At 51.1% G+C, this 70,886-nt stretch overlaps 1 protein-coding gene and 1 long non-coding RNA gene across 3 annotated transcripts; one reads left to right on the forward strand and one right to left on the reverse strand.

Annotated features, from left to right (window-relative positions):
- Positions 1–5,363: 5,363 nt before the first annotated feature.
- Positions 5,364–10,132, reverse strand: LOC123332450. 2 transcript variants are annotated; one of them, XR_006549242.2, is made up of 3 exons: positions 10,036–10,132; positions 6,931–6,983; positions 5,364–6,257 (listed from the first exon to the last, which is right to left on the reverse strand). It is a non-coding gene; the product is annotated as an uncharacterized LOC123332450 (long non-coding RNA). The 2 variants fall into 2 exon arrangements; XR_006549241.2 differs by lacking the exon at positions 10,036–10,132 and adding an exon at positions 8,651–8,880 and having other exon boundaries at positions 5,364–6,252.
- Positions 10,133–33,537: 23,405 nt separating this feature from the next.
- On the forward strand, positions 33,538–39,801 carry TMEM18 (transmembrane protein 18). The gene is made up of 5 exons (XM_006054165.4): positions 33,538–33,696; positions 34,810–34,930; positions 36,072–36,126; positions 37,279–37,372; positions 37,456–39,801. The coding sequence occupies exons 1-5, from the start codon at positions 33,640–33,642 to the stop codon at positions 37,552–37,554; spliced, it is 426 nt and encodes a 141-aa protein (XP_006054227.3). The 5' UTR covers positions 33,538–33,639; the 3' UTR covers positions 37,555–39,801.
- Positions 39,802–70,886: the final 31,085 nt, after the last annotated feature.

Consider the following 70,886-nt stretch of genomic DNA (forward strand, 5'->3'; position numbering starts at 1 on the left):
TTCCCTCAATCAGCCAGGGGGCTTTTCTAGCTCTTTCGAACAGTCTCCTGCTTGGAGACAGAGCTACTTCTACTAATAATCAATGATAACAGTAAAATAACAAAGAGTGTTTAGTGGGTGTTGACTTTCGGTAGGGCTCAGTGGGTAAAGAACCCGCCTGCACTGCAGGAGACAGAGGAGACGTGGGTTCGATCCCTGGGTCAGGAAGATCCCCTGGAGGAAGAGACGGCAGCCCACGCCAGTGGGAGAATCCCATGGAGCCTGGAGGGCCACGGTCCACAGGGGTCACAGTCTAAACACACACACAACACGGCTTTGGTGGACAGTGGGCTATGCTACATGCTTCCATAATTATCTTTATCTCAGCCACACTGAGGAGTATAATTTTTGATTCCCAGGTTACAGATCAGAACCTTGAAGTTCAGTAAAGTGAACTCTCTGCCTTGGACACTGAGGTGGAGAAGCTGAGGAAGACAGTCTGGGCTTGAATCAACTGCTCTTGCGATGAGCATGCTTCTCCTTCCATCACAGACCTGCAGACTCCGGGTCTTCTCCTGGCCTCAGGCTCATCCCCGGGAGGGCAGTCTCCTGTTGAGGGGCAGGGAGCACCGTGGAGGGAGCACCCTTGCATCAGAACCGCTGCCCCGAGGCCAAGCCAGACACTCCTGAGGACCCGGAAAGACTGTCTTCTGTGTCGGTGGTGAGAGCAGTCATATCCACGAAACCCCAGAAGGCTCCACCTACCGCTAACTTTGTGTCCACGTCTACCATCAAATAAAGCAACAGGGGTCTCCTCTCAAAGTGGAACGCAAGTCTCAGTTCTTTGGGGAATTTAGTTTTGAAGGTCACTTAAGGTTCAAGACAGTTACACTTGTATAGTTTCCAAAAGGACATCTTTTTCAAAAGTAAGTCCTATTTGCTTTTCTTGCAAAATCTTCCATTTTGGATTATCTTGAAAGCAAAAAGTGCTTATGAAGTAAAAAAATTCTTTGTATGCTTGCGTGAGACTTACGTCTATCATACGGATTTTATTTCATGGGGAAAGAAGACTGCATGCCCATTACGATGTGGAGGAAAAGAATAAAATGAAACTCACCGCTCATGAGCCAGCAGGAATCACAGATCATGCTGTTTAGGATTACACAGCATTCTGCTGTGCCGTTACCTATATGAGCAGTTAGTTAAGATGTTATTACACTCTTCACAATAACCCACCAGCTTTATCTACTGCATCTTCAACCCACTGACTTCAGTAACTACTCTGAAGTCTATCAGTTAATAACCACCCACACAAATCTCGTGTTTGTACAACATTTTCCTGTGTTTCCTGTTTTTGGTTCTAACAACAGGACTATGAAGAAAAATCTTTTAACTCTATTTCTATTTATTACTGAGGATTACGTTATAGGTGTGTTTGTGTTCAGTGGGAAAAGTACCAAAATTTACCCCCAAATATGGAACCAGTTTATGGCCCCAGGGAAAACACCAGAGAACTCCAGCTTCCTTTAATCTAAGTAAAAGAAAATGAAGTCGCTCAGTCGTGTCAGACTCTTTGCAATCCCATGAACTGTAGTCTACCAGGCTTCTCTGTCCATGGGATTTTCCAGGCAAGAGTACTGGAGTGGGTTGCCATTTCCTTCTCCAGGGGATCTTCCTGACACAGGGATCGAACCTAGGTCTCCTGCATTGCAGGCAGATGCTTTACCCTCTGAGCCACCAGGGAAGCCTTTAATCTAAGCCAACGTCTTATCACCGTGCATGTGTTTCCAATGTTTGCTTGTTTATTGGTAAAAATGTTAGCTTTTAGTTTCAACATCTCTCACCACCAGTAGGAGGGAACACTTTCTTCTCGTGTGAATCGGTCTCAGCTTCTGTTCTGTGCTGCTTCCTTCCCCACGAAGGAGCCCTCTGCCCCATCCATTCATTTCTCTCCATTTCGTTTTCTTGCTCCCAGAGGGCAGAGATCACACACGCTCCTGGTAAACCCGGCGCATCCGTTACAAGTGTGAAACATAAACCGAATCCACAGTGCGGTGGGTCCTAACGTCCGCTTGTCTCACACAGCAGTAAGAACAGCTCAGACCCTCAGACATTCCCTGCCTTGTGTGAACATTATTCACTAACTACAATTTCCTGAAAACTGTGAGATATTCTTAACAGCTCATCATCCCAACACGCGCACCCTTCGTTGGCAGGCTCCAGGGCACGTGTTGTTTTAATAGAAAAGCTTTAAACTCTTGCAGCCCCTTCAGATTTCCAAACATTCTCAGCAAGGAGCAGTTGATGTCTCTTCCACATGGCAAGAGGAAATTCAACATTTGGTCAAAGAGTGTTTTGGATCAACATTCTTAGGTCAAGAAAATTTCCTCGCATTAACTCACCTGAAGTGCAGAATCTGCTCTCCAGCACAGCGGGTGGAGATGGGCAGGCTCTGGACGGAGGCCCGTGCTTGCTTTGCGTCATCTCCCCAAAGCCATCCCCGCTGGAGGGAAGTGTCTGTGCCTCCCCTCCACGCACACCTCACCAGTCATCGAGAAAACACAGAAGCACACACTTTGGTTTCCGTGAGAATAGAGCAGCACTTCTCAAACTGGTTGATTTCTATTCAAAAGTGCTGCGCCTTCATATAGTAACAGTGTGACTGTGCGCTACTCACGCGTAACAAATCCAGTGTCTCCGGATGCTAAAGTTGCTCTCAGAAATCAAGGGTGCCCTTTCCACTGCAGTTCCCGGGATTCTCGGGCAGAAGCGCCTGGGCAGGGGTGCCCAGCCGCTGGAGGCGCCACCCAGGCCCCCGCCCACACCAAGCTCACCTTCCCACCACTCCCCCCGGCCAAGACCTGTCTGCCCCATCAGACTCCAGCACAAACACTCTTCAGTCTGGCAGTTCGATGGAATGCCAGTAACTAATGTCATTCAAGTAGCTTCAGATTTTCAACTTGTGGCTTCCAGAATGTGGGTGAAAGTCAGTGCCTACTAAGCTGAGCAGAGTAGATCCCTGGAGACACGGCCTGGCCCCCAGTGGCACCCACTGGTCTCTTATGAATATCCCAGAGTGCAATGAGGGTGTGGTGCATATATACATGGAATACTACTCAGGCATAAAAAGGAATGAAATAACGCCATTTGTGAAGACGTGAATGGACCTAGAGATTATCATGCTAAGTGGAGTAAGTCAGACAGAGAGAGACAAATGTCAAATGATATCACTTATACGTGGAATCTACTAAAAAATAAACTTCTTACAAACCAGAAGTGGACTCACAGATTTCAAAAGCAAACTTAAAGTTGCCAAAGGGGAAATACAGGAGGAGTTATCAATAAATTAGGAGATTGGGAATAACAGACACACACCACTATATAAAACAGACACACACCAAGGACTTACTCTACAGCACAGGAAACTGCATGCAATACACTGTAAGAACCTATAAGGGAAAAATCTGGAAAAGAACACACACACACACGTCTGAATCTCTTTGCTGTGCGCCTGAAGCTGACGCAGCATTGTAAACCAACTAGACTTGGGCTGTTCTGTTTGCTGTTTCTTTCCCCTAAGTAAACAAGGATGTTCCTGGGGGTGGAGGCTTCCTCCATGGGTGTCGCTGGCATGTTGACTGCACACTCAGCACGATTCCCCAGATCCTTATTGACCACGATTCGTGAACACCACAAGCTTGGGGGTGAGGGAAACACGAACTGTCCGCACACCCTGGGGACCAGCCCATCCTCTCACCGGAAGGCCAGGAAGACACTCAAAGGCCTGTGCCCTTGCCGTCACAGGACCCCTGCACACACACTTTGGGGACATTTTCACCAGCTTTGGCATTAAGATTTCTGAAATAAGGAGCCATATGCCATCAATTTAATTTGGGCTTAATTTTTAAACAGCCTCCATGCTTATAAAGATGAGAATGTAGAATAATGTTTTATTTTAAATACTAATTAGGGCTTTCTTATCAAATAATTTAAAAGCTGTCTGAAGGCGTTTCAAGGCCTGCCTGGCTTCAGGCCCCAGCAGCAGGCGGCCTCCAGTCGTGTTTTGTGGATCAGGGCTGCCATCCTTCCCGGCACCTTGAGAAAGCAATTTTCTTTAAAAGGCTACAGAAGCTTTCTTCCTTCTATTACATTCCGCTTCAAAAGTGTCCAGTTTCAAAGAACAGATAAATATTTTATGTGTGCTTTTAAAATTCTCTGTTTTTAATACTAAGAACTGAGACATTTTGGTTTCCTTGTAGATAGCATCTGCCAACTATATACACACTGAGAGGATGTATGAATGTGTGCGTTTGATAGGTATATGTACGTATGCGTGTGCATGTGATAGGTGGATGTACGTACACGTGTGCATGTGATAGGTGGATGTACGTATGCGTGTGCATGTGATAGGTGGATGTATGTACGTGTGTGCATTTGACAGGTAGATGTATGTACGCGTGTACATTTGATAGGTGGATGTATGTACGTGTGTACATTTGATAGGTGGATGTATGTATGCGTGTACATTTGATAGGTGGATGTATATACATCTGTGCATTTGATAGGAGGATGTATGTACATGTGTGCATTTGATAGGTGGATGGATAGACAGACATTTGGTTTAAAATGTCCCCTTTGGAGCTGATTCAAATGGTAACTGCAGTTGCCCCAGAAATCCACTGTGTGTCTAAAAGAACAGAAAGCAACTCGTTTTAATCGCTTTTATGCTCTCTCAGGACCCCACCAACAAGGTGAGTTAGATAGGTCTTTAAGGCAACTAAGCAAGTAAGGCAGAGAAAACTAAATTAAGAGACAAAAGATAAAACCCACAAGACTACAGGGATCTAAGTTAATTATGCACATGGTTTATTATTAACCTCCAACTCTAGTTTATGCAAAATACCACCACTTTGGGTGAAAATCAGAGGAAGGTCTGTACCCGAGCAGCCAAGCTGCCTTTGAGGGAGCCGTGACGGCCGCCGGCCGCTTCCTTCTGTGCGCCCTGCAGACATCGCTGCCTCCAGGAAGCGGAAACTGCAGCCTCTGCCCTGAAGCCTGACGGGAAGCAGCACAGAGCGAAGGACACAGGTGAGCGGTCCTGCGCTCGCTGCCACCCCTGCTGCTGGCCCAGACTCGGGCCCCACACCCCCCAGGGGCACCCACACTTCCCACCAGTCTTGGCTTTGGCTGCTCCAGTCCCGTCAGGCTGCCTGAGGGAGGACTGTTTGATTATTATTCCCAACATGTCATGGCTGATACAAGTTACAACACAGCAAGAAGAAATGGCTGCAAATCTGAGATTAAAAATGACGGACTTACAAAATACGAACTCAGATATCTGCTGCATTTTAATACACATATAACAAACAGGACATAGAGACATCTTGTTAAAATGTATATTTTATTCGATTCAAGTTTTCATATAAGTAATAAACATAGAGAACTGTTTTTCCCAATCCCAAATTTCTGCTTTCACCTCCTTCTGAACTAAAACAGTGCTGAAGTAGAATTCTCCACTGTGACCCCTTATAAGCTCACTTTGAAGGGAACACAGGTTTATCAATAATTAAAGCGTTGGATGACAAGTGAGCATCTTCTTGCCGATTGATTGATCTCTTCGGGCTTGACTATCAGTCCCGCAGCCAGGGTAGCCCGTTTCTAAAGGACTCCGTGCCTCCTTCCAGTCTCTCGTGCGGAAGCTGGTCATCGGTTATGCAGGCAGAAAGAGAGAGCAGGTATCCGTTTCTTCAAAGTCAGGGGACCCGTTTCTAATCTTTATTAAAATGAATTGGGGTGACTGCATTTCCAGAATTCCTTTTCAATCTTTTTTAAGTGGCCAGTTCCAACGAATTCTCTTGTAACATTTTAATTAATCATCAGTGAAAGACACTGATTCTGTACTTTGTACACGTTTGGGTCAAAGTTGACAAGCTCACCTTAAAATATCGCATATTGTCTCTGGGCTTCCAGGCCCAACCACTGGCAGGTCGCCTCCCAAAGCCGCCTCTGGAAGTGGCCACAGCCTGGTCTCTCGGGGAGGACGTGGAGCTGAAAACACTCCTCGGGCATCTCTCCTCTGCCCCAGGAGGATGGAGCGCAGAGCTGCTTCTAGCAAGCATGGAGGACAGGCCTCCGGTCGCAGACACTCGACTGTTCACAAGGAGAATACGGGGCTCCAGATGGTGACTGTACGACAACCTTGGTCACGGCGGTCTCACTTTTGCACAAGTGAGTGTAGAGACCTTCCCAGGTGGCTGGGACAGGGGTGAGGTGCTGCACTGATGGAAAATGGAAAGAGGAAGGGAGAGACGGTGGTCTGCTTACCGTGTGAAACTCGACCTACATCCTCAAAAATTAAGGATTCACCCTCATTTTCAGTCTGAGCCTCCGCTGGGGGGCAGGTGGCCCAGGCTGTGGGGTGACCTGAGGATCCCGCAGGGGCTTAGGGGTGGCCTCCAGGAGAGAAGACCCCAAAGAAATGGGGAGAGAAGACCCCAAAGAAATGGGGGGAGAAGACCCCCAAAAAACAGAGAGAGAAGACCCCCAAAAAACAGGAAGAGAAGACCCCAAAGAAATGGGGGAGAGAAGACCCTAAAGAAATGGGGGGAGAAGACCCCAAAGAAACAGAGGAGAGAAGACTTCAAAGAAACGGGGAGAGAAGACCCGAAAGAAACAGAGGGGAGAAAAGACCCCAAACAAACGGAGAGAGAAGACCCCAAAGAAGTGGGGGAGAAAAGACCCCAAACAAACGGAGAGAGAAGACCCCAAAGAAGTGGGGGAGAGAAGACCCCAAAGAAATGGGGAGCTGCTGCCCCACCCTGATCACCCAGCTGGGTCCCGAAGCCTGACTGCGGGTCTTGGGGTCTCGGGGGTCAGCACCCACTCCGGACACTGCGTGTGGAGGACTTGGCAATGAGCCTCCTTCTAAGGGGCTGAAGGCCGCTTACTTACCAAAGTAGGTTTCTGAGCTGATGAACCACGTCGAGTGTGGGAACCTTAATTTTCTGCTCAGCAACAGAGAAATGAGAGTTACTGAGAAGGATGAAGACACGCCCGCCCTCCCTGAGTCAGCCCGCTCTGAGCCTGATATCCATGGGGCTCTGAACCATTGATCCAGAGAACCCTTCCTGTCAGCTGACTCTGCTCATTTGTGTCATTTTTATTCCCAAGTCTCGTGTCTGAAAGTCTCTCTCTCTCCGACACTAGGCTCCTCAGAATTCTGCTTCCTTATGATTACCTACAATGTGAGGCAACTATTTCTCAAATAAGTAAACACAAATTTTAAAAAATAGCTTTGCTCTTAGAAATTCCCTCATTATCTCATTTCCAGAAAGATGAGTAATCTCCTGAATAACTGATTATCTCAGACTTTAAGATCATGTAGTTTGGCAGATTTTTAAAAATATGAATTTGGTGATACAGAGATTTTAATTATAGTATTTTGAAAGTGTGATAGCCGTTAATGTTTAACAGAAACTATCTGAAAAAGAACAGTTGATTAAAAAAATGCATAAAGATGAGTTTTCCTATAATAAACTCATTATATTCAATAGGATAGAGTTTGGGTTTAGATTTTAATTAATTAATTTCCTGATTCCTGTAGGTAATAGCAGCCTGAATAAGAATCTCGTCACACACTTTCCTGAACTGTGGAGCTCAACACAGACAGGAATAAAACGCTCCTGACAGGCGGCTCTGTCACCCGTGTGGGAATACTCACTAAGTTGGGTGCACATTTTACTCTGCTGCCTCTCAGCCATTAAGCATCATTACTGAGGCAGGAACATGGAAGGGGCTTCAGGCCCCAGTTTCCTCCCAACATGCTGCCGTGTGAGCATCCAACATGGGACCTTCAGGCTCCAGGGTGTCCTGCTCGGGCGCTGAAGCTGAGGGGAGGGCTAGGGACCTACCTGATCCCAGGAGACCATGGAGACCCTCACCCACCAAACCTGCGGGCATCTCCCTTCACCAGATCCCAGAAGACCATGGAGACCCTCACCCACCCAAACCTGTGGTCACCTCACTTTACCTGATCCCAGGAGACCATGGAGACCCTCACCCACCCAAACCTGCGGGCACCTCCCTCCACCTGACCCCAGGAACCACGGAGACCCTCACCCACCAAACCTGAGGGCATCTCCCTTCACCTGACCCAGGAGACCATGGAGACCCTCACCCACAAAACCTGAGGGCATCTCCATTCACCTGACCCAGGAGACCATGGAGACCCTCACCCACCAAACCTGTGGTCACCTCCCTTCACCTGACCCCAGGAACCACGGAGACCCTCACCCACCAAACCTGCCGGCACCCCCCCTCACCTGGTCTCTTCCCAGTCCTAATTATAACTTAACTCCTGCACAGCATTTACTACCTACACTTGCTTCAGACATGCCATCTCCTATAATCTTTCAGGAAAATTTTGATCTGGTTATTAACATAGAAAAGGGAAAGCTGTGAAACCTAAATGCACGGTCTGGAGACTTATCTAAAGGCAGCAAACTGGTGAACCCAGAGCTCGTGACTCTCAGCCTCAGGCAAGCCTCCCCAGGGCGCCTGCCTCGGGCAGCGGTCCCGGGACCCTGGCCCCGGACCCAGCACTGCTCCCGGCACCATGCCTTCAGTGCCTGTGCCTTATGTGGCTCCTGCTTTACCAGACGAGTCAACTCACCGTGTGAGGCCCAGGCTTAGTCAGGTGGACTGTGGGCGCCCCTCCAGAGGAAGAGGGGTCCCCAGCATCAAGTCCAAACCAGAGGAGTTCAGGGGGTGGGGGAGGAAGGACTGGGAAAGTGGAATTAGCAGAGCAAACCATTACACGCAGGATGGACAGGCAACACGGTCCTGCAGTGTGGCTCAGGGAACTGTGTCCAGTGCCCTGCGACAAGCTAGCCTGGAAAAGAATGTGAGAAAGGGCACGTGCATATACACACATAGGGGCCTCCCTTGCAGCTCGGTTGGTAAAGAATCTGCCTGCAATGCAGGAGACCCGGGTTTGATTCCTGGGTCGGGACGATCCCCTGGAGGAGGAAATGGCAACCCCCTCCAGGATTCTTGCCTGGAGATTCCCATGGACAGAGGAGCCTGGCAGGCTACAGCCCCTGGGATTGCAAGTGGGACACGACTCAGTGACTAAACCACCACCACCGTATATATATTTATATATATGAATCACTTTCCCGTGCAGCAGAAATTAACACAATATTGTAAGTCAACTACTGAAAAACCTGTGTTATGGCCAGTAACAGGCTGTGTATCTAAAACAGTGACCCCCAAACTATCAGTGAAAAATTCAGCCTGAAAAGAAAACAAAAACCAGAGGAGTTTGATGCATCAGAGCTCAAGGCTAAGGCCAGTCCCGCAGAAGAGGCAGCTCGTGGTCTCAAGCAGCCACAGACGCTGCAAGAGAGGGGGTGCTCCCCGTGGGCGAGTGGGTCTCAGGTGAGCCCGCAGAGGCCCAGGGACAGGGAGGTGGCCGTCGGGGGACAGGGGAGCCTGGGGTGGGCGGCCTGGGGCTGTTCAGGCCATCGTCCTTCCCCACCAGGGGCTGCCTCGTCACAGACCTTCACCTTCCTGACTGCGGTGGTTTCCAGGCAGAAGGCAGGTATGGAGGTCAACCTCAGCCCTGCCCAAAGAAGGGGAGACGTGGGTGCAGGCCGGGCCCCCGGGGGCGACATCCACTCTGGGCCCCGCTCCTAACCCAGCAAAGGGGCAGGTCACCGCTGTTTCCAACCTGATGACCGGTTCAGAGTGACCGCATTCCTCCCCGCGTGCCCAGCCAGGGCTCGTGTCCACCTGGGGCTCAGTCCACACTCAGGAGGACAGGAAAGACAGTGATGGGGAGACTAAGTGACAGGGGCTGAGCAGCCTGACACCCCGGCTCATAGTGTCCCGAGGGCAGGAACCACGTCTCCATCAGCACCCACCTGCGGCCTCCACACAGCCCGAGGCAGGACGCAGCGCAGTGACTTAGAACACCCTGAGCCCCGAGAAGCTGGTGACGGCGCGCAGGGCCCGATGGCCACGGCGGGCTGCTCGTTTCCTGCGGGCGGAACTTACCTTATTTTGGAGGAGCTGCTTTTGTTCGCCTCAGAGGGAGGAAAAGGAATGTTCCGGGACCCTGGAAGCAAGAGGCATCGTGTTCCGATCCTCTGAAATAATTTAAGATGCGATAATATAAGCATTTTGTTTTCAAAAATATTCCCTGGTACTTATGCCCGGAATTCCCTGCCAGCGTCCTCAAGGTCCCTGTTCATTCGTTTCCCCTTCGGGGATGTGACTGGAATACAGATCATAGTTTAGACAGTCTGTGAATATGCAAGGTAATTTTCTGTTCGTTGCCACCCGGCACTGCTGAGACACACAGCCTTCCGGCTCTCACTGGAGTCCGCAGGGCCCCCAGGACCACCTCTCTCCATTGCCCGGGCGCAGATGCGAAGGGCTGGGGTCCTCCTGCTTCCAGGCCGCAGGCTCTGGGGCAGGGCGGCTCCTCCCTACCTCCGGGGTCAGCCGTCCGTGTCTGTCCCCAAGTGACCCCTCCTCAGCCCTTGTCCTGCCCGGGGTTGGGAAGCTTGGCCCCTCTGAGAACCTGCCCCCTTGGTTCCTGGTTTCTCCCTATGAGGGGCCTCCCAGGGTTTGTCCACCAGGTCCTGCTCGCGCTGCTGAGACCAGGCTTACCCTCTGCTCTGGTTAGCGGCCTCCACGACCCTCAGGGATCCTGTCCCTGCTGGAACCCCGCAGGGTCCATGGCCCGGACCTCCCAGGAGGGTGAGCCTTCGGGGTCACGCTTGGAGTCAGCGCTAGCCGCCCACCCCTCCATCACAGAGGAGCGGAGAGGCCCGGGTCTGGGCGTCTCGGTAAGGCCTTGGCCAACTTTCCCAGGAGGCTTCTCACCCCGTGGTGAGCGCGGCCGCGCGGCGGGGCGGGGGCGGCGATGCTGCTCGGAGGCCCGCGGAGCACCGGGGTTTTCAGCGCCCTCCTCCCGCACCCACCTCAGGCCTGCGCGGTGTCCGCAGCGTCCGGAGCATCGGCCGAACTTCGCGTCCCAGTCCTGCCCGGGGAACCCTGGGCATGGGCAGGACGGGGACCTCACGAGGCCCCTCAGCGAGGAGCTGACCCAGGGCGGCGGGCAGTCACTGCATGGCCGGCCTTGAGAGTCACTGGAGGACCCCTCAGGACGGGGTGAGGCGGGGGGAGCCCTCAGGACGGGGTGAGGGTGGGGGGGAACCCTCAGGACGGGGTGAGGGTGGGGAGGACCCCTCAGGATGGAGTGAGGGTGGGGAGGACCCCTCAGGATGGAGTGAGGGTGGGGAGGACCCTTCAGGATGGGGTCATGGTGGGGAGGACCCTTCGGGATGGGGTGAGGGCGGGGGGAACCCTCGGGATGGGGTGAGGGCAGGAAGGACCCTTTAGGTGGGGGTGATGGCAGGGAGGACCCCTCAGGACAGGTTGAGGGTGGGAAGGACCCCTCAGGATGGAGTGAGGGTGGGGGGGACCCCTCAGGATGGAGTGAGGGTGGGGAGGATCCCTCAGGATGCAGTGAGGGTGGGAGGACCCCTCTGGATGGGGTGAGGGCAGGGAGGATCCTTCACTATGGGGTGAGGGCCGGGAGGACCCCTCAGGATGGGGTGAGGGTGGAAGGACCCCTCAGGATGGAGTGAGGGCAGGGAGGACCCCTCAGGACGGGGTGAGGGCGGGGAGGACCCTTGGGGATGGGGTGAGGCCGCCAGGGGTGACTGGAGCAGCCCTCCGGGAGGACCGCGACCACTGGGAGATGAGGGGACCTGGGCACCGCGCAGGGATCGGGCCCCCTTGTCCCCCACCCCAGCGGATCGCGGGTGCTCTGGAGGAGCCAGTGTTTTTAGCCTCCTGTGTCTTAGACCTAATGGATTTTAACATCAACACAGCGGATATTACTGGATTCTGCGTCTATTATGTAAAATCCATGGCTGATTATTTAGGCTACAGTTGGTGTGATTTACATTTACCCTCATAAGGCTCAGCCTCTGTGATAATTAGGTCTGAGGAGCCCTGCTGTGCTTTATTTCCGTTTTTTGTTTTCTTTTTTTTTTTTAATCAGACCTCGGGGTCTGATAAACAGTGAATTTGAAGGCCCACATTCCTATCGAGAATATTTGCATCGCTCTAAGGCCTGGAGCTTTCCTGCCTCCTTCGGGATTGATTTCTGATCACCACAGCGCCGTGGGGGGGAGCCAGGCCGCAATCTGTACCCCACACGGGCTGATGTTTAGGTAGAATAGTGACTGTGTGTCCAGGGCTCAGGTGACTGGCCAGCTCAGCCTGCAGAGAGTCTGATGAAAAGCAAGGGGTGTTTGGGAAAGAGGCAGTCGGGACCACGGATGAGAAAGGCCCTGCTGATGGGGAGCTGTCCATGAGGCTGAAGGAGGCCTGGGAGGGTGGCTGGCATGAGCACCACTGACCATCGGTGCATGATGGGCACTGCCTTCCATTACGTCACCTTATCAGACGCATCCCCACTAGGGTCCCCAACTGGCTGCTGCCCCCAGACCCTCGGGGAGGGGTCACGCCTTAACAGCTCAGCAGGAAGAAGCCCCTGGGCTTGGAGGACTCGAAGCACTTGAGGCATCAGGAAAGGCTCTGTTTTTGTTATCTGGAGGCTTAAATTTGATTTCAAGGGAGATTTTCAGTGATGTGATGTTTTAGCTTGGCTTGGAAGGATAAAAAGGACTTTTCAAAGGCAAAAAAAAAGTGCGCAAGAATTTTTAAGGATGAGTGAAAGCAGGAAAACGAAAGTGGATGTTTATAAACACATCTCCCTTCCGTGTCCCCAGCCGGGGGCTCCACACAAACGGGCTGCCAACCCCACTTCGCGCGACGCCCACCGCTCCGCTCCGTCCTGTCCCTCACGCCCCACACGCATTCTTCTGGGGCCTCTGCCCCTGCTGGTCACTCCTCCTGGTTCCCAGCGTCCCCCCACGTCCTCACCCAGCATCACGAGGAGGTCATGGGAGAAATGAGGCCTCGTTCTCACCAGAATTTCTCCAGCTCCAGCCTGGATCTGAGGCTTCCAGAGACAGCACATTGGCAGACCTGTGGATGTCGAAGCAAATATTAGGATGATAAACAAACTTATTCCCGTTGCTTTAGGTAAGTGATTTGGTAAAATGAGCCCTAAAACTAAGGCCTATTATTGTTACATGAGCCTCGACACCTGGGAAGCCAGGAGGCATCCCGTGACCTGAGCCCCCTCCCAGCTCTGCTCCTGGGTGAGGCCCCAAGTTAGCCCCTCATCCCGGGATCAGCCGTGGGGCCTGCATGTCGCTGGGTAGCAGCTCGGGCTCCCCGCCCATCCTGGGATCACTCAGACAAGCCCCCACGTCCTCCTGCAGCAAAGCCTCCCCTCGGCCTGTGCCCAGGGCACCCCACATGGCCCTGCGCCCGAGACCACACCCTGCTGCCCATCTCAGCTGCCTGGGGCTGGCGGTGTGCTCAGCGCCCCAGAAATGCTGGGATGGGACCCCCACCCCCTGGGTGGAGAGGAGCCAGGACAGACCCTCCACGACTCGCAAGCAGATGTGAGCGGTCAGCGCCCAGCCTGAACCTGCGAAGCCTCCCCACCCACCCAGGGGGAGGAGAGGAGACCACACGCCTCCCCACCGTCTCCTTCTCAGTTCAAGGCTCAGCGTCAGAGCAGGTCTCAGCACCAACCTCACAGGCCGGGGCGTGGCACCCAGCCGATCTCTCTTCCCATGGCTCAGGTGAGCGTGTAACGGGCGCTCTTCCCACGGCTCAGGTGAACGTGTAAGGGGCACTCTTCCCACGGCTCAGGTGAGCGTGTAACGGGCGCTCCGCACGTGTGACTGCCACTGGAGCTGCGACCAGAAAGTAAGGGGCCCTCAGTTGACTCATCAATGTTCCTGGCCTAATACAGGGTCTGGTGTTTTACAAAGTCATGGTGAATACTTGTTTCATAAATAAACATCTACAAGAAAGGAGTGAATCAGTAAGAAGTTGTGCAGGAGATAGGGCTGGGCTGCAGGGGTCCCTCACCACCCCACTGTGTGTGTGGTTGGTGGCAAGCTAGTCCTGCTCGCTAGGCTCCTGACCCTCCTGCTCAGCAGAGGAAGAAGGCAGGCTCAGTGTACAGGAGGCAGACCTGGCTAGACAGCACCAGGAGCCCGAGAAGAGAGGACCAACTGCCTGCGTGGGTCCGATTTTTTCTCACTTCCATTTAAAAAATCATCCAAAAACAATAAGAACCTGCGATGCATTTTCAGCTAAGTGGGTCTGTGTCAGATGGGCTGGATCATAGCCCTGACTGCATAGATGCTGTCTCTGTGCTACAGGATAGAGAAATGTAAAACTGATTTTCTTTAATGTAGAAAGAAACCTTTTTTTTTTTTTTCCCCTCAAATGAGTTTAGTTAAACATGAGAAAAAGACAAGCATGTACATTCAGGATGGCCCTGACGGTTGCCCCAGGTAGCACCCCAGTGCCCATGGAACAGGAGCAGGGCATCTCTTGGGGAGACACGGGAGGACGCCCGCAGTGGTGAACCTGGGGGGCTCTCACCTGTGAGCAGTGGACTGAGCAGGCTTCCTCGGGGAACAGGACAAGGCAGGTGAGGCAGCCCCGAAGCTGACCACTGCGGCCACTGTGTCCTGGCCCCAGGAGCCACATCAGAGGATGTGGCAATGCCTGCCCATCACCATGGCAACAGGAAGACCTGACCACAGTGGGTAAAGGATGGGGAAATTCAGGTGAGATCTGGAAACATAAAAGGAACCAAATTGGATTTCTAGAGGTAAAAAAATCAAGTATCAGATATTAAAAATTCCTTGGATGGAATTAGAAAAACATTGAGCAAGAGAAAAAAGAAAATTTGTAAAAACTGAGACCTATCTGTAATCACTACCCAAGCTGAAACAGAAAAAAATGAGAAAAAGGAACAAAGCTTCAATCCCCTGTGGAAGTGACAGTGTGAACAATTCAAACATGCAGGTAACTTTAAGGTGCAGAAAAAATATCAATGAAAATCTTCAGTTCAGTTCAGTCACTCAGTCGTGTCCAACTCTTTGTGACCCCATGGACTGCAGCACGCCAGGCCTCCCTGTCCTTTACCAACTCGCAGAGCTCGCTCAAACTCATGTCCATCAAGTCAGTGATGGCACCCAATCATCTCATCCTCTGTTGTTCCCTCTCCTCCCGCCTTCGATCTTTCCCAACATCAGGGTCTTCTTAAATGAGCTCTTCACATCAGGTAGCCAAAGTACTGGAGTTTCAAGTTCAGCATCAGTCTTTCCAATGAATACTCAGGACTGATTTCCTTTAGGATGGGCTGGTAATATCTCCTTGCAGTCCAGGGGACTCTCAAGAGTCTTCTCCAACATCACAGTTCAAAAGCATCAATTCTTTGGCGCTCAGCTTTCTTCACAGTCCAACTCTCACATCCATACATGACCACTGGAAAAACCATAGCTTTGACTAGACTGACCTATGTTGGCAAAGTAATGTCTCTGCTTTTTAATATGCTGTCTAGGTTGGTCATAGCTTTTCTTCAAGGAGCAAGTATCTTTTATTTTCATGGCTGTATTCACCATCTACGGCAATTTTGTAGCCCCCTAAAATAAAGTCTTTCACTGTTTCCATTGTTTCCCTATCTATTTTCCATGAAGTGATAGGACCAGATGCCATGGTCTTAGTTTTCTGAATGTTGAGTTTTAAGCCAACTTTTTCACTCCCCTCTTTCACTTTCATCAAGAGGCTCTTTAGTTCCTCTTCACTTTCTGCCAGAAGGGTGGTGTCATCTGCATATCTGAGGTTATTGATATTTCTCCCAGCAATCTTGATTCCAGCTTGTGCTTCATCCAGACCAGTGTTTCTCATGATGTACTCTGCATATAAGTTAAATAAGCAGGGTGACAATATACAGCCTTGACTTACTCCTTTCCTGATTTGGAACCAGTCTGTTGTTCCATGTCCAGTGTGACCTGTTGCTTCCTGACCTGCATACAGATTTCTCAGGAGGCAGGTCAGGTCAGGTGGGCTGGTATTCCCATCTCTTTAAAAATTTTCACAGTTTATTGTGATCCACACAGTCAAAGGCTTTGGCATAGTCAATAAAGCAGAAATAGATGTTTTTCTGGAGCTCTCTTGCTTTATTGATGATTCAAAGGATGTTGGCAATTTGATCTCTGGTTCCTCTGCCTCTAAATCCAGTTTGAACATCTGGAAGTTCATGGTTTACGTACTGTTGAGCCTGGCTTGGAGACTTTTGAGCATTACTTTGCCAGGATGTGAAATGAGTGCAATTGTATGGTAGTTTGAGCATTCTTTGGCATTGCCTTTCTTTGGGATTGGAATGAACGCTGACCTTTCCTAGTCCTGTGGCTACTTCTGAGTTTTCCAAATATGCTGGCATATTGAGTGCAGCACTTTCACAGCATCATCTTTTAGGATTTGAAATAGCTCAACTGGAATTCCATCACCTCCACTAGCTTTGTTCGTAGTGATGCTTCTTAAGGCCCACTTGACTTCATATTCCAGGATGTCTGGCTCTAGGTGAGTGATCACACCATCGTGATTATCTGGGTCGTGAAGATCTTTTTTGTATAGTTCTCTGTATTCTTGCCACCTCTTTTTAATATCTTCTGCTTCTGTTAGGTCCATACCATTTCTTTCCTTTATTGAGCCCATCTTTGCATGAAATGTTCCCTTGGTATCTCTAATTTTCTTGAAGAGATCTCTAGTCTTTCCCATTCTGTTGTTTTCCTCTATTTCTTTGCACTGATCCCTGAGGAAGGCTTTCTTATCTCTCCTTGCTATTCTTTGGAACTCTGCATTCAAATGGGTATATCTTTCCTTTTCTCTTTTGCCTAGGAATGGACCAAAAATATATCGGAAGCAACTATTAGCAGAATATAACCCGAATTATCTGAAACAGCAATCTGCAGATCCAGAAAGCACAGCAAACCCTGAACAGGAGAATCACAAGGAAAGCCACCCGAGGCCCCTGGAACAAGTTGCTAAAAACCAAAGATAAAAAAGCAGCCAGATGCAGAAAGAGATTTATTCCATGTCGGGATCAATGATAAAACTCACAGAGGATATTTTGTCACAGAAATAATGATTGGCGGCAGAAGAAATTGAAGCTGAATAAAAAGTCTGCCAAATTAGGAATGCATCTAGCAAAATCATCTTTCAAACATTAAGGATAAAGAAAGACATTTTAAGGTGAATTAAAGCTGAATAAATGTGTTCCCAGCTGATCTGCACCCTGAGGAATGATGAAGGAAGTTCTTCAGGCTGAAGAGAGATTTTATCAGAAAGAAACGTGGTGTCCAGAAGTAATAGCAAACACTGGGAAGAGTAAAGATGAAGATGGATAAAAGCGGTGTTTCCCTTTCCTCTGCCTCATTCTTCACAAGTTGACTATTTAAGACAACAAAACACAAAACACGGTGAGATTACCACACGAAACTTAAGCGGAAGGGAGTAGACAAGACAGGAGAGGCTGGGGGTGGCTTTACTGTCATGAAGGTCTTTATATGACAGAGACGGATGAGACTGTGTCAGAGTAAACCATAGAAAGATAAAGATGAAAATGGTGATTTTGAGGGAAACCTCTGAAAGATAAATAATAGAGACAAAAGTCAACAGAGGAACAGGTTGGATCATGAATATTCACCCGTTCAAGCCAAAATAGAATATAGCAAAAGAAGAAAAAAGGGACCCAAAGAGGATAAATTGACAAAGACTCGTAAGATGGTACACCGAAACCCAGCCCCGAGGGCGCTCACGGGAAGAGGTCAGCCGTCCGGGCTGTGCCCCAGCGGGGCCCAGGGCCGGGCTCGTCTCCGTCGCGGGCGGCGGGCCATGCTCGCCGCTTGGAGACGTCAGCGGTCTGCAGCTTGTCTGTAAGCAGGAGCGCTGCCGTGAAAGCTCTGTGCTTCTCCCTGCGGTCGTGCCGCTGCTCCTGAGGTGCGTTTCTGAGCACACGTCTATATCCACACGTGTAGACACGTGACACGGAACCGTTCTCCTCACCTCACGGAGAAGCCGCCAGCTCCCAGTTAGTTCACGTCCGTGGCTGAGCCCTAGAAGCAGTCTTTGAAGAAATTACCAATACATTTTGAAACTTGAGATATATTGTTGACTTCTTTTCTCTCTTAAAATCTATGTGTTGGAGACACTGAGACGTTGGTCTTCCAGAAGCCCCACCAGCTGGTGCTGACGACTGCATCCCTGACGTGTAACTTTGAAAGTATTTTCATCAGCTCCCAGTATTTTCTGTAAATTGATCCTTAGATCAAGATGCTTCACCAACTTCATGGTGTTGATCCATGTTTTTGGTGAGACTGTTCCCCTGGTGATACTGTGCCCCATGACCAAGACGTATCTAGGGTCTTGTCACCGCTTTCTCTCTCTCTCCCTCACTAACTGGCGTTAACCGTCACCACCCAGGCTTATTAAAGTATTAAGGGTAGCAAAGTCATGATATTTTAACATTACCATTCTTTTCTTACTTATTAGCTAAAATATTTCTACACAGAGAAACCTCCCTTTATCAACTATTTGGTTACTCTGAGGTACAGTTTTTATATGAAAGGCCGGATCAATGCTTTATTCTTTCTCTTTCTTTCCATTTTCAAAATTACCAGTTGTATGTCTAGTATTTCCCAAGAGTGATCACAGATTCCTTTGATTTTCTTGTTGAGAACCATCAATAATTCATGGAATTTTATGTAATAATAGGTGCTTCCATCCCTAACAGGTATCATTTCTGATGCTAAAACTGTCCCGTCCTTTTCCAGGAAAAGCCTGTTGTGTTGTATCCTGAGTGTTTTCAAGAAAGTTCAGTAAGTGAGAGCATTATACAGACAGGTGCACGTTCCCTGGCGCAGAGAACGTTTGCAAACCGCACGGGCGCCCAGACCAGCCCGGGAGAGGGGCTCTAGCACCCCAGAATCCCCTCCCCAAGCCCTGGAATTCCAAGCAGCTGAATAATTTATAAGAATTAGTAAACAGCAAAATAGGGTGCTTTCCTTTCACCACGCTTCTCTCCACAGCTCAGCTCTTTGGACACGGGAATAACACCAGCAGTGACTGTAAATGGGTATACACCAGGACTTAGATGTCAATTTTAAAAGCAAAATAATGCATTTTCATTATCAGAGAACTCCAGTGCTCTGGGGCTGTACACCTGCCCCATGGAGCAGGCACAGGAGCTTCCTTCCTGGTTGAACGTTTCTGGTGTAACTCACGCCTGTAGACACTCTTGGCAAATCCTACCTGTTTCCAAGGAGCCAAGGGACCTGAAAGGCACATGCCCCATCTCCAAGCAGCGTTACAAGTCACCTTTTCATCACACCCCATTTTCTTCGAGTGTTTTCTATGTTTTGTTGACTTCTAATCATTTTCTTCAAATAAAAGTCACTTCTCTTAGTGCTTTCTCATATTCTACTGAGTTGTAAACATTATCCCGTTTTCAACTGCTTTGTAGAAGACACCTGAACAGAAATAAAAACTTAAATATTATCCTTCTCATTTTCAAAATTAACAAAAGTTAATGGCGAAAGATACCAGTTGACCCGCTGCCCCCAGAACCTGCTTCTCACTTTTAAGAAAAAGGAAAAGAAGGATGTGAGGAGGAGAAGGTGAGGAGCTCAGCGCGGGCGCTGGAGGAGCGGGCCCTAAGGCCCGGTGGTTAGCGTGAGCCGGGCGCGCTCACTGGACTCCGCTGCGGGCGCTGCGCCGGGAGACGTGCCCGGAGACCCCGCCGCCCGCGGGCAGGTGAGGGGCCCAGGCCGCTGGCCCAGGGGGCCCCGCCGGACGCGTGCGGCTCCGCAGACCGGAGCCTTCAGTCACAGTTCCCTTAACCGGTTCCGAGGGAGACGCGTGTGGCTATTCCATCGGAACGAGGCCGCCGGGTCAGGTGAGTCCAGAACCGAGATCGCGCTGGGTGCGGAGTGAGGGGAGGCGGCCCAGCGCCCACTGGGCAGCAGACCCCCGTGCGGACCTCTTGGGAAGCTCCAGGTCACCAGGACCTCAGCGAGCCGGTGCTGCCGAGAAGCGCGTCCCCCTCCCCTTTCTCCAACACGGGCGCCATTTCCAGACCAAACCTGCCCTCGGGTCAGCAGGACGACCACTGCATCTCCCAGCAGGCAGGAGGGCGCGAGGTGCTGCGTGGAATTCAGCTCACGCGGTCCCCAGCGGAGCTGCACGGGAAAGCTCTTGCTGCTTATCGGGACCCCTTCTCGAGACGGCTGGAAGCTCTGGAACCTTCCCTGTGGCTCAGGCCCCCTGCGCAGCCTGTCAGCTGCTGCACGCGCACCCTGTCCCTGCCGCGGGACCTGCCCCACACCCCGTCTCTCTTTGGCCCCCACTCTAATCGCTCTGAAAATGTCCCCGCCTCTCTAACGACTAAAATCCCACATCTGGGCCCCCGTGTTCTTATTGGGGAGCCAGCACCTCTGTCTGGCGTCGTGGGAAACGCTGGCCGTGCTCACTCACGATGACAAAGGGCGGGAATGTTCCCACCGAGCAGGCTCCCAGAAGCTTGCTGCCCAGCCTGCGGCGAGGCCCGTCCCGTCTGTGTCCAGCTCCTCCTTTCCTTTCGGGTTTAGTTCTGAGAACAACTCTTTTCCAGGGAAACGCTGCAGCTGTCCGCCAGCCCTGGGGCTTTGCTCCAGGAGGAGGTGGGGGGAACCCCCGAAAGGCAGGAAGACCACCCCACGTTCATGTGGCCCCGGCTTGACCCCGGGGAGCCTCGGAGAGCCCTCCCCCGCGTCCCGGGAGCTGCGGGGACCCTTGTGGGCGAGTCCTTAGGTCGGTCCAGCAGGGCCGGGCGGGCCTCCGGTCTCCAGTCGGCTCCTGCTAGACGCTGACTGCACACGGCGGTCCCTTTTCACGCCTGGGGTTGGGGCTGAAAGATTGAGGGCAGGAGGAGAAGGGGACGACAGAGGATGGGATGGTTGGATGGCATCACCGACTCAATGGATATGAGTTTGGGTAGACTCCGGGAGTTGGTGATGGACAGGGAGGCCTGGCGTGCTGCGGTTCATGGGGTCACAAAGAGTCGGACACGACTGAGCGAGTGAACTGAACTGAACTGAGAGAGAAGGATTCCTGCCTGAAACAGCTTTGAGCTGCTTCTAAACAGCGCTGACCTGGAGCAATCATCTGGGGTGATGACTTCCAGATCCCCTTCCCAGACCAGGGCTATTTATAAAAGGCGTAAAACAAGACGGCGAGGCGGTGCGTCAGCGCCCCCGCACACCGGCTCGCGTCCCAGTGGCTTGGCTCTGTCTTCAGCCCCTCCGCACAGGCGTGCTCCGGGCGGAGGCTGGACTGCATCACCACGTGCGGACCCAGCACGGCGGGCCAAGCGCCGGACTAGGCTGTGGTAACTTAACAGACACCTAATATTTTTATCAAATGGGCCTATTTGAATAATAATCTGGCCTTGGGGTTAAATGAAGGCACAGACAGTTTCAAGTATGACTAAATGGATAATAAAAGTGCTATAAAAATTCACTTTTCCAGGAACAGAGAGGAAAAAGAGATGCAGAAGCCAGAATAGGACTCTGATTAAGGCTGAGCACCGAAGAATTGATGCTTTTGAACTGTGGCAGTACTGGAGTGGGTTGTCATTTCCTTCTCCAGGGGATCTTCCCGACCCAGGGATCAAACCCGGGTCTCCTGCATTGTAGGCGGAGGCTTTACCGTCTCAGCCACCAGAGGTAACTTATTACTTTATCTTTATTGGAGAAGACTCTTGAGAGTCCCTTGGACTGCAAGGAGATCCAACCAGTCCATCCTAAAGGAAATCAGTCCTGAATATTCATTGGAAGAACTGATGCTGAAGCTGAAACTCCAAAACTTTGGCACCTGATGCGAAGAACTGACTCATTGGAAAAGACCCGGATGCTGGGAAAGACTGAAGGCGGGAGAAGGGGACGACAGAGGGTGAGATGGTTGGATGGCATCACCGACTCGATGGACATGAGTTTGAGCAAACTCTGGGAGTTGGTGATGGACAGGGAGGCATGGCGTGCTGCTGTCCATGGGGTCACTGAGAGACAACTGAACTGAACTGAACTGAACTAACTGAACTGAACACAGACCTGCAGAAGCAAGAGGAAAGTGGGCAGGTGTCCACCTAGTGGTCACACTCGGTAATACATGCTCTCCTCTCCAGGTTTCAGCAAAGATCCCTGGTGATGCTCAGGGATCCTGACATCACTGTGAGTAATGAACAGGCCTGGTTCACTCCTGCTATTATTAAGACAGGAATAGTTAAAAAAAGATGGCTAAGTTGAAAAGAAAACACAGATGATCAAAGGGAAATCCTTTACTCCTTTGTGTTGCTGCTGCTGCTGCTAAGTCACTTCAGTCGTGTCCAACTCTGTGCAACCCCATAGATGGCAGCCCACCAGGCTCACCATCCCTGGGATTCTCCAGGCAAGAACACTGGAGTGGGTTGCCATTTCCTTCTCCAATGCATGAAAGTGAAAAGTGAAAGTGAAGTCGCTCAGTCGTGTCAGACTCCCAGCGACCCCATGGACTGCAGCCTACCAGGCTCCTCCATCCATGGGATTTTCCAGGCAAGAGTACTGGAGTGGGGTGCCACTGACTTCTCTGATTCCTTTGTGTTACATGCTCTTTATACAATTTTGTTGTTGCCTTTGAAATTACTGAAGGCTTCCCTGGTGGCTCAGACAGTAAAGTGTCTGCCTGCAGTGCAGGACACCCAGGTTCGATCCCTGGGTTGGGAAGATCCCTTGGAGAAGGAAATGGCAACCCACTCCAGTACTCTTGCCTGGAAAATTCCATGGACTGAGAGGCTCCTCAGAGCCTGGTAGGCTACAGTCCATGGTGTTGCAAAGAGTTGGACACGACTGAGCAACTTCACTTCACTTTGAAATTACTAATGCCAGACTGGGGGGCCTTCTGCTGAGTGCGTCACATGAGTGATCACCCTGTGATGTGTGGTGATCGGCTTACGAGTGAGCCAGCCGACAGGAGTGGGCGCCTCAAGCCCAGGTTCTGGGGTCCAGGGCCTCTCCGCCTTCACACCCTCTGCCTCCAGGCATAGCTGGCCGTCCCGCCAAGGTCTCAGGGCTCCTGAGGGGCCGTGCGGTGGGAGCCTGGCTGGGCCAGGGGCTTCCTGGCGTATCAGGCAGTGCGTCTGTGCGAGCCCTTCTTACACACGTGTCACTGGAAACTGTTGCCCCTTTCCCAAGCAAAGGAAGCTGAGGCTTGAACTCATGGAGCTCACCCAGGCTCAGATGAAGGGTGACGGAGCTGGGCCTGAGCACACTCAGGGCCCTGGCTGCGTCCAGCTCTGGCATGTGATGCTTTAAGGCCGCAGTTCTCAGCCTTTTTGGCACCAGGGACTGGTTTTGTGGAAGACACCTTTTCCATGGATGGGGGTGGGGGGTTGGGGGGATGGTTTCAGGGTGATTCTCATAAGGAGCTCGCAGCCTGGACCCCTCACATGCACAGTCCACGTAGGGTCTGTGCTCCTATGAATATCTAATGCCACCAGTGGCCTGACAGGAGGCGGGTCTCAGGTGGATATGCAAGCGATGGAGAGTGGCTATAAATACAGACGAAGCTTGTTCACATCACGTAGCCACCGCTCATTTCCTGCTGTGGATCCAGCTCCTAACAGGCTATGGACAGGTGTTGGTTGATGCGGCCTGGGGGTTGGGAACCATTGCTTTAAGAGATAAAGCAAGTTGAATTTATCTGTTTTGCTTAATGTGACTGCAAACCAAGAAGCAGGCTGGGGGCTCCTATCCTCTCGGGGCAGGAGGACAGGCACTAGTGAGGAGGGGAGCAAAGGACACAGGAAGGGGAGGAGCAAGAGTGAAGCCACACGAGAGGAAGCTTCGGGAGCTGGAGGGGGAATGTTGATCTCGGTCGAGAAAGCAACCAAGAGCAGCTATCGGATGGCGGAGGGAGGGAGATGGTTAGAAAGCCCTGGTGGAGCTGGAGTGACTTTGCAGGTCACCTGCTGTTCTGATTCTTCAACATTTGTCCCTGATGCTCATTAGCTAGTAAATTATACAAAAGCCTGTTGGGATAAAGAGTTTTCAAGCCAGTCATCTATTGTTTCACAAAGATGAGACCGAGACATACACTAAGCAAAGTCTACAAAGAAACAAATCAGATCAAAGTTAAGCAACTGAACGTGGTCAACAGTTAGGGACCAGTTGTGGGTAAGTTGATATTCAAAAGCGGTGGTCATTCCACAAAAACTACTTAGTGAAGTCATGTTATGTGCACAGAAACGAGCGTTAACAACAGTTACATTTTAGTGAGCCTTCGCTTGTCTCGAAATTAAAAAAGATGTGTGTGTCTCCTTCAAACAACAGACAGCAGAAGACTCCTTCTTTGCATGGCTACAACATGAAATGGGGAATCTTAAAAACTAAATTATATTTGGAGTTTCTTGAGCAAAACATCTGAAAAATTGCCAGGAATTGGGCAGGTTATTATAGGTTATTACCTGGTTATTACCAGGAAGGGCATCAGGTTAAAGGGCCTGATGTAGCCGTCAGCACGGTGTGGCTAACGAGCTGGACTGGCTACTCTGGGCACGTGTGCTGCATGTGTGTGTGTGTGCTGCGTGCATGTGTGCACACATTTAACACTCATGGGAATGCCAGTGGGAGATCACTGTGACAAGAATGCTCATCCTCAGAGAACCCCGTCATTTGTCCAGGATAACTTGCATTCATAAGTTGCAGGAATGAGATTCAAACCCAGGTCCGAAGATCAAATCCTGTGTTAAGACCCTAAACCAAGAGCTGAGCCTGTGGCGTCTCCTCCGCTGTTTCCCAGTAATCTGAGAGCCCGTGACCCGAGGACAGAGAGCTTTAACAGAGGCCAGCGGACAGGGGCTGCTGCAGGGGACCTCTGTGTGTGTATTTATTAATTACATGTATTTAAATGCATGTGCACAAACACCCTTAACTGTGATTGATTTATTGCTTCATTATCAGGTATGTAATAGATTTAGGTTATATGTTTTCATAATAATTTCATGAAGTTTATTTTATATTGTTTTTATGGTTAGGAATGAAAATGTCACACTAGCCTTTTAAAGTGCTTTGAACTGAACTGAACTGTAAGTTGCTCAGTCGTGTCCGACTCTTTGCGATCTCATGGACTATACAGTCCACGGAATTCTCCAGGCCAGAATACTGGAGTGGGTAGCCTTTCCCTTCTCCAGGGGATCTTCCCAACCCAGGGATCGAACCCAGGTTTCCCGCATCGCAGGCAGATTCTTTACCAGGTGAGCCACAAGGGAAGCCCTTTAAAGTGCTTTGGGCAACACCAAAGACAATTACTTCTGTAACCCGCCCAGGTCCTCAAGGTGCTCAGGGCGGGAAGGCCTGGGGGGTTTCCGGGTGCTCGCGTCATACTGGCTCCCCCACCACAGGCGGCCTGACCTGGAGCCTGAAGCTAAAGAGCTCAATCTTTAGCTTTTCAGCAGACAACCTCCTTCAAAAGCATTTGAAGGTTCGGTGCATATTGAATTTCAGATGCTTCTCAAAACTAAGTGTTTGAAAACTAAATCTGTTTTCCCGTGATAAGATTCAGCTGGTGATTCGTAAATAGCATTCCAGGGACTGAATCCCTGGCACATCAAAGAGACACGGTGTTTGTCTCTTTATCTAGAATGCCTTTAAGGAAGTCTAGTATCAGTTTATAAATTTCTTTCTAGTGAAAGACTAGCACATTCAAAGGCCCTTCACAGTGAAGAGAGAAGCTGTCGAGTGTGATTGAGTTCAGAAGGTACTTGTCACTTCAGCTCAAGTGCCTTCTCAGTAAGTATGGAAAAGTGAAAATCTGGTGGCTTGAAGGAGTTAATCTATAACAGTAATGGAAAAGAAAATTGAAAAGAATTCATATTTTCTGCATGGGGTGAAAAAAAAGTGACTTTAATTACCAAAGATGAAGACAGAGAAGGAGACAGGGACCCCTGCAGGCCCCCAGGGACCAATGGGCAGGTCCACCAGGTTGGGTGCTGCCTCTGGACCAGGAGGCAGGGGGCTGGGGGTGAGGAGGGGGCTGGGGGCAGGCTGTGTGGGGACCAACTGCCCAGAGATTGTTCCTGGAAGATGAGCAGAGGTCACGGTGACAGGAGGGGCAGCTCCTCAGATACCCAGACCTCAGCTCCTCAGTAGGGGAGCGACACCTCCCGCTCACATGCTGGTGGGGACCCACGCCTTGCTGCACTGACCGCCTCCCTGGTGGTGAGATGCCCTGGGCCACGTCGGTGCGAGGCCACAGCACGGGGCCTCGGGAGGGCCTGCTGGAGCCTGGGGTCCCTGCCAACGTGACCAGTCAAGGCGGGGTCACCGTGGGCCGTGTCGGTGCGAGGCCACAGCACGGGGCCTCGGGAGGGCCTGCTGGAGCCTGGGGTCCCTGCCGATGTGACCACTCAAGGCGAGGTGACCCTGGGCCAGGTGGGCCCTAATCCAGCACAGTCGTGTCCTTATTCATAAGGAGACTGGGCCAGACACACGCACACAGAGATCGCCGTCGCCTGGTGCTGCTTCAGGCCGAGGAACGTGAAGCCTCACCCCGCGGAGCCGGAGGGGCCTGTTCATTGATGGTTTACAACGTGAAAGAAAGGAAAGTAGAAAGTGAAGTTGCTCAGTCGTGTCCGACTCTTTGCTACCCCATGGACTGTAGCCTACCAGGCTCCTCTGTCCTTGGGATTTTTCAGGCAAGAGTACTGGAGTGGGTTGCCATTTCCTCCTCCAGGAGATCTTCCCAACCCAGGGATCGAACCCGGGTCTCCCACATTGTAGACAGACGCTTTACTGTCTGAGCCACCGGGGAAGTTCTTTACAATGTGAGTCAGTTATAAATAAAACTGGCAAAAACACAGGCACCTATGCACGCATTTCTGTAGGCTGTATAGCAGTAGTAGAAATGCTGAGTTTTGTGATGTGTGTACACCCAGATTCTAAGATAAACGGCAGTTTCCCACAGTGGTTACACCAGTTGACACCAGCCAGCTCAAGGAGTTCAGCTGCTTAGTCACCAACGGTCATGGAATCAGTGACACAGAAATGAGCATTTCAAGTACACGGTGGTGGTGGTTCACGCTGTTATGTAATTGTGGTAGGACCACAGTACTGAGATCCACCCTTTGTACAGATTTCTGCTGCACAGCGGGTCTCCACAACTTACCTGCAGAACTGGCATTTAACCCTTGACCTTCCCTCTCTGCCCCCCCCACCCCTAGTCCCAGACCACCACCATCCATTCTATGCTTCTGATGACTCTAAGTATCTCCTTGTATGAGTGGACTCGTGCTGTGATGGCTTACTCCATTAACACAATGTCTCCAGTTCGTCCAGGTTGTCCAAACAGCAGGAGTGCCTTCTTCCAGGCTGAGTAATATTCCACTGTGTGTACACACTACATGCTCCTGACTCATTCAGCCATGGATGAACATTGACGGTGTTGCTGTATAGAGTGCCTGATGAACTATGGAATGAGGTTTGTGACATTGTACAGGAGACAGGGATCAAGACCATTCCAATAGAAAAGAAATGCAAAAAAGCAAAATGGCTGTCTGCGGAGGCCTTACAAATAGCTGTGAAAAGAAGAGAAGCGAAAAGCGAAGGAGAAAAGGAAAGATATAAACATCTGAATGCAGAGTTCCAAAGAATAGCAAGAAGAGATAAGAAAGCCTTCTTCAGGATCAAGGCAAAGAAATAGAGGAAAACAACAGAATGGGAAAGACTAGGGATCTCTTCAAGAAAATGAGAGATACCAAAGGAACATTTCATGCAAAGATGAGCTCGATAAAGGACAGAAATGATATGGACCTAACAGAAGCAGAAGATATTAAGAAGAGATGGCAAGAATACACAGAAGAACTGTACAAAAAAGATCTTCAGGACCCAGATACTCACGATGGTGTGATCACTCACCTAGAGCCCGACACCCTGGAATGTGAAGTCCAGTGGGCCTTAGAAAGCATCACTATGAACAAAGCTAGTAGAGGTGATGGAATTCCAGTTGAGCTATTCCAAATCCTGAAAGATGATGCTGTGAAAGTGCTGCACTCAATATGCCAGCAAATTTGGGAAACTCAGCAGTGGCCACAGGACTGGGAAAGGTAAGCTTTCATTCCAATCCCAAAGAAAGGCAATGCCAAAGAATGCTCAAACTACTGCACAATTGCACTCATCTCACACACTAGTAAAGTAATGCTCAAAATTCTCCAAGCCAGGCTTCAGCAATATGTGAACCGTGAAGTTCCAGATGTTCAAGCTGGTTTTAGAAAAGGCAGAGGAACCAGAGATCAAATTGCCAACATCCGCTGGATCATGGAAAAAGCAAGAGAGTTCCAGAAAAACATCTATTTCTGCTTTATTGACTATACCAAAGCCTTTGACTGTGTGGATCACAATAAACTGTGGAAAATTCTGAAAGAGATGGGAATACCAGACCACCTCATCTGCCTCTTGAGAAACCTGTATGCAGGTCAGGAAGCAACAGTTAGAACTGGACATGGAACAACAGACTGGTTCCAAATAGGAAAAGGAGTTCATCAAGGCTGTATATTGTCACCCTGTTTATTTAACTTCTATGCAGAGTACATCATGAGAAACGCTGGACTGGAAGAAGCACATGCTGGAATCAAGATTGCCGGGAAAAATATCAATAACCTCAGATATGCAGATGACACCACCCTTATGGCAGAAAGTGAAGAGGAACTAAAAAGCCTCTTGATGAAAGTGACAGTGGAGAGTGAAAAAGTTGGCTTAAAGCTCAACATTCAGAAAATGAAGATCGTGGCATCCGGTCCCACCACTTCATGGGAAATCGATGGGGAAACAGTGGAAACAGTGTCAAACTTTATTTTTCTGGGCTCCAAAATCACTGCAGATGGTGACTGCAGCCATGAAATTAAAAGACGCTTACTCCTTGGAAGAAAAGTTATGACCAACCTAGATAGCATATTCAAAAGCAGAGACATTACTTTGCCAACAAAGGTTCGTCTAGTCAAGGCTGTGGTTTTTCCTGTGGTCATGTATGGATGTGAGAGTTGGACTGTGAAGAAGGCTGAGTGCTGAAGAATTGATGCTTTTGAACTGTGGTGTTGGAGAAGACTCTTGAGAGTCCCTTGGACTGCAAGGAGGTCCAACCAGTCCATTCTGAAGGAGATCAGCCCTGGGATTTCTTTGGAAGGAATGATGCTAAAGCTGAAACTCCAGTACTTTGGCCCCCTCATGTGAAGAGTTGACTCATTGGAAAAGACTCTGATGCTGGGAGGGATTGGGGGCAGGAGGAGAAGGGGACGACAGAGGATGAGATGGCTGGATGGCATCACTGACTCGATGGACGTGAGTGTGGGTGAATTCTGGGAGTTGGTGATGGACAGGGAGGCCTGGTGTGCTGCGATTCATGGGGTCGCAAAGAGTCAGACATGACTGAGCGACTGAACTGAACTGAACTGATGTTCAACGTTTTGTAAATAAAATATTGCATGATAAAAAAGTAAAAAGACTCTACATCAGCCACTGGAAAACAGTAGATGATTTTCAAGACTGCTTAACAAAAACACTGCTTAAACTATCGTACGCAATTTGGAGTAGACTTATGGACTGTTACATTTCATATAAGGGTTTTGCTGTGTTTGTTTTTGACCCTTGTCATTTTAGCAGTCTCCGGGGAGGACAACGTATCTGCCAGTTCAGAACTGAGCAGACTTGGAGCAGCATCTTCACGAGCAAAGGAACGTGGCATTTCCATTTTAATTCTATCTTTTTACCAATGAAACATTAATTGGTTTAATTCAAAGACCAAGGGGAAGTTTAATTCAAAGACCAAGAACGTAGCCAGTTCTGTGTGTTTTGAGGGACAGGGCTTCACCTGTGGGCCTGTGCACGTGCCTGTGGGCGTGTCACACAGTGACAGCTAAAGAGAAGGAAGAGGCCTGTGATCGCCGCCTGCACAGTTTCTCTGGAAGGAAGTCAGTGTCTCAACTCACACAATGATTTTACCCATGTCCTTTATTTCCAAACATCTCTGTTTGCTGACACAGTTGTCTCCTGACAACTGTGGGGTTGAAAACACACCACTCTACTGTTGCTTTTCCTGGGGGACGGCAAGGAGATTCTGCCTAAATGGGCACTTGAAGGAGACAGAGACAAAGAGAGACGGACACCGACATGCAAGCACATATGTGGTCAGATGGACAGAGGTTTGGAAAATAAAATGCAGTGAAATGAGGTTTTAGGAAGATACATGTCTATCAGGAAGGGACAGGCTGACACGCCAGGTGGTCCCTTCTGCAGAGAAGCCCCAGTGTCAGAAGACATGTAACATTAAATAATGCATTATGAAAATTCTTATATTTCTTAAAATTCACTGAAATTTAGCAACTCTAATCATTGCTTCTTGCAATGACAAGATCTTAAAGCAGTAACTGAAGAAAAGTTAAACAGAGCACGTGCAAATGTGTTAACTTGCAAGCCACTAACAGCCCCTGGAAGCTGGATGTGAGGAGGACGCCCTGAGTGGGGTCTTGGGCTCCTGACCCCTACTGGCCATCCACCCTCCCCTCCCCTCCCCTGCATGAGCCGAAGCAGGAGGAAAGGGTGACGCAGGACACCTGAAGGGGCCCAGGCAGACTCAGGGTGAGAGCCCAGGACACCGGGCCCAGGAAGCTGAAGTGCACATCAAAGGGATGACGTCAGTGAGCCCAGACTCTTCCGTCTTCCCATTCGTAGAAAGGGGCTAAATTCACTAAACTGCGATGTCTGGTTTTCTTTAATTAATAGCAATCTTTTGATGTTCTGACTACCTGGCCTTTGTGGAAAAACACCTCTATATCCTGGCTCCTCCCACACCTCTAGGGAGCAGTCCCTCAAAGCCCTCTGAGGTTGAATTCTGCGCTTAAGTCCTCAGTTTTGTCTGCCAAATAAAACACCATTCTCAGCTTTCAGGCTGTGCATTATTTTTCAGTCGACACGCACATGCCTTCTCCACCGGTTCTAGACTTAGAGAAACTCATCTGTGGCTGCTCTGAAGGCAGCTAGCGCCCTGAGGGGACAGGAGACCAGAGAGCTGACCCGGTCACTTCCTGGGGCAGGTTGTCATAGGAATCGGAGGAATGAACAGCAGCTGCTAAAGGCACGAGACCTGCCCCGCCTTAGACACTGTCAGTTACGCTACCTCTCCCTTTCTCGAGCGACGCTGCTGAAGCCAGCGTTGGTAGGAAGCCTAGAGCCTGATCTTTATGCCCTAGCATAAGAAGCCATCATTAGAAAAGAGAAATACTGCCTTTGAAGTCTTTGATTTTTCCAACCCATCTCCCTGACAGGTCAGGGGAGTAAACACTGAGATTGAAACGTCCAGCATCAGAGAGAGTGGTCACTGCAGGGCAGCAGATTCTTAGAGCCCCATCTCCTGACAGAGTCCTCACATGGACACATGTGAGGCTGGACAGTCACAGCCTTGCTGGTCCTCACCCCACAGCTCCAGCTCCACCTTGAGAGAAGAGCCAGATCTGCCCTCAGAGCCGATCATCAGTCATCTCAAGTCAGATCACTGGCCTGCAAAGTTGTTGGAGAAATGAATTCAGGGACTAGGTTACATTTGGGAAGAAAATCAGGCTTTGAATCCACGGCACTACTCTGGGGAGGGTGATTAGCATGAAATTAAAAGACGCTTGCTCCTTGGAAGGAGAGTTATGACCAACCTAGACAGCATATTCAAAAGCAGAGACATTACTTTGTCAACAAAAGTCCATCTAGTCAAGGCTATGGTTTTTCCAGTAGTCATGTATGGATGTGAGAATTGGACTATAAAGAAAGGTGAGCGCCAAGGAATTGATGCTTTTAAACTGTGGTGTTGGAGAAGACTCTTGAGTCCCTTGGACTGCAAGGAGATCCAACCAGTCCACCCTAGAGATCAGTCCTGGGTGTTCATTGGAAGGGCTTATGCTGAAGCCGAAAATCCAATACTTTGGCCACCTGATGCGAAGAGTTGACTCATTTGAAAACACCCTGATGTTGGGAAAGATTGAGGGCAGGAGGAGAAGGGGAGGACAGAGGATGAGATGGTTAGATGGCATCACCAACTCAATGGACATGAGTCTGGGTAAACTCCAGGAGTAGGTGATGGACAGTGAGGCCTGGCGTGCTGCAGTCCATGGAGTCGCAGAGTTGGACATGACTGAGCGACTGAACTGAACTGATCTAGAGAAGTGCTTCTCATTAGACGGGGCCCAGGAGGAGGCTTCCCTGATGGCTCAGAGGTTAAAGCATCTGCCTGGAATGTGGGAGACCCAGGTTCGATCCCTGGGTCGGGAAGATTCCCTGGAGAAGGAAATGGCAACCCGCTCTAGTACTCTTGCCTGGAGAATCCCATGGAGGGAGGAGCCTGGTAGGCTACAGTCCATGGGGTCGCAAAGAGTCGGACACCACTGAGCGACTTCACTCACTCACTCACTCAGGAGGCTGGTGGGGCAGGCATATGGCAGAGTCTGTGCCATGGAACCAGCCAAGTCTCACCCACACCCTAACTCTCTCCCCCTGGGCAGGGTATTTACTTTTCTGAGTCCCTGTTTTCTCACTGTAAAGGGAGTCCATAACGTCCACCCCACCGAGTGGTCGAGGAGCACTTCATAGGTCAACACAGGATTTTCCGCTTCCCTCCTGGCTCAGACTGTGGCCTGCAATGCGGGAGACCTGGGTTCGATCCCTGGGTCGGGAAGGTCCCCTGGAGAAGGGTATGGCTGCCCAGTATTCTCGCCTGGAGAACCCCATGGACAGAGGAGCCTGGCAGGCTGGTTAAAGGGGTGGCAGAGTCAAACACGACTGAGCGACTTTCACTTTCACGCCCCCACCACTCAACCTCTTTCTGTGAAGCTTGACTGAAGCCAGTTAAGAGAAGGCCCCAAACGGAAGTTCATTTTGAGACTATGCAGGTCACTCTCCCCCGACCTCTGGTCCCCCAGGGTCCAAGTCACCGTCCTCTGCGACCCGGGGCTCGGATCACCGTCCTGTGCCCTCAAGAGTCTGGGTCATTCCTCTGTCTCCCGGAGGCCAGAGCACTCCTGAGCGACACCCACCCCGAAGCCTAGGCGCGGGAGATGCGTAGGGAGAAGGCGGGACGCCCCCAGGCCTTCCCCTGCCAGGAGCGGTGGCGCAGCGGTAAACCGTCTGCCTGCAGTGCGGGCGCCGCAGGTTCGGTCCCTGGGTCGGGAAGACCCCCTGGAGGAGGGCCTGGCGACCGCCCCGGTGGTCCTGCCTGAAGAACCCCCGGACAGAGGGCTTCTGTCCGCAGAGGCAGAGGAGGAGCACTACGCGACCTGGTGCGCTCACACGCCACAGACCCAGAGCCCGCACCCAACCGCTGCGGAGAGAACCCCGGCGTCCGCCGGTGAGCTCCCTCCTAATACCGCAACGCCACGGAATGCCGCGAGATTTGGACCCGGTACGCGGCACTACAGATATCGCGAGATGGTGGGACGCCTGCCTGCCTGCCTGCCTGCCGGCCTCCCTCCCACGTCCAGGCACAGTAGGCCTCGCGACAAGTGGGAAATATCGCGAGAGGACGTTAAAGGACTTCCTTGTCCTATCCAGGCGGGGCGGGAAGACGGAAAGGTGGTGGTGAGGCTGGGCCTTTCTGGGGACGATGCCGTCCGCATTCTCCGTCAGCAGGTTCCCCGTCAGCATCCCCGCCGTGCTCACGGTAACTCGCGGCCTTATCCGCCACTTCGGCCGCTGGCGCAGAGGGCCGCTCGGAATTTTCCAACAAGGACGCCCGCGGCGCAGGACGGGGCGTTCCGGGGCGGGGCCTGGAGGGGGCGGGGCCTGGAGGGGCGGGGCTCGGGTAAGGGGTGGGGCCCGGTGGGGGCGTGACCCAGGTGGGCAGGGCCCGGGTTAGGGGCGGGACGTTCTGGGACGGGGCCCCTGGCTGGGCTAGGTTGCTGCGAGGCGCAGGGAAGGGGTCGGATCTGGGCTTGGTTGCGAGGACTCGCAGTGGGCAAGCGGCAGGCGCGGGCCTCGCCTCCAGCCCCTTACCCGCGGGGGACCTGAGCCTCCGGGAGGGGGACCTGAGCCTCCGGGAGGGGGTCCTAGTTTAAGGGTGCGGACCAGCCACCCCTAGAGTTTAGCTGACCTGAGGTCTAGCGCTGTTTGGAGGGCAGCCCAGATTTTCCGAGGCTTTAATCACTGGTCTGCTGCTGCTAAGTCACTTCAGTCGTGTCCGACTCTGTGCGATCCCATAGACGGCAGCCCACCAGGCTCCCCCGTCCCTGGGATTCTCCAGGCAAGAACACTGGAGTGGGTTGCCATTTCCTTCTCCAATGCAATAAAAAGTGAAAAGTGAAAGTGAAGTCGCTCAGTCGTGTCCGACTCTTAGCGACCCCATGGACTGCAGCCTACCAGGCTCCTCCGTCCATGGGATTTTCCAGGCAAGGGTACTGGAGTGGGGCGCCATTGCCTTCTCCGATTACTGGTCTAGGGAGCTGGAAATAGGAGTTGTAGCCTTACCTCCGCGGGGACCCGATGCATTCCAGAACCAGGCTTCCCTGTCCTCCCTCCCAGAATGGAAAGTCCTTAGGTTCTCCCAGCTTGAAGCTGTGCTTGGCAAACAGGGAAGCCCTCAGTGCTGTGTGGACAGTCCTCCAGGGACATGAGCGACAGCCCCTGGGCGGGGGCGCATGTTTCCCCTCCCTTCCCCTCCCGATCCCGTGTCCTGTGAAGCCTGGTGGGCGCTCTGGACATGCTCAGAGAAGACGGCATGTGAAGCCTGGCTCCTGTGCGAGTGGACCCTGACTTGTTTCTGCTGTGTGTCCTCCAGCAGACGGACTGGACGGAGCCCTGGCTCGTGGGGCTGGCTGGCTTCCACGTGCTCTGCCTGCTGCTCACCTGCTTCTCATCCCAGAGGTACAGGCTGCAGGTGGGGCACTTCCTGTGCCTGGGTGAGTAGAATCAGCAGTCCTGCAGCTCAGGGTTCAGATTGCTGATCGGGGGGGGTGTGTGTGTGTGTGTGTGTGTGTGTGTGTGTGTGTGTGTGTGCGCGCGCGCGCGCATGCGTGCTGTGATCGGGGGTGTGTGTGTGTGTGTGTGTGTGTGTGAGATCTGGGGGTGGGTGGGTGTTCTCTCTGCAGCCTCATGATATGTAAAAGCATTTGTAAGGTCTCCCCATCCTCCTCTCTCTGATTTCAGGCCACTCCCATATTTCACTTTTGGTTCCTATAAAAATAAACTTCATTTTGGATATTGGACTTGAAAGGAGTCTTTCAAGTACCTCCCGTGCTCCCAGGAGGGTGCTGGATACTGGTGACACAAGCACGAGCTGTGTTTGCCGAGACGCTGACTCTGTGCATGGCCCCCTCTGTGAGCTTAGCCTCTCAGCTTGCTCTGGGAGGTGCACACAGGGCAAAAATACAAGATCCACAGTATAAGATCTGTGCATATAAGATCCATCGAGATTCAGAGAAGGGACAGAGTTGTGTGGAATCATTGAGAAGAATTTCACAGAGAAAATGAAGTCCTGGTGTGGGGCATAAAAAGAGAGAAAAATCTCTTTTTCTTTAGGTGAGACAAGGAACAGGTGTCTGGCCGGCACATGGGGCGAAGGCACCCGTGAGAGCGCCAGGGTGACAGAGTCGGCGTTGGGTCAGTTGTCAGAGAAGCACGTGTCTGATGTTGACGAGCTAGACGTGTGTTCAGATAGGAAGGGTGGGCCAGGGCCTCAGAGGCTAGGCTGGGCTCTTAATCTTACAGCCGTTGGGAAGACACTGAAGATTTTGCTTGTAGTTTAACAAAATGCAAAAACTCATGTTAAAGGTGATGTTTCAGTTGGCCATGTGCAAGGCAGGAAATCCAGACAGGAGGTTATCCGGTGGCCTGTGTCTCAGTGAGAAGCAGTGCGCCAGGCCAGGGAGGACGTTCCTCCCGTCTGTGAGGGGCCCTCGTGAGGAACGCGCTGGACAGACAGGCTCCTGAGCCGCGTCGCACGGCCTTGTTCTTACGTTTGAAGCGTCTGGTTCCGAAGGACGTGTAGACTGCGGTGGTCGGCCGCCCTCTGACTTCTCACCCGGGGTTCTTTCTCCTCAGTGACCTTGGTCTACTGTGCCGAGTACATCAATGAAGTGGCGGCAATGAACTGGAGGTGAGCAGTCCTGGGCACGCGGCCTGCATCTGAAGCCACTCCAGTCAGCTGTAGGGCACCCTCAGGCGGCATGCAGCTCTTGTTTACAAAGACCCCCGCCCTGCCCCACCCCAGGCTCCTCAGCTGTGAGACGGGGTGGTCGCTGTCCAGAAGCGCTCTCGTCTGTGATGGGGAGCTCGTGGCCCGCCCAGGGTTTACTTGGTGTCCTCGGTCCTGAAAACGCTGGGTCCCGGGTTTCCAGGACCCCAGCCGCTCCCTCCTTGCCTGCGTGTCCTTCCTTGCGCACACGCCTGGGTGGCCGGGTCCCTGTCCAGGGAACACACTTCCCCTGACCCCGACACCTTGCAGATGCACTCCCCCGCCTTCTGCCCCTCGGGGGTCGCAGCTTCTCCTTCTGCCTTCTCAGGTTAGGCAGGAGGCTGACACAGGCGGGGAGGGCAGCACAGCACCCCCAACACCGCCCCTCCCTGGGGATGATGCTGCCCAGGTCGCGCCCTGCTTCTGGGTCTACCCTCGGCCTGACCCCGGGGCTCCGAGCAGTCACTGCCCCAGCCCGGCCGCTCCAGGCCCTGCTGTTGGGTACAGAGCCTGCCCTCTGCCCACACGGGTCCCATTCCTCCCCACTTTGCCTCCTGTTTCTGATCAGCATGCCTCCCGACCAGCCCTCAGTGGCCTGGGCCCCGCCCTTCAGGGCTCTGTGCCCTGTGACCCAGAGCTGCGCTGCATGACTCAATCAGTGACCTGAGTGTCCGTCATCCCTGAGACCCTGGAGGGCAGCCTGGTTTGGCCATGCTGCCCTGCCCCCCGCCCCCAGGGAGGCCCTGCGCACATTGCCCAGCCCCAGAGGCCTTGGGTGTAGGCCGCTGCTCAGCCCTCCAGAGGGGCCGGGGTCGTCCCTCTGCAGGGCAGGAAGGCTGCATCTGGCGTGGGGCTGAGAGCTCGCCCGGCGCTGGCGACTCTGACCGCCTGGCCTCCTGTTGTCAGTGGCTCCTGCTGGGGTCCCAGGTGGTGTGGGAGTCGGGGTTCTGGCGGTCCCAGGGGGGCCGTCCTGCCCACAGTGAGGGGTGGGCTTGCTGAGACACTGTGAGATAGAGAAGGTCGCAGGAATGCCGTTTGTGACAGCCGGTGACCTGTAAATCCTTCTTAAAACAGATTGTTCTCCAAACACCAGTATTTCGACTCGAGGGGCATGTTCATCTCCCTTGTGTTCTCTGCGCCGCTGCTGCTCAACGCCCTGGTCATTGTGGTACGTGCCTCACAGGCTCCCTGCGCTGTCCTCCTCTGCTGACGCAGGTCCAGTTCTGACCATGTCCGCATGGTTCTTTCCAGGTCCTGTGGGTGCGCAAGACCCTGGCAGTGATGACTGACCTGCGGAGCTTACGGGAGCAGCGGAGGGCGCGGGCGCGGGCGCAGCCCAAGGAGGAGTGACTGCCCCACTCTGACTCCGAGCAGCCTGCTGCCCACACAGGCGTCTTCTCAGCCCCCGGAACACACACACGCAGACGCTGTGAGGACAGATGCAGCCCACTGCGCCCTGGGCGCACACCGGGCCTGAGGGGCACTGGTCTCTCCAGGTAAACTGGACAAACAGCACTGCAGGGCCCTCCCGAGGCCCCGTGCGCACAGCCCCGTGCCGGTGTGAGCCATCAGACGCCCCGTCTGCCTGGAGACAGGGTCTGAGCGAGGGGCAGTGCCACCCACGCCTGGGCAGACCCGCCACCCTGCTCACCCTGGTCTGTCTGCTCGGTGGCAGCCTCTCCGGGTGTGGCCACTGGACAGAACACGAGGGGCCACCTGCCTTCCGTCCAGTTGGAGACGTCGGGGTCCATGGAGGTGGTGGTTAGATGAGCCCCTGGTGTTGCTTTCAGGAAGGACAGTTACAAGTAAACAGTTTCTGTGGCAAATACAGACGCTGACTGTCTCTGTGCTCCCCTCTTGGTGCCCTTCGGTGCCCTGGGCGGGGGCAGCAGGGCCACTGGAGCGGGCGCGCTGCTCCCCCGTGAACAGACTTCTGTGCGGGACGTCGTGGGTCCCGTCCCGTCTGGAGCTGCAGCTGCAGGCTGACCACTGAGCAGGGGCCCCCTGTCCAAGCGCAGCCCTCAGTAGGGACGATGCTTGTGGCTCCTGGTTTGGGTTGGAGAAGGTCGTTTGTGCATGGTCACCATAATTTTAACAAGTTAACTGAAACATGGCTGGATGGCCTCACCAATGCGATGGGCATGAGTTTGAGCACGCTCCGGGAGTTGGTGATGGACAGGGAGGCCTGGTGTGCTGCAATCCATGGGGTTGCAGAGTCGAACACGACTGAGCGACTGAACTGAAATACACTTTTCAAATTTCAACAAATAGTATTTGTTCATATGGAAGTATTTATATTTAGAAGTTCAAAAGGTGACACTTTGACAGATTATGAAATTACATTTTGAATCCAGATAAATAAAGTTTTTATAGATAGTTACAGACTCCGGGAGTTGGTGATGGACAGGGAGGCCTGGCGTGCTGCAATTCATGGGGTCGCAAAGAGTCGGACACGACTGAGCGACTGAACTGAACGGAACAAACTCTCAGTAGAGAAACTATTTACTGAATTTTGACATTAGTTTTAGAAGTGAATAGAACTTCCTGGAGTAGAAAATAGCAACCCACTCCAGTATTCTTGCCTTGAAAACTCCACAGACAGAGAAGCCTGCTGGGCTGCAGTCCTTGGGCTTACAAAGGGTCGGACATGACTAAGCGACTGAGTCCGTGTGCACAGAACTTCCTCAATACATCTTTGGAGCTTCTAACCTGACATTTTTTCCAGTTTCTCCTTGATCTCTTAAACTTCTGTATGGAACATTTTAAAAATTGACTTAAAAAATGTCACGTCACTTGAAGTCAGATTTTAAACTTGTTGCAGCTGGCAGCAAGCCTCATTGTGTATTTCTGAGAATTACCAGTTGAGGGTGCTTAATGGTGTCCTGGCTTCAGAGGAGTCCGCCGCGTCCAGAGTAATCCTCTGCGTGCAGGACCGAGCCGCCGGTTCCTGTGAGCCCAGGCGATGGCTGGTCCCCTGCAGAACCTGCAGTCAGGCCGGGGCCCCCGGGACAGGACACACAGATGGGAGCATCCTGGCTTCAGCCCCACAGAAGCCAGGGAGGTTGTGGGGGCATTTTCAGCCTCTGATTATTCAGTTTGTCTTAATATGGGACTGACTGAATTGCAGTTTCCCTGTGATAATAGTGTAGTATGGTTAACTTTGGTGTTAATGACTCATCAACCTAAAGGCGTGGCATGGCCTTTTCATTCACTGGTGTGTGCAGTCTGTTTTAAAATAGTTATGTTTTGTTTTTGCAAACACAAATTTTTGCTTTTTAACTGTTTCTAGTGAGTTCATATTCAGAGGCTTAAACTGCAGTGTTAACACTGTCCTGCTTGGGGAAGTCCTACAAGCCAGAATTGTGCCAGACCCTTCAGCACTTTGTCTGAAGTGTGCGTCTGTGGCCCCCTATAGAGGGTTTGGGGTGCATGAGCTCGCTGTGCTGGGGGTCTCTCGGTCGGTGAAGGAAGGCACATCCCCAGTCATGGCTTCCTACGGCCCCGTGTCACCCCAAAGCTTGAGCAAAAGGGTGTGTACTTGGAGCCACAGAAGGGTTCCTGGTTATGTGAAATAAAGAAGCAAAACTGTTAAGATAAGATGCTGTGTCTGTGGCTGTTCTGAGCAAATTGCACTTCACTTGGCGGTCACCTGCCGTATCCCTGCAGCTCAGCAGGCATCCATGGATGGGACACCAGGGCCAGGGTCTCTTCCTGACAGGTTTGCCTGCTGAGAATCGTCATGCAAACCACGGGGAACAGAAAGAAGGTGTTGCCATGAAGTTAGTCAAGACAGGCTTTTTGCTCTTTAAATTATGCTCTGCAAGTCGTTACTGATACAGTTATTTAAACAAAATAGTAGATAAGGGAAGTCAGATTTGAGTGTTGAAGTTACAAGCATTTAATGGTAAAAGTTGCAAAATTAAAGCTGTAAATTCAGGCCGTTTATATTTTGACAGTATAAAAGTTTATCCAAGAATCTCTGAAAACATGCTTGAAGTATTATATGAAGATTTAAAATTTTGACATAATTTAGTAGAAATTTGTGGGGGTTTTGTTCTCTTTTTGCAGCAGAACACCCAGTTGTCACCTCACTTTTGTGACCGATGGCCTGCTCAGGTTGGGCTTAGTGACCAGGGGACCCATCTGCCAGCCGAGGGGTGTGCCTGACCAGTGCAGAGCACCCACCATTTACTGCCAGGAGTCTCCACCTTGACGGGAACAACCGAGACACAGGAAATGGACAGAGGTTGCAAGTTGGGGTGCGTGTGGGCTGAGCTGTCAATTCTGCCCCCAGCAAATTAAAGCACTTGCACAATTAACTCACAATCAGGAACAAGAGCCACAGGACACTTGTGGAGTTCCCTGTTACTGCACAGTGACTAAGGGGGAACACGTGTTCATCAGCAGCTGGGTGCGCTTGGAGGCGTGTGCATGTGGGACGCACGTCCGGGGGGGGCCTCCCTGTGCTGGGTCTCAGCCCCCAGGTCCCCTTGGAGTGTCTCTGCCTTGTGAGATCCCAGCCACCGCACAGGGCGTCCCCAGGGCGCAGGTCTGCTTACACGCATGCAGCGCATACCACGGCCCTCCCTGGGAAGCAAGACCCAGTGTGCAGTGGTCTTTGGGGTCAGAGGCAGGCTTGACTCCTGGATCTCTGAACTTGTCTGGGGGCGTGCGTGACCAGCCAGCCCACTGACTTTTTCTGGATTTCAGTTTCCCTTGTGAGATGCCTGTCTTATTTATAAGATCACAGCAAGGGTCAAGACGTCCGACCGGTGTGAAGCTTCCCCGCCCTGCTCTCGCTCGGCTGGTGGTACCGTGGCTTTGTCTACTCCTCAGACTCGGGTGGAGACGCGGGGCGCTCTGAATTCTCAGCCCCCCTGGGTGCCCAGCGAGGGGGAGAGAGGGCGCGGGCCTGGCGGTCTCCGCGGGTCCAGCCGCCTACGGTGGCAGGTGGAGCCGGTCCCAGGCTCCGGGCGCGTCTGCGTGAGCGTCTCCAGGGGGCGCTGCAGCACTCGGTCAGCTGGGCCCCGGGAAACGCTTGCGCGCGTTTCAGAGTCCAGTTCTCGTCTAGATACGCTCACCCTTTCTCTTCTTTTTCTACAATAAAACTGGAAGGAAGGCTAGTAGTTGGAACTATTAGTGGGTGAGAAGCAGCCGTGAAGGCAGAGGACAGGCAGCAGGGACGCAGGCGCACCCCTGACGCCCACCGGGGCGCCCGGCCTCTGCCTGAATCCTGATTTCAGCCAGCGGGGGTCGCGGAGAAGGGGCGCAGCCGTGGCCCAGGGGTCTAGCGAACAGAGAAACAGGGCCCACAGTCTCCGGAGCCCCAGACCCTCCGCCACCCACACCCCCACCGCTGTCGCCTTAGATGCCAAACAGCTGTCACAGCAGGGAAAGACCATACGATGTATGATCCACCCTAAAAGAAAATAGGATTTGGAATTTCCCCAAGATTCAACCTCAGAAAATAGTAAAAGCTGGTTTAGTTGTTCGTGTCACAATAAAGGGGCTAGAAATTCAGAGTTTACATATAATTTGATGTGGGTAACAACCCAAACTGCAGTTCTGGGAGAAAGCGATGTTCTTCCCTGACAGCACACAACAGGTTACCTTGCCTTGCTGTTTTTCAGTCATTGGCTTGCTTGGGCACTTGGGAGTCTTAGTTGCAAACATCGTGTTTTTAAGACATCTTCACGTATTACTCGGGTGCTGAAGCTGCCCCGCCCTGGACAATGACCTGTTGCTTCTGGAAGCTCCTCCGACAGGCTTGGCTGTGCCCACCGCTCCCGCCCAGGGCGGCCTCTCCCTCAGGACGAGGGGCGGGCCCACGGCCAGCTCTCTCCCGGCAGAGGGCGAGACAGACGGCCAGACTCATGTTGAGCTGGAGGAGACAGAGTCAGGAGCAAGCCAGCGGCGCAGACGCGTCACTGCACACCCAGAGATTTAACGTCCTGTGTGCGGAACCCCTGCTGACTGGCCGAGGGGCCTCCTCTCCACCTGGGGTGCAGGCCACGTGGGCTCAGCGCCAGACTCCAGGGGTCTCGGGGGTCCTATGAGCTCAGAGTGAGACCGCGCTGACTGTCGTCCCCAGAGCCGACCCACTGGGTCAACCCAGCTCCCTTGGCCTCCCGGCCTGTGCGCCCAACACCAGCAATGGTGGGGGCTGCAGAGCATCACGGGCCTTCACAAGCAGAGCCCCACGCCTGCCCCCACAGCACACACACACACACACACACACACACGCACACAGGCCTTGGTCCTCAGATGCGTCTGCACTGTGCTGCCCAGGGCCCCCCGCTTTGTCCTCATCAAGGACGGTCCCCCAGGAGAGGGCTCCTGGAGGGGGGGCACTGCCGTCTCAGGGGCCACCTGCCCTCAGAGGGCTCGGCGTCCTGCTTTCATGGCCCAACCGCTTTAATGCTGCCTGTTCCAGATGCGCGACGTGAGCAGGGCTGTTGGAATTCTGCACCCCCTCTCGCCCCCTCCTCTGCCCAGTGAGTCCCTGGGCCTCATTCTCACACTGGAGCACTGAATTCTGCAGCCCTGGCCACCTCGGACCCACAACAACCCAACTACACGGTTTGCAGTTTTCCAGTTCCCTTCATCTTGCAGTCCTGGCTGGAAAACCCACAGCCCCAGCTCCATCAGGATGAGGCATCAGAGAACCAGGAGGGTGTGGCCGAGCCAGCGATGCATTAGAGGCCTGTGCCCTGAGGGCGGCCCGGGGACAGCACGGCCACCCTGACGCTAACACACAGCCCTCATTTGTACTGCGGCGGTTGTAGAGAATTTTTCTGGGAAACGACAGCAAATACTTTAAGTTTTAGCAACTGCCTTAGTTGGGCTTCCCTGGTGGCTCAGAGGGTAAAGCGTCTGCCTGCAAAGTGGGAGACCCGGGTTTAATCCCTGGGTCAGGAAGATCCCCTGGAGATGGAACTGGCAACCCACTCTGGTACTCTTGCCTGGAAAATCCCATGGACAGAGGAGCCTGGTAGGCTTCAGTCCATGGGGTCGCAAAGAGTCGGACACGACTGAACGACTTCACTTTAGGCTTCTCTGCACAACAGACATTGCGGTGTGAGCTCCGAAAGCTGAGCCCGGGTCTCATTTCAGGCCCTGAGGCTGGGTCTCATCCAGGCCCTGGGGTCCCCTTGCTTGTGCACTGGGCTGGTGGCAGATTTGGGGTCTCCCTACCCCACCTGCTGCCTCAGGGCTTCCTGGAGTCCCACCTGATGAGTCAGGCTCACCCAGGGTATCACCCCCCACGAGGCCTTGATTCCGCAGACCCCTTCATAGGCCAGTGCAGCCTGATCCTGAGAGGGGCGCCTGCAGGCTGAAGGGTCCTGGCCCTCCCACCACTGACCCCCCTTTGACTGAAGGGGAAATCATACCTGTTATTGTATTTCACTTGCTTTTCAGAAAATTAAATGGCAATTTCCTTGGAAACACTTCTGATTTCAATGATTTACGTGCCCTGTGGTTTAGGGGTATAGCTAGCGTTTTTAGTGAATTTCTGCCAGTTCAACTTTGAAGAAAAAAAATCCCATTTAATGTCAAATAAGCCATAGTTTGCAATAGAATGATTGCAGGCAAATGCCCAGTCACCCTCTAGACAATGTGCCTGCACCCAGATGCTTCTTCTCTTGTTTCCTAGATGCGGACACTTGAAGGAGTTGGCTCCTGTCTGGGGCTTGTCCCTGGTGGGAATGTCCCTGGTGCCCGCTGCTCCAGCGCAGCCCAGATGCTCAAGGGTCCACGTGCAGGAAGCAGAAGGACCAGGGCTCTGGCTGAAGACTCTCTGGAAGAGACGCTGCCAGGTCCATAAGAAGGTGGACGCTGGCGGGGACAGAGGTGGCGTGGGGTCTCGGGTGGGAGAAGCAGCATCAGGAAAGAGGCCACACGAGAAGGCGGTTCCCTGTGCCCAGGAGGCGGGAGGGCCACCTGCCCACGAGTCTGAGTGACCCCAGTCGAGGGCTTCTGGTGGCACAAGGCTCAGTGCGGGCATTGCCCTGTGAGGCACCTGGACACTGACTTTCGGAGCAAAGCGCTGAGCCCCCAGGGGCCTGCGGCGTGCTCAGGTCTGGCTGAGTGGACTGGGAACCTGGACGACCCCATAACAAAAAGTGAGCCACCGGCCCACTTCCTGCCTCAGAACTGTTCCTGCTTTGTGGCCAGGTTCTCACAGGGCCATCCTGCCTCTGGTGGGGCCTCGTGGAGGACCCTGGTAGCACCGCCTTGGGTCACCCTCCTGGGACCCCAGAGGGCAACACAGGAGCCCTGGTCACCCCTAGGTCCTGGCTCTGCACCCCACGAGCTGAGTCTGCGTCTTCAGTAGCATCTCCTCACCCGGCCTTGTTTATATCGTTTTGGATGAAATTCCTTCAACAACCAGCAAAGCCTTTCTGAGCACACATAGAAACAGTCTCACCAGGGAAGGCTCATGGAGAAGCTCCAGACTTTGGGGCCAGAGAGGGTCTCATGGTCCGTCTCCCCCGCAAAGTTCCTCTCGCTGTTCATCCTGCGCGGACACAAGTCTGAGCAGGGTCAGCAGGCCTAGTACTCGGTGGGCCCCAGGATGATTCTCGAGTTGAGACAAGTGTTGGTTCTTGTCTCGCTGGTCCTGCTGACTATGCCAGTTGTCTCCCTGTTCACACTGTTTGCTGAACAGGGAAGGCAGGCACGAGCGGGGAAGCTGGGAGAACCCTCGAGGGGCCGTGGGAGCTGCAGGCACGTTTAGTCTCCAGACTGGGGCTGCAGCCGTAGCAGCAGACACACTGCGTTCCCTCCTCTCAGGGCTGACTCGGTGGACACAGACCTAACGCAGCTTCAGGGGCTTTTCAGTGGAGCTTTTATATGCTTACAGGGCAGACGTGGCCGTGGCCGAAGGGGTACACGGCAATGCACACGCAAGCGCTGTGAGTGATCCCAGCTGTTACAGAACCACATTGACAGATCGTGGGGCAAGAGAGCCCAACCATCTTGGCTAATTTGCTCTTTCCCCACAGTTATTTAGCTCAGCCCTGGTTTTCTGTCGACACTGCCAGGTTCTTTGCTGGGAGCAGTTTGAAGGGAACAGAACCAGCTCCCGTGGTCACTTGGTACCACATGGAGTGGGTGGTGGACCCCTGAGAAGCTAAACCCATTGCAGTCCCAGGGCCAAAGCATGACCGGTGTTAAATCTGGACTCTGCAGAATCATCTTTTCAACCTGGGCCCGAGGCAGGGGAAACAGGCCTCTAAGTCCCATTTGTCAAGGCTCTTTAAGAACCATGGGCTGCTCAGCGGCCCAAGCAGACCGTCATGTGGCACTGATTTAGAGCACTGCGCTCTCTAATTGACCCACACTTCATCACACGGCCTGACAACGCCCACCCCCCCGGGCGGCAGAAATTTCAGAATCCTTTCCAGAAAATCACTCCCCAGACTCTGGGCACAACTGCTATCGATTCGATTGCATTCACCCACGTAAACAAATCGTCCGAACACTTAATGTTTCCCATGATTTGGTATCACGCGAACCTCTAATGGGCTCAGAGCAGGGAAGACGGGAAAGCAGCCGTGTTGGGAAGCTGTCCTCCCTGCAGCCTCTGCGGATGGTGCCCAGAGAGGAAGACTCTCCCTGGGCTCACTGCCCGATGGCCGTCCACAGGACCTGGGGCGCCGGGTACGCCGCGCCTCCAGGCTGCGGGAGGCGGGTGCAGGGTGACACCCGCGGTGCACAGTCCAGCCTTTGGGGGTCGGCTGTCTGGTCGGCCCCCTGGACAGTCTCACGATCACGACCTAGAGGGAGAGGGCCCGCTCCCCTCCCTGTCCATGTGAGGGCCATGGACGCGGACCCTCCCTGCAGCCACAGGGGCCCGAGGAGGAAACACCCGCCGTCAGCGGGAAGCTGTGCGGCGTCCTCACTGCTCCTGCTCCCACGGCAACAGGCTGGTCCATGAAGGGAGGCCCGTGGGGCCTGGGGCTCCAGCTGCAGCTTCCCGAGGCCGGGCTCCCCTGGGACAGATGCCGAGATCTCTGCAGGGATGCAGGCCGGGGCACTGCAGGGGGCCAGGCCAGGGCCCGAGTCCCTCAGGCTGACCCAGGCAGCACCAAGCCAGACCTGACAGGATCCAACAGAACCCTTCCACACTCACTACATCCTGGGTCTTTAAATCTTAGGTTAAATGCCGCCTGCCTGCCCCTCTGCCTTCACCCCCCCACCAAACTGCTGATGCTCCTCCTGAAGCTGGGCCATCTCTCAGAGGTGACTTGTCTGGGCCTAGTTTCAGCTGGGAAAAGGGATGGCTGATACCCACCCATCTTGTTTCAGCAAAAATTAGGGAACATCATGGAACACGTACATTTTATTTGGGGTGTAGCACATTGGCATTACTTACCAAACGCTAGCACATGTTATTTTGATTTTAATCATCTCTTTAAATGCTTGTATATTATCTAACCAGGTAATAATTTCCATGAAGGAATGGATCAGATTATACAAAAACTCAAATAGAAAGTGCTTTTTAGTTAAGATCCAGGACTTGTGTCATTATGTATACGTGGCATATACATACATTTCCATGGCACCTGGAGTTGTGTCCAGTAAATATTTACCAAAGAATTAAAGTAATTCTTCCAATTTGTTTTCTGGATGGTCCTATAGAAGTATGAAGTCTACAGAAAAAAAGATGTTTGCACTGAACTATACATTCAAAAGGGTATTTTAGCAAAGGCAATGGCATGAAAATTGGAGAAAATGATTTTGTTTCTACCAAGACAGATGTGCTTGGCACAAAGCCCGTATTTCGGGAATACAAAACGACCAGGGTATTGATTCCCATAACAATGTGTGGTTTCTGAGAGCTCGAGGTTGCATCTAAAGGTATGTGTTACTTCAATCGTCTGCAGGTGTGTTGTACTTAATTCATTAAAGATGCATTTCAGAGTCCTTTAGAAAATATTACCTCATCGATGTGAGCAGGGGTTGCCAGGAAGTGTGACCTGCACAGTCTCGAGCCCACTGACCAGGGAACGCAGCCCCACCTGCGGATCCTGCGGGACCTGGCAGACGGGCAGAGGAGGAGCAGCCTCACCATCAGCGCCTCTGAAGTGCCTGGGCCCCTGCTCCGCTCAGAGTTCCTCTTTTTCTTTACTTTTTTTTTATTGCAAAATCTATATTAGAAAAGAATATCAGTTATAACTTGTAGACCTGCGCGTTATGCATTGTTGTCGTTCAGTCACTGAGTCGTGTCCGACTCTGAGACCCCATGGACTGCAGCACACCAGGCTCCTCTGTCTTACAATATCTCTGGAAGTTTGCTCATCGAGTCGGTGATACCATCCAACCATCTTGTCCTCTGCTGCCCCTTCTCCTTTTGCCTGCAATCTTTCCCAGCCTCAGAGTCTTTTCCAATGAGTGTGTTTATTATACAAATATGTGCATATGTATGTCGACTGAAAAAAATGCACAGCCTTAACGCTGAGAATGATGCTTTATTCGGAGGACAAAACTGAGGACTTGAGCCCTGGACACAGCCTCTCAGATGGTTCTGAGGGATGGCTCTGAAGAGGTGAGGGGGGAGCCAGGATCTATAGGAGTTTTTGCAACAGAGACCAGCTAGTCGCAACATCAAAAGATCACTATTCACAAAAGGAAGCGAGACATCTCTAGTTAAGGAGTTTGGCCCTTTTCTATGTGTGGAAAGGTGCAAAGCCTGGGCTCACTGACACCTTTCTTTCGACCTGCACCCTGGCTGCCAGGGCCCAATGGCCTGTGTCTGCACATCCTGGGACCCCCAGGGTGACTGATGGTTGATGGGGGCATTCCCTCTCCACCCTGAGTCTCCTTAGGCCTCACCTTCGGGGGCTTTCGGGGCTCGATGTCTGCAGCCTCCTTTGTGTACTGACGCGGCAGCAGCATTTTTCATTCGCACATATAATGGTCAAGATTTCCCAGTTACCTTTACCACTGTAGGGACCTGGTGTAGCACTGTGATGTGCTAATTTCACCCCCGGGTGCCTGGCAAAGGCCCCAGTAGAGCCGGAGCCCTGCCTGGTAGTGGGAAGCCCAGGAGATGACCTGGAAGCCCAGTGGCAGCTAAGGAAGGGGCTGTCTTGTGGCCCAAACCCTTCGCCCCCGGTTACTCTAGGCAGCCAGTGTCAGATTATGTTGATCTGCTTGCTGTGAGGAAGAGCCCTACTGCCTGGAATTTGGTGTCAGAGGGGAAAATACAGCAAGCTGTTTAATTTCATTTAGCTGTTGATGCATGTTGATGCATGCACCAGTGATCCCTACGGTGTGGCCACCGGGTCAGTGCCGCACCGGACACTGGCTCAGAGGGTGGACAGAGCAGGCAATCCTGCCCTCAGGGAGCTGCTGCACACGGCTGTGGTCCAGTGAGAGGAAGAAAAGGACGACAGCTGTGTTTCTGGGGAAAAAAGAGGTCATTGTGTGAGAAATTTAAAGCAAAGAGGTTTGGTGGGGTAAAAAAAAAGTTCATTGAGCTGTTTCACAGTTTCATCACTGAAACTACTGTGATTCCTATCCGCACATATCTGGTAATTTACTTGAAACAACGGGAATGTCAACCATCTTGACTGGGGCCCAGACCTGGTAACCCAAGGGCCGGCAGGAAGAAACCCAGTCAACCCAGACCCCAAGCACGGCTGCTGTGCTGGGTATTGAAAGATACTGATACCTGTTTCTATAAATGACATGTTTAAGCTCGCTTTCACAGCAACCACACATAGGCGTAACCTCTAGTTGAGCCCTGAGCCGGGAGGCTGCAGTCAGAATGGCGGCTTCTCCCTGGCTGGACCGTCAGGGCGCAGCCGGGCGCAGCCCGGCCCGGCCGTGAGGTCAGCCGGAGCCGCGCAGCTCTGCGCTGGGTTGGTGCTCCAGGCTCACCGCGCTGGGTTGGTGCTCCAGGCTCACGGCGCTGGAGCTCCCTCTGCGTTTCCCCAGCTCAAGCACAGGAGGCCTGCGCTGCAAGACCCCGTGGGCCCAGGCGCACCAAGGGCTCGGTTCTGGGTTTTGAGGGATTGGCTCTCCCAGGGCCCCGCAGGGCTGCGATGCTCAGGCAGGTGTCTGGGCCGAAGCCGCTCTCGGAGCATCTTCTGAGACTCACCTGAAGGGAAGACCTGCCGACCCGGCGGGCGCCCCGCGCTCCCGCTTTGCGGGACTTGGGCCCCGAGCCCGGCTCCTCTGCGGAAGCCAGAGCGGCGGTCGTTCAGAGCGCGGCCAGCAGGCGGCGCTGCAGGCTTCGCGTGACGCGTCCCCCGCGGGCCTGCGGACTCGGCCCGGCTCTCGCCCCTTCCAGCCGCCCCTGCCGCGGCTGACCGGAAGGCGGTCCCCCGGCCCCCGCCTCAAGGCCCCAGGCGGGCGTCCCCACCCTAACGGGCGAGGGTGAAGTTGCAGAAACCCGGGGCAGCGTCCCACTTGCCCGGAAAAGATCGGGGAGGCCCCTGCAGGCAGCCAAGCCTGTCTCAGCCGCCACTGCTGGTGAGCGCCACGGTCTCCATCGACCACACGAGACGGTCTCCTCTGTTCACCTTGAGCTGAGGTTTTCTTCAGGGTCGAGTTCGCTTTAAAATCCCTGAGGTTGAATTTCGTGATTCAGGTCATTCCGCTCCTTCTCCTCTGTTCGGTGATTTCAGAGTCTTTCTTGGAAGGTCTTCTAGGATGAAGGGACCCGGGTTTCTGTCCCAGCAGAAAGGAGGAAAGGTGCAGCCACGAGGACGAAGTCGTGACAACACAGACACGTGGAGGGGCCGCTGGAGAGCAAGCGGGTGGGAGTCCGACGGCCAGGGGCAGATGGGGGTGCGCTGCGGAAGCCCCCCTCAGCCGACCCAGTGATCAGGCCGGGTGGACCCAGAGGGAGCACCAACCACTCCAGTCTCGACTCGGTCTCTACTCCAGTCTCTACTTCCTCTCTACTCCAGTCTCTATTCCTTTCTCTACTCCAGTCTGTACCCCAACTCTACTCCATCTCTACTCCAGACTCTGCTCTGTCTCTACTCCACACACTACTCCAGTCTCTACTCCATCTCTACTCCAGTCTCTATTCCTTTCTCTACTCCAGTCTGTACCCCAACTCTACTCCATCTCTACTCCAGACTCTACTCCAGTCTCTACTCTGTCTCTACTCCACACTCTACTCCAGTCTCTACTCCAGTCTCTACTCCATCTCTACTCTGGTCTCTACTCCTGTCTCTACTCCAGTCTCTACTCCATCTCTACTCCAGTCTCTACTCCATCTCTACTCCAGTCTCTAGTCCATCTCTACCCCAGTCTCTACACCTGTCACTACTCCATCTCTACTCCAGTCTCTACCCTGTCTCTACTCCAGTCTCTACTCCATCTCTACTCCTGTCTCTACTCCAGTCTCTACCCCAGTCTCTACCCCAGTCTCTACCCTTGTCACTATTCCAGTCTCTACCCCAGTCTTTACCCCAGTCTATACTCCTGTCTCTACTCCAGTCACTACCCCAGTCTCTACTCCTGTCTCTACCCCAGTCTCTACCCCTGTCACTTCCACAGTCTCTACTCCTGTCTCTACTCCAGTCCCTATGCCATCTCTACTCTTACTCTAGTCTCTACCCCAGTCTCTACTCCATCTCTACTCTTACTCTAGTCTCTACCCCAGTCTCTACTCCATCTCTACTCCAGTCTCTACTGCAGTCTCTACCTCAGTCTCTATTCCATCTCTACTCCAGTCTCTACCCCGTCTCTACTCTGTCTCTACTCCTGTCAGTACCCCAGTCTCTACTCCAGTCTCTACTCCTGTCTCTACTCTGTCTCTACCCCAGTCTCTACCCCTGTCACTACCCCAGTCTCTACTCCTGTCTCTACTCCAGTCACTACCCCAGTCTCTACTCCTGTCTCTACCCCAGTCTCTACCCCTGTCACTTCCACAGTCTCTACTCCTGTCTCTACTCCAGTCTCTATGCCATCTCTACTCTTACTCTAGTCTCTACCCCAGTCTCTACTCCATCTCTACTCCAGTCTCTACTTCAGTCTCTACCTGTGTCTCTATTCCATCTCTACTCCAGTCTCTACCCCGTCTCTACTCTGTCTCTACTCCTGTCAGTACCCCAGTCTCTACTCCAGTCTCTACTCCTGTCTCTACTCTGTCTCTACCCCAGTCTCTACCCCTGTCACTACCCCAGTCTCTACTCCAGTCTCTACTCCATCTCTACTCCAGTCTCTACCCCGTCTCGACTCCAGTCTCTACTCCTGTCTCTACTCCAGTCTCTACCATAGTCTCTACTCCATCTCTACTCCATCTCTATTCAGTCTCTACTCCAGTCTCTACTCCATCTCTATTCCAGTCTCTACTCCAGTCTCTACTCCTGTCTCTACTCCATCTCTACTCCAGTCTCTACCCCTGTCACTACCCATCTCTACTCCTGTCTCTACTCCAGTCTCTACCCCAGTCTCTACCCCTGTCACTTCCACAGTCTCTACTCCTGTCTCTACTCCAGTCTCTATGCCATCTCTACTCTTACTCTAGTCTCTATCCCAGTCTCTACCCCGTCTCTACTCCAGCCTCTATTCCGTCTCTATCCCGGCCTCTACTCCTGTCTCTACTCCGTCTCTACTCCCTCTCTACTCCAGTCTCTACTCCGTCTCTACTCCCTCTCTACTCCAGTCTCTACTCCGTCTCTACTCCCTCTCTACTCCAGTCTCTACTCCAGTCTCTACCACTGTCACTACCCCAGTCTCTACTCCTGTCTCTACTCCAGTCTCTACTCCCTCTCTACTACAGTCTCTACTCCCTCTCTACTCCAGTCTCTACTCCGTCTCTACTCCACACTCTACTCCAGTCTCTACTCCAGTCTCTACTCCATCTCTACTCCAGTCTCTACTCCATCCCTACTCCGGTCTCTACTCCAGTCTCTACTCCATCTCTACTCTGGTCTCTACTCCTGTCTCTACTCCATCTCTACTCCGGTCTCTACTCCTGTCTCTACTCCAGTCTCTACTCTGTCTCTACTCCAGTCTCTACTCCATCTCTACTCCGGTCTCTACTCCGTCTCTACTCCAGTCTCTATCCATCTCTACTCTGGTCTCTATTCCGTCTCTACTCCGGTCTCTACTCCATCTCTACTCCAGTCTCTACTCTGTCTCTACTCCATCTCTACTCTGGTCTCTACTCCGTCTCTACTCCATCTCTACTCCAGTGTCTGCTCCATCTCTACTCTGGTCTCTACTCCTGTCTCTACTCCGGTCTCTACTCCTGTCTCTACTCCAGTCTCTACTCTGTCTCTACTCCAGTCTCTACTCTGTCCCTACTCTGGTCTCTACTCCGTCTCTACTCTGTCTCTACTCCATCTCTACTCTGTTCTTTACTCCGTCTCTACTCTGGTCTCTACTCCTGTCTCTACTCCATTGCTACTCCGGTCTCTACTCCTGTCTCTACTCCAGTCTCTACTCTGTCTCTACTCCAGTCTCTACTCCGTCCCTACTCTGGTCTCTACTCCGTCTCTACTCTGTCTCTACTCCATCTCTACTCTGTTCTTTACTCCGTCTCTACTCGGGTCTCTACTCCATCTCTACTCTGTCTCTACTCCATCTCTACTCTGGTCTCTACTCTGTCTCTACTCGAGTCTCTACTCCATCTCTACTCCAGTCTCTACTCCGTCTCTACTCCAGTCTCTACCCCATCTCTACTCCAGTCTCTACTCCATCTCTACCCTGTCACTACCCCAGTCTCTACTCTGGTCTCTACTCTGTCTGTACTCCAGTCTCTACCCCAGTCTCTACCCCTGTCACTACCCCAGTCTCTACTCCATCTCTACCCCAGTCTCTACACCTGTCAGTACTCCATCTCTACTCCAGTCTCTACCCCGTCTCTTTTCCAGTCGATACTCCATCTCTACTCCTGTCTCTACTCCAGTCTCTACCCCAGTCTCTACCCCTGTCACTTCCACAGTCTCTACTCCTGTCTCTACTCCAGTCTCTATGCCATCTCTACTCTTACTCTAGTCTCTACCCCAGTCTCTACTCCAGTCTCTACCCCATCTCTACTCCAGTCTCTACTCCATCTCTACCCCAGTCTCTACCCGTGTCACTACCCCAGTCTCTACTCCGTCTCTACTCCAGTCTCTACTCCGTCTCTACCCCAGTCTCTACCCCTGTCACTACTCCAGTCTCTACCCCAGTCTGTACTCCGTCTCTACTCCAGTCTCTACCCTGTCTCTACTCCAGTCTCTACCCCAGTCTCTACCCTTGTCACTACTCCAGTCTCTACTCCAGTCTCTACCCCAGTCTCTACTCCAGTCTCTACCCTAGTCTCTACCCTGTCTCTACCCCAGTCTCTACCCCGTCTCTACTCCAGTCTCTACCCCTGTCACTACCCCAGTTTCTACTCCTGTCTCTACTCCAGTCTCTACCCCAGTCTCTACCCTGTCTCTACTCCAGTCTCTACTCTGTCTCTACCCCAGTCTCTACCCCTGTCACTACCCCAGTCTCTACTCCTGTCTCTACTCCAGTCTCTACCCCAGTCTCTACCCCATCTCTACTCCAGTCTCTACTCTGTCTCTACCCCAGTCTCTACCCCTGTCTCTACTCCAGTCTCTACCCCAGTCTCTACCCCTGTCACTTCCACAGTCTCTACTCCTGTCTCTACTCCAGTCTCTATGCTATCTCTACTCTTACTCTAGTCTCTACCCCAATCTCTACTCTGTCTCTACTCCAGTCTCTACCCCGTCTCTGCTCCTGTCTCTCCCCCAGTCTCTCCCACAGTCTCTACTCCTGTCTCTACTCCAGTCTCTACTCCGTCTCTACTCCAGTCTCTACTGGGGTCTCTACTCCAGTCTCTACTCCTTTCTCTCTCACACCACTGCTCCGGCAGACGGTTCTCTCCTCTTGGGTCCAAGTTTGAAGTTTTCTGATTTCTTCCTTTGTTTCCTCTGTGAAACTCTCTCCTGCAAGCGTTCCCCCCCTCAGGCATTCCCTGGTCACTTTTCAGCTCTGTCACTACCTCCAGGTCTGGTGACCGCCACACACTCTGCTTCTTTATTTCAATCATCAGTTGTTCAGCCTCCTAGGGCTCTTCGAGTCTGGGAACCCCCACCTCCCTCAGCCCATTGGCACGAGTCCCCAGACAGCTGCCTGGTCTTTCTCACCCTCAGCCTTGGTCATAGAGTCTCCTCTAGATGAAAGGGCCTCCTGCCTAATCCTGCCTCCTTAGTGATAAAACACGCAGCTCAGTTGAGTTCCCTTCTCCCCAACTCTTCTCAGAGTGATGATGCCACGGGCCTCGTGTAGAGAGAGCGGCTCCTCTCCCTCCAGAACATAAGAGCCCCCAGGTGGGCTCACCACCCGGGGATGAAGGGTCATTGGGCAGAGCTGTTTCATTTCCCTGAAACCTGGTGCTTCCTCCCGCCCCGTCGACAGCCAGCCCCTAGGAGAGACCTGCAGAGACCTGAGCGTCACGAGTCCCCGTCTTCTCTGAGGGGAGACCCCCTGTAATGAAGGTACTTCCTGAGAGATCGGGGTGGGAACGAGGCCCTGAATGTGGATGCCTGACCCTGTGGGGTCCTACAACCAGCAGTTCCTGCCACTCCTGGGCGCCTGGAAGCTCTTAGAGTCCCAACCCAGCCAGGCGCCTGATCAGACCCCAGGTGGCCTGCACCCCCACCATCCGCTTCCGAAGCCCCCACATCTGCCTGGCTTTCACTCCTGCGGGAATGGCTGCATCCTGCGGGCACATGGAAGCCTGGGGCGTGGGGGGCCAGCACCTCACCTTGGCCTCCAGGATAAAGGACTCAGGCTTTGCTGGAAAGACCATCAGCCACATTTTGTCTGACTTTCTTCTCTCAGACTCTTCATTCCAACAAGACCATTCATCCATCAGTCGGGAAAATCCTTGCCTTAATCCCAATCATAGCATTAATTGTGAAAAACACCCCACGGAGCTGAGAGGTTTGAAAACTAGTAACAGCTGCTAAGAAAAGTGTGATTTCTTTGGCTTTATTTTAAATACATGTGTACATATTACATGAAACACACAAATATCATACATGTAGTAGGAAAAGGCCAAGTGGTAGATATGAGGAAATATTTCTAAGATCTTTAATTTTGTGAAGCAAAACTACATTCATCTACAGCTAAAATTGTCATTTTAAATAGTAAGCTAAACATAGAATTTAAGAATAGGATTATAAAGCTCTTTATATTCATAAAATAATTAAAACAAATTTCATAAAGTGACAGGGATTTTAGTCATTGTGAAATACATAAATGTAAGGTTGTGATTCTTTAAAATTCAGTTTACTTACAATAGCACATTGACTGTGTCAATGACAGACGTTTAAGGTAGCAGATTTGAAGTCTTAGTAATACAAATATAATTGATTTTAAATGTAATGTTTCATGGTATTTCATCTAAACAGTTAATCTCAATCCTCTGCAGTTACTATAGTGAGGTGTTTGGTATGTATTTTGCTCTTGTTGTAATAAATGTTCAGCACCACCTCATATATCAGAGGAGACCTGGACCCTTCAGGAAGGGGTGCAGGAAAGGGGAGGGTGGGACTACTTATGACCCAGACGTGTGCGTTCAGGGCACCATTTTTCCTTAATTACGGCCTGTGTAAACCTCACACTGCATTTGCCAGAAAACAGACTCATTCACACAACACTGAGAGGGAGACAAAGGCAACTAGCTTGACATTTAATTCAGCAGGTTCTAAAAATGTGAGTAGAAACAAATAGAAAGACTCAAGACTTGGAACCAGGGACACAATACAATCCTGAGGTCAGGCAACCAAAACAGAATGGAATTAAAGTTAGCCACTGAACAGCAACAACAAAAACAAAGTAAAATATATTGAGAATATCAGTGTGAACTGTAGTGGGGGAGACAGTTTTATCAGGAAATCGCTGAGGTCAAAACCCAACTGCGGGGACTGGGCATCGGTAAGCAGGACGGCAGGTTGCACGGGAAGTGCGCCCTTGGCTCCTGGGGATGTTCGCCTCCCACGCTCTCCGCTGCCTCCCTCCATCTCACTGGGCCTCACTCCCTCCTGGAAGGAACTGCAGGCACTCGACAGTCAAAGGCACATAAACATCCATCTGTGTCTGGGAACAGGTGCCGGAGCCTCACACGAAGGGAAGCTGGTAGAACATCTTGTTGGGATTCACTTTTGAACTTTTTCGCATTTGAAATGGAAAATGAAGAAATGTAGAATTATACATATCAGTTCAGTTCACTCAGTCGTGTCCAACTCTTTGTGACCATGGACTGCAGCACGCCAGGCCTCCCTGTCCATCACCAACTCCTGGGCTTGCTCAAACTCATGTCCATTGAGTCAGTGATGCCATCCAACAATCTCATCCTCTGTCACCCCCTTCTCCTCTTGCCTTCAATCTTTCCCAGCATCAGGGTCTTTTCTAAGGAGTCAGTTCTTTACATCAGGTGGCCGAAGTATTGGAGCTTCAGCTTTAGCATCAGTCCTTCCAATAAATATTCAGGACTGATTTCCTTTAGGATTGACTAGTTTGATCTCCTTGCAGTCCAAGGGACTTTCAAGAGTCTTCTCCAACACCACAATTCAAAGGCATCAGTTTTTTGATGCTCAGCTTTCTTTATGGTCCAACTCTCACATCCATACATGACTACTGGGAAAACCATAGCTTTGACTATATGGACCTTTGTTGGCAAAGTAATGTCTACTTTGTACTATTTTTAGATAAAAGTCCAAGAAGACAAATAAAAGCTGTAAAGATTTTAAAAAATCCTATTACTCTTTGAAGATGATAGGTTTGTTTACTCAGTAAAACCAAGAGATTATAATAAAGAAAACTACCACTTTTTATTGAGTGAAATTATAGAACAATCAGGGATTCATATATAACATTCATGGATAGGAACACCTATTAGCAACAAGATGCCTTCTGCTTACAAATGAATTACAAATTTTCTCTGGTTCTAATAAAAATTCCAACAGGTTTTCACATGGACCTTGAAAATGGCACCTAAAAACTTATAAACAAAATTAAAAAGTGGAGTGATGACATTTCCTGCTCGGTATCAAGGTGCTATGATAGTTAGAATGGTTTTGTTGTTCAGTTGCCCAGCCGTATCCAAGTCTTTGCGACCCCATGGGCCGCAGCGTGCCAGGCCTCCCTGTCCCTCACCATCTCCTGAGTTTTGCCCAGGTTCATGTCCATTGCATTGGTGATACCATCCAGCCATCTCATCCTCTGACACCCTCTTCTGCCCTCAGTCATTCCCAGCAGCAGGGATTTTTCCAGTGAGTCAGCTATTCACATTAGGTGACCAAAATACTGGAGCTTCAGCTTCAACATCAGTCCTTCCAATGAGTATAATGATAAGTATACTGAAATAAAGATAACCTCACCAGTAATCAGGATGGTGCAGAATAGAACTCTGTGATACCACTTACATTCACCAAGTGGTTAAAAAATACACAGTCCGGAAATACCACATTCTGGTCAGTGTCTAAAGTCACATGAGATCATGAAGTGTTGCGTTGAGGGTAAACGTCCCAAACACCTGTTTTTATTGTTTAGTCACTAAATCGTGTCTGACTCTTTCCAACCCCGTGGACTGTAGCCCACCAGGCTCCTCTGTTCATGGGATTTCCCAGGCAAGAATACCAGAGTGGGTTGCCATTTCCTCCTCCAGGGGATCTTCCAACCCAGGGATTGAATCCGAGTCTCCTGCTTTGCAGGCAGACTTTATTACTGAGCCTCCAGGGAAGCTTCCGCCCAACACCTGAGACAGCCGCTTAAAACTAGTGAACACGGTGAACATCTGCCCATCCCCCCCATGGCTGCACCTTGAGGAATTTATCACACAAATCCCAAGCGGGCGTAGAATCATCTTCATGGCCAGGTTATTTGTAAAAGAGAAACACTGGAAATGTCAGGGACCATTACAGGAGAATGGAAAAATATATTGCATTATATCCTTTGCAGAGACCGTAATATTTTATTATCAGTTAGGTAGTATTTTTTCTTAAAGAAACTAAGTTATCCTAATTGGATCCTTCAAGATTTCAAGATACCAAATTATCATAATTTAAAATTCCGTCCCTAACAAAAGTATTTGTTTTATGCATTTCCCTCTTAAATAAATTGATTTCCTTTTCTTCTCTCCCACAACCCCCTCCCCACTCTACAGTTAGGAAATGAAGATATTTTCTGTGCTTTCAATTTTCTTAAAATCCAAGCAAACCAAACCAATATTTCTAATCTTATAGTGTTTGAAATGAGAAAATCTAGCACCTTAAAATGTAGGTTCCCACTTGGAGTAAATAGCAGGGAATTTTTTAAAATCAGTTTTAGCAATCCTGGACCTACTGAAGGCACCCAAACTTATAAACAATGGTTCAGCAGGTTTGCCTGTGCACATGGAAAGAGACTGTGAATGCTCACGTGATGCCTGCTTGACCTCAAAACCTGTGATCCTGCCTTCTTCATAGATTACACCTTCTACCCAATAAAGATGCTCTTCACTGTTATTGGGAAAAAAAACAAAAACAAAATGAAAAACCCTTAACATAAACATCATGGACTACAGAAGCTGAGTTGTCTCTCCAATGTGTATATGTAAACAATCATTTTTCCTTTGTTTTCTTTTAAGCAATACATATTCTGTACTCTTGCCTGGAAAATCCCATGGACGGAGGAGCCTGGTAGACTGCAGTCCATGGGGTCGCTAAGAGTCGGACACGACTGAGCGACTTCACTTTCACTTTTCACTTTCATGCATTGGAGGAGGAAATGGCAACCCACTCCAGTGTTCTTGCCTGGAGAATCCCAGGGACAGCGGGGCCTGGTGGGCTGCCGTCTACGGGGTCGCACAGAGTCGGACACAACTGAAGCGACTTAGCAGCATCAAGTTTTTATGATTTGTTCTGGGTTTGTTTGTGTTTATTCTCTAATCATTTCTCTACATATTTTTCATACCTTAGTTTTTTTTTTAATTTTATTTTATTTTTAAACTTTACATAACTGTATTAGTTTTGCCAAATATCAAAATGAATCTGCCACAGGTATACATGTGTTCCCCATCCTGAACCCTCCTCCCTCCTCCCTCCCCATTCCATCCCTCTGGGTCATCCCAGTGCACCAGCCCCAAGCATCCAGTATCATGCATTGAACCTGGACTGGCAACTCGTTTCATACATGATATTTTACATGCTTCAATGCCATTCATACCTTAGTTTTAATGGAGTGCTATTCTAAAACATCTCTTTTAGACAAACTATTTTTTTTGCCACTTCCAAACCTGAGAGTTACAGCTCTAAATATGAAGTCATTTTGCTGAATTTTATTTGATAACCATAATACCATATTACTTATATTTCTAATAATCAGATATTTATTTCTAGTAAAAGTTTCCAGTATGGTTTGAGGATAAATACTGTTTAATTATAAACAGTTTGATAACCATATTTGATAACCATAATACCATATTACTTATATTTCTAATAATCAGATATTTATTTCTAGTAAAAGTTTCCAGTATGGTTTGAGGATAAATACTGTTTAATTATTAGTATAAAGACGATTTTGCATAGTCACAATCAGGTTGTATTTAGTTGCTGATGGGTTTTCCTCCTAGGAGACTGAGTTCCAGGAGTGTAAGAACTCTGCCTGTTTTCCTTATCACAGATTTCCCTCAGGCACGTAGTAGGGGAACAAGCATTCCTGGGTTTGCTTACAGCAGTTAAGTAAATTCCTACCACCGCATGTATTAGCATGGAAGCATCTCACAAGAGCCACTGAACCAGAAAACCGCTCGTCTCCCTGTCACAAGCAGCCAATCCCTATTTTATTAGGGGTTTGTGTGTGTGACACACACGAGAAGAGGCAAACATCAACCTGAGGCCGGTCATTTTAAAAACTGAGGCCATCAACTTAAAAATAGGAAAGAAAATGCTGCATTTCTTTCCTATTATTATTTATTTTGTCTGCTGGTTATTATGGAAAACAATTTGTTAATAGATGAGGGGTGTGTTGAAAAATCATCTGCTCTTGGTCAAAGAAATAATATGCTATCGGTGCAAAGCCATTACAATATTATTTTATGCTAATTCTCCAAGTCACAAATAGTCCATAAAGACATTTTAAAAGCATAAGCAGGAGGTAAGCAAGTTTTCTTAGGGAAGTTTATTGTTAAGGGGACCAGAGATGCAGAATTATAGCTACACTGAAAAATGATCTATATACATTTGTATATATAAAATATAGATTTAATAGATGAAAGATACAATATATAACCTAGTTCCTAGAATTTTAAAGCTAGTTACAAACTAAAGCATCAATAATTTGTAATTGAAGTTTTATAGAGTTTTTACTTTATTTAAGGCATGAGATAATCAGTAAACATTTCATAAAAAGAAACTCACCTTTTCTGCTTCCTGTCTCACACCTTCCTGAACATCCTGCTGGGAACACTGGACTATAAAATTTTAATCTTTTATTGTGGTTGAATTTGTAATTACTGAAAAAGTGACTCTAGGTATATATTTTTTCTGAAAATATTCTCAATATACAAATTCCAACAACTTTGAAAATCACATGGCTTTGTAACCTTGGGAGATTAGAATTATTTTAAAATTTGCACATGAATTAAAGATTTTAAAATATATTTATAGTCTCAACATTTTACAGTCAGCTAATTCAAATGAAATGCCCTATAACTGCACTTGATTTCAAAATTCTTTTGAGGCGTCTACTTTTTTATTCCTGGTGGCTTGGGTAACCCCACTGCCTGATCGGGTGACAGTCCCGGGAGGCCTGCAGCGACCGTGTCCCGTGAGAGGGTGGGATACCCTGGCTCCATCTCCCCGTGGAAGCGTGAACTCTGGTGAACCCGCCCGGTTCCTGCCGTCTCTAATCCCCTTGGCGCTCACCTGACGGGCCCGCTTTGGCGTCGGCTCTCAGAAGACCCTCTGGTGCTGGCGATGGTCCAGCCTCATCACACCTGCGGGGACTTTCTGACACTCCTGGCTGCAACCCGGCTGGAGCCCTCCAGACACCCCGGGCCCTTCTGCCTCCTCCCCTTCAGTTTGCTCAGCTTTCCAGTGCAGAAGCCACAGTCTGGGGTCAGACAAGCCTGTGTGAGGGGTTTTGTCTTAATTTCAACAAGGAGCGAGCCATAGGCTGCCAAGGTCAATCAGGCCCGAATTCCTTCACGCATGAGGCGCACGGCACAGGGCTGAGGCACTTTCTCACACAGCGACTCAAGTCAACACAACACCATCTTTTGTCTTCTCAATGGGTCCTTTATTTAGTGTATTTATTGAACGTCTCCTACTTGAAGGAGTTTGAAAGACAGTGATATAGAAGCGATCAAAGCTTCCAGAGGCAATTGTGGTTGTTTGCAGTTATTGATGGGATTTCCTCTGAGTATGATTCCCGTGGTGGATTTTAGACGGCTTTCTGTCAGGAATGGGTGTACGGTGTGATTCTATTTGGAACCCTGGAGATGATCAGATAAATCCCACTATCCTGAATGTGGCCCCGGAGCACCATGTTGGCTTCCTGGTACTGAGCCTCCTGGTAGAGCAGAGGGCTCTGCTCCGGATTCTCTGAAGACGTCCTGTGGTGGGTTTGTCCTTCTGACACACCTCCTGATGGTCGTGGTCAGTCCTGTGCTGACTTCACAGGGCAAGGTGGGGGCGCGGGTGAGTCAGTCCTGGAGCAGGATCCGGAACTTTTATGTGGGTTTCCCCTGGCGGCTCAGACAGTAAAGCATCTGCCTGCAATGCGGGAGACCCAGATTCGATTCCTGGGTCAGGAAGATCCCCTGGAGAAGGAAATGGCAATCCACTCCAGCACTCTTGCCTGGAAAATCCCATGGACGGAGGAGCCTGATAGGCTACAGTCCATGGGGTCCCAAAGAGTCGGACACAACTGAGTGACTTCACTTTCCCAGGGTTAAGTCTTGAAATCTTGAAAGAACTCATGAGCATAACTTTCTAACTCCTGAACCATTGGCGATTATTCATTACTTTAAATTTTTCTACATTAGATATTTATATTGTCTTTAAAAATGAGCTTCTCTAGTGGCTCAGTTGATGAAGAATCTTCCTGCAGTGCAAGAGATTCAGTTTTGATCCCTGGGTCGGGAAGATCCCCTGGAGAGTGGGATGGCAGTCCACTCCAGTATTCTTGCCTGAGAATTCCAGGGACAGGGGAGCCTTACAGGCTACAGTCCATAGGGCTGCAAAGAGTCAGACATGCCTGAGCAACTAACTAAAAATGTTAAATGAACTTTGGCCAGTTGTGTTTTTTCATAAATTTATCCATTTTACTGATATTTTCAAGATGATTACTCCTCAGCTGTGTCTAGTATATGTCAGCCATCCCCAAACCTGCCCAGACGCCAGCATCCCCTGCAGACACAATCCCAGGTGTCTGCTCAGACCTCAGAGGGAAACACCTTTCAGCCAGTGGGTGGGGTTTTTCCTCCAACCCACTGGTTGTGAGTTCAGCCAAAACCCTGGTGCATTTGCTAATCATTGCCTTGATTACTCATAATCTTCCTCTTGTTTATTTGCAGACATCTTTATATATATGGACTTCCCTGGTGGCTCAGACGGTAAAGCGTCTGCTTACAATGCAGGAGACCCGGGTTCAATTCCTGGGTCGGGAAGATCTCCTGGAGAAGGGAATGGCAACACACCCCAATATTCTTGCCTGGAAAATCCCTTGGATGGAGGAACCTGGTAGGCTAGAGTCCATGGGGGTCTCAAAGAATCGGACATGACTGAGCAACTTCACTTTCACTTTATATATTATAGATATTAATCTTCTCGTATTTATGATTGTTAAGTAAATTCTCTGTATCAGTATTCGCAAAAGTAATCTATGCTCAGCATTTATATGGTGGGTAACAAAAAACTTTCAAGTTGTTTCAAAACATAACATGTGGTTAAATTATCCCGTTGCTCTGGATTTTTCTGCTATAAAGAAATACCTCGAAGACCCATTTGGATAATTCTCAGTGAACAGTTGGATTATTCACAGCTGCACACATAAAAACAGTTTAGGCTCATGAATTCTATTGCATTGTGTCCCACTAACAAAAGGCCTTAAAAAGCTTGTATTTATTTATTTTTAATGCCTCATAAGAAAGCACCAGTAAGTAATAAAGCAGGCCATGAAGATTCAGGAATTATCTGTTCCCATCACACGTTCTCTTGCCTTTTGGGTTTCATGTGTGCTTTGTTTGTTTTTCACCAAAACCCAGGAGCAGGGGTTGCGAGTCGGGACGTTCTGAATGTTTGACCCTCACGATTATTGCTGCTGGGACACGGTCATCTTCTCTGGAACCGCTTATTAAAACAGCTTGCAGACCTCCCAGACCTTCATTGCCAGGAAACATCAGGCTCAGCTCTGCGGATCAGCTGAGACTTCGGGACTGACGGCTGAAACATAAACAGCAGAGCCTCACTCGGGCGGGTGGCATGAGGGCTGGTGCCCCAGGCAGACTCGGGGGTCACCTGCTTCCTCCCTGAAGCCCCCGCTGCCCCCACCACGGGGACCCCCATCCAGATGTGCTGTCAGGCCTCCTGGGAAGTAGTCAATGTGACAAGGTTTTTTCCATCAAGAATTCAAAACTCAGAATAAAACCTCTGCTGTGTTAGTTAATAAACCTGAAAGAAAGAAAGTGAAGTTGCTCAGTTGTGTCCGACTCTTTGCGATCCCATGGACTGTAGCCTACCAGGTTCCTCCGTCCATGGGATTCTCCAGGCAAGAATACTGGAGTGGGTTGCCATGTCCTCCTCAGGGGATCTTCCCGACCCAGGGATCAAACCCAGGTCTCCCACATTGTAGGAAGACGCTTAACCATCTGAGCCACCAGGGAAGTTCAGTTAATAAACCTAAACACTCAAAATCATAGTGTTTACACACTCCATGCTTACTAGGAAAGTGTAATAATAGTTACTTAATAATCATTAATAGTCTATTTCTGAGTATGATATAAACTATACTAGAGGGTCAGCAAGGTGTAATTAATACAAGTGGGTCGATTTCAAGACATGACGGTCACCAGAGAAATCTCTCCTGGAGTGTGTGTCTGGCGCTTGCGGCTTCTTGCTGAGTTGCCCAGTTCCCAGGGGCCACGGCTTCCTGGTCAGAGGTGGAAGTTCCCTAATCTGACAAAGTGGTGACAAGCATGGAACAAGACAGCCACCTGCCAGCACAGTTTGCTTTCACTTATTTTTGGGCCGAAAGCCAAAAAAATTACATTAGTTATCCTCTCAAGAGCAGGAAAAGGAAGTCTTCTGAGAGTTACAGTGTCTGCGTTCCACAGGAGCAGGAGCAGCGGGCAAGGGGGCAACTCTGCCCAAGAGGAGTTGTTCAGACGTTAGCAGACGCTGTTGCAGGCTTCAAAGTCCTCACAGCCTCACAGCGTGATTCTGGGAGTTTAGAGACAGATTCACGGTGCTGTCCTACAAGGCTGCGGGCTTTCTTAGGGGCTGAAATGATTTATGACTATTTCCTCGGAGGCCACATTTCCTCCTGAGCTCCAGTTTTCTTACCTGCAAAATTAAAATTTTATTTAGATGATATTAAAATTCTATTCCTCCTTTAATATTTTATTAAAGTCCTTCTCGAGTCTTTTGCTCCAGGTCACACAAACAAAAATTGGTTCAAGGAAACAAAACATCTGTGTCAACCACATCTGTACTCTTCCTATATCTAAACACTTAGTGAAAATTTAATTGATAATGATAGTAAATGCCATGTCTGAGTGAAGTGGTTTAAACCAGAGTAAAACCAGCCTTGAGGAGGCACAGTTCTCAAGAACAGGTGGTTCTCTGGTCGTTCACAGGGACGTGCCTGGCACTTGGACGCTGGTCTTCACCCAATACCCTTCAGTCTTAATAAACTTTATTTTGAGTTAACTTTACTATGACTGTACTATAAAATAAGTATATTTTTCTGTGGAATCAGTTCAGTCTCTCAGTCGTGTTCAACTCTGCGACTCCACAGACGGCAGCGCGCCAGGCCTCCCCGTCCCTCACCAGCTCCCGAGTCCACCCAAACCCACGTCCACTGGGTCGGTGATGCCATCCCACCATCCCATCCTCTGTCGTGCCCTCCTCCTCCTGCCTTCAGTCTTTCCCAGCATCAGGGTCTTTTCAAATGAGTCAGTTCTTTGCATCAGGTGGCCAAAGTATTGGAGTTTCAGCTTTCGCATCTGTCCTTGCAATGAACATTCAGGATTGATTTCCTTTAGAATTGACTGGTTTGATCTCCTTGCAGTCCAAGGGACTCTCAAGAGTCTTCTCCAACACCACAGTTCAAAAGCATCTGTTCTTCGGTGCTCAGCTTTCTTTATGGTCAATTCACATCTTTATGATCAATTCACATGACTACTGGAAAAACCATAGCTTTGACTAGACAGACTTTGTCAGCAAAGTAAAGTCTCTGCTTTTTAATATGCTGTCAAGGTTGATCATAGCTTTTCTTCCAAGAAGAAAGTGTCTTTTAATTGCATGGCTGTGTCTTTTAATTTCAAAGTGTCTTTTAATTTCCACAATCTGCAGTGATGTTGGAGCCCAGGAAAATAAAGTCTGTCACTGTTTCCATTGTTTTGCCATCTATTTGCCATGAAGTGATGAGAACAGGTACCATGATCTTCATTTTCTGAATGTTGAGTTTTAAGCCAGCTTTTTCACTCTCCTCTTTCACTTTCATCAAGAAACTCTTTAGTTCCTCTTCACTTTCTTCCATAAGGGTATTGTCATCTACATATCTGAGGTTATTGATATTTCTTCTGGCAATCTTGATTTCAGCTTGGGCTTCATATTATTGTGTGGAATAATAAAATTCAAAATGGATTGATTTTAAGACTAGCTCACATGCACACGCATATCTTGCTTGGAGACACACACAGGCCTGGTGGTGATGGTGAGTTTGGGGGGCAGAGTGGTGGTGTCCACAGACACACAGATGGAGACGACCATCCCTCACCGCAGGTACTGGGGTCCAGCGGCCCACATGGCAGCCCGAGGCTTTTGAAGAAGCCAACTGAGGGCGGTGAGCTGCTCCACGGGTCACAGTCCCCAGGCCCCGTGAGGACAGTGTTGGGGGTCACAGGGGCCACTCCGAAGGCCCTTGCTGTTGCTGGGAGATGCCTGCCGGCACTCCTCCTGCAGCACGTCCACCTCAGAGCCTCTGCCCAAGGGTGCTCACCACCTGCTGAAGGCGTCTCTCCTCCTGGAAATGGGACAGACTCTGGAAATCCACAGAACTCGCCAAATTCACTCACCTGGTTTGTTTTTTGCATGGACCTGCACGTGCTGAGCACAGAGGCAATTTGCAGGTATTTACACACACAGGCACACACATATATTAGTGTCTGGCCCCTAGTGAGTGCTAACAAGGACTATAAGATACAGAAAATTATATAATGTACAGTATATATGGTACAAAAGTTATTTTGTATGCTGCATATTAAATATAAAACACATAAAATCAAATATAAATTTCTTCTAAGAATCAGAAAGGACACAAAGAGATAAGGAAGAAAGACATGAGGTGGTGGGAACAGCCTCGGAGAACCGAGCTTGCTGCCCTCACTCCTGGGCTCTGTGCTCGAAGCACAGGTCAGGACCCCTCGGCCTGGGGCTCCCGTTCTCATCTCCACACCCAGCCTTTTCCTTGGTAATTTTTCATTAAGCAAGTTCTCATTAAGTGCCCACTCTGTGCACCAAGGTTTCAGAGGCGAGCAAGGCCGTGGCCATCTTCTTCTGTACAGGAAGCTCTGTTGTCACCTGGACTCTGATCTGCGAGTGAGCACAGGTGTGACCAAGGTCCAGTGGTCCTGGACTTAGAGAAGCACCTGCGAGCGTGCTCCTGGGTGGTCGGGAAAGTCCCTTCTGATGACGCAGCCCTTGACCGAGCACTGCGGGCTGGGGATCCGCAAGTCTAGGAGGACTTCCTGGCAGAAGAAGTGAGAAATAGAAGAGCCTCAAAGGGGCGAAGACCCCCAAGTCTGGCACAGAGGCTGGCCGTGGGGCTGGGCTGGGCTGGAGGGGATGGGGCAGCAAGGGGGAGGAACCCCTCAGGGAGCAGCTCAGGCAGGGCCTGCGGGCTGAGGGAAAAAGGGCAGCTCTGGATTATCTTCCGTGGTCAGCGGACACCATGTGGAGAGTCTGAGCTGTGAATGGTATAACCTAGACTGCGTTCTGGGTGGAGAGTAGAGTGTGGACTGGCAAGGGCCCCCTCTGGAGCTCTGCGGGCTTCCCTCGGGTCCTATGGCGACAGGATCCTGGGAGGCAGTGGAGGGAGGCGTGGGTCTGGGTTGGTCCAGGGAGGAGCTCCTAGGAGGCGAGGAAGCTCCGACCGGGAGGAGGAGAGAGGAGGAGGAACGTGGCGTCCTCAGCGTGGGCATCAGAGGGTGGAGGGTCAAGGCATGAAGCGCGGTGGCTTCTGGAAGGAAACGTGGGGTGGTGGGGGCCAAGAGCTCTCAGGGGGACACGTCTGAAGGGTGAGGGGCTGCTTGGCACGCGTGGAGCTTGTGGCGGGCGTCGGGGGCGCTGAGACCCGGCGCTGGCAGACAAACAGGGATGGGAGTGCCCGCTTCCGGGGCCTCTGGTCCTCCCCTCCGTCTGTGCCGTCCTCCCAGACAAGCTGCCGGGGCTGAGCTGCCGGCTCCTGTGAGGTGTAACCCTGTTACTGCTGCACAATTAGCAGGGCCTCTGACAGCGCAATTAGTCTCGCCCATCACTGATCCACCCTCAGCATCTAGCTGGTAAATAACTGAATCTAATTAATACTCTGGGGGGCTGGGAAAACTCGATTTCCACTGTTTTCTGTACTTCTGTGCAAACGCAATTCTGTGTCCTGTGCTATTTAGGCTTCGTGGTAACGTGTAAAGTCACCAAATGAAATTAGGAAATAAACACAGTGAATTGTGAAAGTCTCGTGGCGGGGTTTGCTGTCTAAGTCCTAGGACTCATCCACCGACCCCAGGCTAACCGGACAACGTGAATCGGGTACCTCTGCTTAGAGGACAGAGAGCTGAGGCTCAGCCGCACCTCCGCCCCCCGCCCCGCCCTCCCGCAGGCGAGGGTGCCAGAGGGGGTCCAGGCGCCTGGAGGGCGCTCCTGCCGCTGGTCCAGGGAAGGGCGCCGCTCCGCCTGAAGGTCCGCCAGCCTCTTTCTTCAGGAGGGTGGGGGCTGCCTCTCCCCCGGTGACCGTGCTGGGGAGAAACAGCCACATGAAGCAGCTGAAAATGTCACTTCCTGGGAAGAGGAAGCAAACAGGGAATTTAGCCTCAGCGGACCTGGCAGGATTCCTGAGTTTCCAACCTCAGGTGACTCAGCCGCCCCGAGATCTGCAGGAGGAGGGCTGCCTTGGCTGAAGAAGCCCCTGGACGTCAGCAGCAGCCCCCTCCTCGTCTGAGGTTAACCCCCCACCCCAGGCCGCCTGTCACCAGGGTTTGGCCATGACGCGCGGGGTTGGGCCCCAGCCACCAGCCGAGGGACAGGCCGAGGTGCCGCCTCCGCCATGGCCCTGGCTGCCTGTGGAGGGGCCCGTCATCATGAGAATCCCAGGAGGCTGGGGGATTTCTCCACGAAATGCAGCCCGTTCCTGGAGCAGAGACCAACATGCTTCCTACTCTCTCCTGCCCAGTGAGGGCCTGGGAGGGGCTGCAGGGAGGCCCGTGGCCCCCTGGGAACCCGGCTTCCTGCATCACAGGGCCTCGTCCTCCCTGCAGAGCTGGCAGTCCAGCACGTGTGTGCTGGGGCAGTGGGCAGCACTGTCCAGCCTGCATCTCCTCCACTGGAAGGACATGGCGTCTGCACCGCCATCATGGCTTGTCAGCAAGGCCATACAGGCACAGCTCAGAGAAGCTCTCCCACACCATCGTCACGGCTTTAAATATATATATATATATATTTTTTTTTTTTTTCATATCCAAGGGATGTTCTTACTACCAAGTCTACCCATATTAGAGCAAGGCAAAATACAGTCTTCAGCTTTAAATTGTGACTTAGCACAAATTTGAAAAGATATTATTTTATCAAATATTCCTGTTGGGTATTTTACAATATGTCTCTATTGAGTTATTGTCATTTGACCTTTATAAACGAGTAGACTCTGTATAAATGAATAAAATACCATCCAAGATTGATCTTATTATGTAACATTGTTAAAGAATCAAAATGCATTTCCCCTACCAACTTATTTCTAGTTTGTTTTCGTCTGAAACAAGGAAAATAAGCAATGATCACCAGGAATAGAAAATGACCTTTCATGGGGCCATAAATGCAAATCCTGGATCTAATAAAGACAGAATTCAGACGGAGCAGACCAAAAGAAATACAGATTTGATTTCCATTTTAGCCTCAGATGTTTGTGGGCCCCCAAGTCCCTAACACTCGTGTGTGTGGCTGGTGAGGGTGGGAAGGGCCAGGGCTGGGGGGCCCTGTGCCCACAGGAAGCTGTGCCTCCTACCGCCCAGCTGGGGAGACTGAACCTTAAGCCCCAAACCCATGTGCGTGCTCCGTCGCTCAGGCGTGTCCGACTCTTTGGGACCCTAAGGACTGTAGTCCAACAGGTTCCTCTGTCCATGGGATTCTCTAGGCAAGAATACTGGAGGGGGTTGCCATGCCCTCAGACCCTTGAGTGCTCCTTAAAAGGTACAAATCAAAATAAATCAAAACTTGAACCACCTTCCTAGTAACCTCCGGGGCCATGGAGCTATTCTGCTTGTAACCATTCAGTGACAAGAAGAACACATAAGTAGCGTTGAAGACATTGTGATCTTCATTCTGGTGAAAGAGGAAAATTAACTTTGTGAGACTTGTAGAGAAGCCAAGCGAATCGAGGTTTCATTTGCATCTGACACTGCCCTTTGTGTTGAAGTGATGAAGTGGCTTTCACAATCTTGCTGTACTTTAATAGCTAATAAAAGACATCCAGCTTTTTAAAATGTATACCATCTCTTCAAGGTGCGGGGTTAGCTCTGCTGTACTCAGTGCATCCGGGCTGTGGAAATGGACATTCTTGCACCTGGAAGGATTTGAGAAAAGTCCATAAATACACGATGTTGGTGCCTGGGGATGCCCCACGGCATGTTTACATTAAGTCTATGGTCATTCACAATAAAACACAACGGTTGGTTTAATGGAACGGTGGTCAGGGAGCATGAGGAAATGGCCTGTGTCCTACGTGCGCAGAGCCGTGGAATAAGGACCTGGAGCCTGCAGGCTCTCCGGGCAGAAGCTGGCTCTCTTGCAGTGATGCCCCGGGCATCCAGGGAGCCCCCTCTGCCCTCTGCCCTGCACTCCGTGTGGCTGCCGGCGTCCCCCGGGCTCGTCTGGCTTGGCGAGCAGACGGTGTGAAAGCTGGACGCCTGCTTGTCCTTAGGGACCATTTTTCTCTCTCCCCAGACACCTCTGAACAAAGCAACAAATAAGATTTTTAGGAGACTGCATTCCCCACAGGTGTTGCCCTGCTGACGTGGGGAATGTGTCCTGCAGGATGTAGACATCAAGGTTCCTTCAGGTACTGGTGACAGAATAATGACGGGGCTTGGTCATTTGCTGGAAAGGAAAGGGTCCATTCAAGGACTCTGCCGTCTCAGTCTGCTCTGGCCCAGCTCTCTCCCCACAAAAGGCTTTATCAGGAGGAGGGCCCCCGGCAGAAACGGGCCGGGCTGGTTTGCTCCTGGGACAAGAGCAGCTGCAGGG

This window comes from Bubalus bubalis, chromosome 3 (genome assembly GCF_019923935.1).
Source record: "Bubalus bubalis isolate 160015118507 breed Murrah chromosome 3, NDDB_SH_1, whole genome shotgun sequence".
NCBI lineage: Eukaryota > Metazoa > Chordata > Mammalia > Artiodactyla > Bovidae > Bubalus > Bubalus bubalis.

Bases quoted from the DNA above. Each gene is read 5' to 3' on its own strand.
- TMEM18 (XM_006054165.4), top strand. From the start codon at position 33,640: ATGCCGTCCGCATTCTCCGTCAGCAGGTTCCCCGTCAGCATCCCCGCC. The intron at 34,931-36,071 runs GTGAGTAGAATC...CTTTCTCCTCAG, and splicing joins GGGGCACTTCCTGTGCCTGG to TGACCTTGGTCTACTGTGCC. The intron at 36,127-37,278 runs GTGAGCAGTCCT...TTCTTAAAACAG, and splicing joins GTGGCGGCAATGAACTGGAG to ATTGTTCTCCAAACACCAGT.